The 67,359-nt window shown below is 37.7% G+C and overlaps 1 protein-coding gene across 1 annotated transcript; it reads left to right on the forward strand.

The window, feature by feature from the left end:
• The first annotated feature begins 6,137 nt into the window (after positions 1-6,137).
• Positions 6,138-57,070, forward strand: LOC108974255. Its single transcript, XM_018941974.1, has 26 exons — positions 6,138-7,068; positions 14,899-15,805; positions 21,178-21,377; positions 22,591-24,030; positions 24,180-24,392; positions 25,358-25,556; positions 25,630-26,327; positions 28,936-28,953; positions 32,341-32,494; positions 32,556-32,679; positions 32,751-32,982; positions 34,202-35,290; positions 35,351-35,559; positions 36,044-36,374; positions 36,437-36,575; positions 36,641-36,716; positions 36,801-36,919; positions 38,813-39,027; positions 41,069-41,311; positions 47,514-47,887; positions 48,441-49,340; positions 52,452-52,882; positions 53,217-54,457; positions 54,525-54,595; positions 54,670-54,773; positions 56,160-57,070. The coding sequence occupies exons 1-26, from the start codon at positions 6,138-6,140 to the stop codon at positions 56,431-56,433; spliced, it is 10,932 nt and encodes a 3,643-aa protein (XP_018797519.1). The 3' UTR covers positions 56,434-57,070.
• Positions 57,071-67,359: the final 10,289 nt, after the last annotated feature.

The raw sequence follows: 67,359 nt of genomic DNA on the forward strand, positions 1-67,359 counted from the left end.
AGTTACTTACTTCTAAATCTCTGGTTAGTTGAAATACCTAAAAGTTATGCTGATCAGGACAGTCTTATGTAAATATATTGAGGTTATGGTAAGTTGAATTATTTAACCCCCTTGAGGGGCGCCATAGATGAGATGAGATGAGTATTTTTTCGTCGTTCTGTTTTTAGCTTATTTGATGTTAATGGTTAAGCCAAACATTGAATGGTGGAGATATGTGTTAGGCACTTTTACAGGGTGATCCATTTCGAGGTCACTTTTTCAAAGAAAAAACAAAGAAACTTCAAATTTATTGGGGGAATGTTTATTAACATTTAAAAGAACATTCTTTGGTATTGTTTTTTTTTTAAGATGATCTGTTTCAAATGTTGGGCGCGGCTATGTCTCAGATGCTCCATGGACTGACGAGCGTGATGTTTTGTTCCAATGCCTGAATCAAAGCGGGATTGTTCGCATTACTTTAGACTTTACATATCCCTACGGGAAAAAATCTAACGGTGTGATATTACATGATCTTGGTTGATAATCGACCATCCCAAAATGTGAAATCGTCTGCTCACTAAAGTGTTCTCTCGCGGCGCGGTGAGGGCACAGTCCTGTTGAAATCAAATTTCGCCGAGATCACGAGCTTCAATATCAGACTTCAAATAGCCGGTTAGCGTAGCCAAACCAAAATTTTACTCGAAAATGTCGGATCTTCATGGAGCGGCTTCAGTGCTTGCTTAAGATCTCTATGCAAAATGTGCCAAGTCGTTCAGTCCAATATTAAAAAAGCTGTTGAAAAAAAAAATACGACTCTTAATGACAATGATCTTCTTAAAGTGATGTTAGTAGGGACTATAGGTTCTCTGTCAACTCTATTTCTTCGTAGACGATTGTGTCCAGACTTCTGTAGAGTTTTCTTGCAAATCTGACCGCTGTTGCTAGTAGCTGGCTTTTGGAGTACAGCTTCTCTGAAAATACTCTCAAAACTAGTTAGGAATTGTTTCATCTCATTTGCATCTACATTACGCATTTTAGAGGAATCGCTAAAACATTAAAGAGAATGAGTTTGCAAAGAAAAGACTCGGGTCACATAAGCTCTGAATTTAGTGCAGGTATGGATTTCCTCAGGACCAGTCCGCCATTTCCTGAGAACAACAAGTATCAGCACTTTTATGACCATCAAATACTCCGTGAAAAGGTTCGCCGTTTTCCCTAATCGCTGGTGAAACTAAGGAATATAATTAATAGGAAATATAGTTAATAATAAAAAGCTCCGATTGAGGCAAATTCTATAAAAACATATATACAATATTATAGTAAGACCTTCTTACTTTGACAATATCAAAGCTTGGAGGGTACTGCTGACCTAAAACTCCCTCTTTTCAACTAACACATAATCAGAGGGAACTTGAAATTTGTTAGATCCACAATTTTGAAAAATAAATTTACTCACAACACCATCAAAGGATCGTATACCAGTATTAACTTGTCTTTCTGTAGTGTTGTCAAGCTTTTCTCAAGCAAAAATATTATTCCAATCGTTTAAGAAATTCTAATCTAAAATTTTGGACTATTTCTTAACTTAAAGCCTTAATTTTTAATGCAAATCGTCTAAGCTGAAAGCGCCATAAATATAATAATAATATTTTGAGTTTTCAGAAAATTCGCACACCCATACAATTCCTCGCACCGTTGACAGACTTTAAGCTAAATAAATATCATATTCACATTTAAAATTATTCAGAGTTCCCATGAGATTATGCCCACATAATATACAAAAGCAGGCACATGCATAGTAATTCTTCCATAATAAAGTGTTGTTGACATACATCAAGCAGGCTGATATACAAGTCTGTATATTGTGTAGGAAGAATATTTACAAACTTCCCCGAAGCAACAGCAAACCTTTGGGGAAATGAAAACCATGAAAACGCATTTCTCACACACTTCGTCGGTCGGCATCGGTTAGCCACGTTTTAATATTTAGGTACTTTCGATGCTTGTGTATATTTTGCAGGCGTAAGCCATAAAATACACGCTGAGACATGTCATGTGGGTTGCACAGTGAGTGCAAAATGTGTGTGGGAAAGAATTGGATCGTCACTAAGGAGTTCGCAGTCGTGCCTGCTTAAGGGAAATTAACTTTTTCTTTAATACAAATTTAGCGGTATTGGATAGCACTATCACTGAGCAGGAACCTAAAATTTATTAATTGCTTGATCTCGCTTTAATTACTGGAACGTGAACAGCATGAAATTGGGAATGAGTGAGAAGCGTACTTTGTACTTTAGTTGTTTACTCTGGAACAGCCGTTACTTACGTGAGATCAAGCAAGCTTTTTAGCAGTCGCCAGAACCTGAGTCTCTGTCAGCAGTCTGATTAGAAGTTATCAGTGTGCTTTCAGATCTGGAATATAACAAACTGACCAGATGTTCACCATGCGAAAAATTTTTGAAAAGACCATTAAATAAAGGATCGGCATGCATCAGCCATTCCTGGATTTCAGAGCTGCTTTTGGCAACACAAAAAGGAGTAGTCTTTATGCCGCCATACCTGACTTTGGTATCCCGGCAAAACTAATACTTCAGTGTAAACTGACGTTGTGGGTCGCGAAAGGACCTCTCCAAGCCGTTCGATAGCAGCCGCGGCTTCAGACTTCGTCAATCTACTGTATACATTTTCTCTTCACTGTCAATAGCCATAACAACCATAAAAAAACCTTTCGACAAGAATTCGATTCTAGCGCCATCTGTGGGGATTTTAATATTCATATAAACTTTCCCAGGTGAAAGAAATAAAAAATATTAAAAATTTGTTTACTTGTGACTTCATAAAATTCCCAGTTATTTTCTTAAAAGTTTTTATAAAAATATTATTCTTATATAATCCAATTCATGCACATATCTGTGTGACACTGTAAATGTAAAAACTCGTTAGTGTAGAGTTCGTTTGTGTGCGTAATATAAAAGTATGTTTACATATTTGGCGGCGGCTTGATTAAAAATGTTGTTTACCGCCTCATCTACATGCGAGTGCACACACATACATATACATTTTCATGTACATTTTTGTTGTATGTGCATGCCTACTAATTAAATGGAATCCCGAGAGGTTCAACTTTTCAATTAGTGTTGATCATTTAATTGGTTTTTGTTTAGTTATTTTATTAAGAGCTTGACACACCTGAGTTTTTGTAGTAAAAAACATGGAGGAGCTTAATGACTCACCAACATTTTTATGCTGTCAGGTGCACATTCATACATGATTCACACATACTAGTACTATATAGTATATCCAAGTACATACTATTCTGTTAAAGCCAAGGTTTTCCGAGATATGTTACAGCTTTTTTCTTCTTCTTCTTATTTATTGGAKTAGACCCCACTCACACCCAATTTATCGTCTATTGGAGATTCCAAGTGCAGCCAGGTCCTCTTCCACATGGTCTTTAAAACGGTTAGGAGTTCTTCGTCATCCTGTAATTCCTTCGGTGAGTACTGCGTCGAATATTATCAAAGCCGGAGTTTTTTCATCCGTTTATTTTACATGACCTAGCCAACGTAGGCTGAACTATATTAATGTCGTCGCATATCTCGTAGAGCTTATCATTCCATCGACTGCGGTTTTCGTCATTGCCAATGCGCATGGGTTCTCTCGAAAACTCGTAAGGCCGACTCCATCAGATGTTGTCATCGTTCATGCCCTTACACCATATAGCAGGACGTGGTTGATGAGTGACTTGTACAGTTTGGTCTTTGTTCGTCGAGAAAAAACTAGAGTTCTTCAGCGTTGGATTTCCAGATTCACGTTGTTGTTGGTGTAAATCCTACTCCAAGTTAGACAAAGTTATCTACGACTTCGAAGTTATGACTGTCAAAAGTGACGTGGGAGCCAAGACGACAATGCGACGACTGTTTGTTTGATGGCAGGAGATATTTCGTGCACCACCCGTTCATTAGTAGACCAATTACTTTATCCAGTGTGGAGAAAGCAGAACTAACGAGGGCAATGATATCAATATCATCGGCATACACCAGCAACTGAACACTCTTATAGAAGATTATGTCTTCTGTATTTAGGTCTACAGTTCAAATTGTTTTCACCCGGAGTAGATTGAAGAAGTCACGCTTTAGAGATACTCTTTGTGTAAAACCTCGTTTGGTATTGAATGGCTCGGTGAGATCCTTCCCGATCCTGGCAGAGCTTTTGGTATTGCTCAATGGCAGTTTACATAGTCGTATTAGTTTTGCAGGGATACCAAATTCAGACATAGCGTCATTGAAGCAGCTCTTTTACGTGCTGTCACAAGCAGCTTAAAAATCGACAAGGAGGTGGTGTGTTTCGATCCTCTTTTCTCGAGTCTTTTCCAAAATTTGGCGCATGGTGAGTCAGTCGTTGATTTTCTAGCGCCACTGATAAAGTCCAATAAGTTTGTTGACGGTGTGTTTTAGTCTTTCACACAAGACGCTCCATAGAACTTTATACGCTTATATTGTAGGGTCTTGGGGTCGGGTGTGCTTCCGTCCGACCATATTCTACAAAATAGCTGACGACTAATTTTATTATTTGAATCGTGTCGTATTAGTTTTTTTTTTTTTTTTTTCTTTGTTGAATAGAATGCGTTCACAGATTTTCCAAAATCTGCAAATTCCCTTTTCTTTGGAAAACAAATCGAACAGTAAAACCAAAGAACTCTTGGAAGTGATATACATTTGGTTCAACGAGATCAACATAGTCGCACGACGAACGTTCCGATAAAGGATAGCAGGATAATATTTCGAAATGTCAGACTGCCAATCGGCTTATCAAAGGCAACAAAAATCTCTAAGAACCGCTTAAGTCATATGTTTCACGACATATTGGTCAGGGGACAGATGTTGTTGTGATGCTGTCAAAGCAGTGCACTTAACGGGGGAGCAAGATCCAAAGCAATCGAAGCTTTCCTCTATTGGGCGAAACAGAGTCAGCATTTTTTTAGATTTGCAATGTGTGATCTACATCGACTGCTTGTTGCGGGGCTACATAGTTATGGCTCTAAGTATTATGTGGAAGTATTTGGTCAATGCGATGCAAAATTAGAGAAGGAACAATATTTGCTGAAGAATGAACTGTATTTGCTCTTTCATCACGACAGTGCACCGATTCACCAACCGACCTTCTCTCATCATAAATATCAATCCTAAAATGGAAGGGCTCGAAAACAGCTGAGGAAATCATTTACACTTTCAGATGGGAAAAGATTCTGCAAATTAAACAATTCAGAATTGCCAACGATTGAAAAAAATATACATTAAAATTAAAAACTTTTGTACTTAATATATAAGACATCTTGAGAAAAATTTAGGAATAATTGTAGGATATGTTTTTTTTTTATTTGAACATTATAGAGCTGCCAGATCTAGAAATATTATATCTGTATCCATTGCTTTTCAAATCTACTAACTCAAGTCTATTGATTTACTCTTTTATCTATTTACAGCTATAACCGTTAACTACAAATAAACCGTTATTATCGAGCAAACACACTTCCAAACCAAAGCGTGCACTCGGCTGAAATGCCAACAGAAAGCGAGGCGTCCAAATGGATTCTCGTAACGGTGAGAACATTAACAAAAGAACTAGCAATCAGCAAAAACATCGAACGCGGTTAAAGTGGCTGATGCTAAGTAATTCATAAAAGAATTTCAAATTCATACGGCAAGCGTTAAGAGGACTCTTCGCCGAGTAGAAGGCAGGCAATGTAAACCGTTTAATAAAGTGGAAAATTTATGCAGTGAGCATAACGGCGGTAACTAGTGAAGCCGTTAATTGCAAGTAGCTAAGTATAAAACAATACAACCAAAAACAACAACAACAATACAGTAGCCAAAGAACATCTTCCGTTTGTAGCGAGGCAGAAGTGCAGCCAACGTCTATGGAAATCCCATTGCGAAGACTTAGACCACCAATCCAACAACGACAAAAACAACCACAACCATACCGACTGCTGCCAAGGCAGTTAAAATACACCAGCCAGCGACAGCAATACAAAAAACCACAACAACAACAAAAACTCCAATTAGAAGAACAACGACAGTCTCAGCCATAGCCACAGCCAGAAGCAGAACCACAGCAGCCACCGAGCGTGAACTCACGCTGTAGTTGTAGTAGTTATAATGACGAAATTAGTTATATGCCTTCTATTTTTCGGATTATTCGCCATCCAAACGGTCGGCCACATGAACAGTGACCCAGCGCCAGGTCGCTCGCCCGGACCACCTCGCGCCAAACGAAATCTCGCCGCCACAGCTGCGCTGCCACCCGTTGCGCACAACGCGAGCACGACAAATAATGCCACCACCATTGCAGTGACGGCATCCGCCCCCGCGTCCGCCACCCCTGGCGCAACGACGTCACAAACCGTTGGCCGCAATGATCCAAACAACCAGGCGGGCAACGGACATTACGGCGCGCACTCGGTCGACCGCAATTACGGCAATAATGGTAACAATAACAAAGATGGGAGCGCAGTTAAGCGCAGCAATAGCAATAACGGCAATACAAACAGCAGAACAAACAATAACAACAACGAACAACAATTAGCTTCTAGTAACACAGAGTTAACCAACACCGACGAGATTAACATCAATTTGAGCAAATTACCCTCGGGCAGCGATGGCACTGCGGCGGCATCGGCATCGGCGTCGGCAACGGTGTCCGATTCCGCTTTAGGCCGCACCGACGAGCACTACACATATGATAATTTGGTGCATATGGCGTCGGCGCGTGTGGCAAATAGCGGTGAGCTCTCGCGCGGTACTGCCACAGTTGCCGCGACCGCCGCTGAAGCGCTAATTGCGCAGCAGACAAAAGCGAACACCATCAGTAATTCTAGAAGCTGTCATGATGGCTTTAGCGACTTCCTCAATGATGTAGTGGACGTGGAGGAGGAGGAGCAGTCGGAGACGAATGGCGAGGATGTCTTCGATGAGCGCGCACGAGTCAATGGCGGCCACATGGGACATCATTTGTTTATCGACTTGCGGCTGGAACATCATGTCTTCGAAACGTCAGCGGTTGGCATCAATTGCGGTTTGATGTATCAAGGTAAGTGGCAGGAAATGGCTGAGTTAGAACGCTTTTTGATTGAAGTGCTTTATTTAATATTGATTAAGTTCATTAGTTTCACCGCAAAATACTATATTATTGAAGATTCAAAGAATATTTTCTCCGTCCTTAGTTCTTAGAATATAACTATATCTAGATGAAGCTGAAAGTATAATTATTTTGTTTCATTTTAATCTCCCGAGGCTTACAAAATATAATGAGTTGAAGTCAAATTTTTTCCGACTAAAACTCGAGCTTCGGTATTCACAGTCTGACCTCACACAGTTACTTTCAACTTTATGCCAATGAGTACTTAAATCAAAATTATAAACAAGCAGCAGCTTTCCAACATTTTCCTACAGAAATTTTCTACTTCTCACCCTTTTGCTGGTAAAATTCTTCTTTGAGCATGCATTTTATACACTGTTCAAAAGAATGTATCCATTTCAGATAATCTTAACCAGATACCGAAGCCTATTCAATTTGAACTATTTTCAACCAGATTGCTAATGTGAAATGGCAGACATATCTCTAAAATAATTTTAAAGTATATCATTCAGAGTTGAGAACTCCTAGCCGTATGAATATCAGTTACGTGAAACTGATTGTAATAGAATCGTTCATTCTCCTCCAACTACGTGAGTCCGTGTATCCCTATCCGAACTGTTTAGATGCCGGGTCGCAGTGAAATTGCTGGATACTACAAAATAGATGAGTGTACTAGAGAAAGCACCATTAGCCCCATTTAATCAGATTGACAACGAGTCAGTAGTCCGCAGTCCGCAGTTCTCTTGCGCTTTAGCGTTGGATCTATGGAACTCCCGCCGCTCAACAACCAAAAATTGTGCGACTGCAAGATCCTTCTGGTCCAAAGGGTAGTGCAAGAGGTTCTATAAACAATTTGCTTTTACTAAAGGTCATCTCGCAGCAATAATATGCATTTTGCAATAGGATTATATGGAGTGACTTTACATATCTTTTCGAACACAAATCGGCAAAGCTCCGAAAAAATTCCTTTTACCACTCGATTGAAGAGACAGTAGGAACATAATCAGAATACTAACAGGTCACTGACTGATGGCGACACACGAACGTAGAATGGGGCTGACAGATCGAGAAGGCTGCAGGAAATGTCTAAAGCAAGGTACCACGGAAACAATGGAATATCTCTTGTACACTTGTCATGTATTGGCAAGACTTTGCTGTAAGCATCTAAGGTCGATTAAAATTCACTTCAAGTACTGCATTCGCTTCTGAACTGCATCTGGTAATGCAAAAGACCAAAACTGTTCTATGCATGACCTACCAGATTAACCTAACCAAAACTACCAGTCTGAGGTTGAAATTTCTAGGTAGGCACACTTTCAACGAACCTGACGAAGTTGCTTGGATTACTATTAGTTACTTTAACAGATTCAGGTTCAAAGCACTGCGCTGATCTGCAAGGGGCTGGTGATTTAAATTTAGTAGTTGTGGCAATCACAAACGACTAACTAACCAAGCCTGGTAGTAAAAATCTCTCATGGTTTGTTGCAGATAACATTTCTGAAGTAATTGGAGGAATGCTGCCGAGTTAACAGTCCTTGGGCAGGTAAAAATCGGTAACTGTTACGGAGACCCGACTCTCAGGGGAACAATCTTTTTTCCAGCGATAACCTCCAATTCTTTATAACTATAGCCTTATTGTCTTTCTTTAAGCAAAAACGTCTTACTTATGATGTTGACTCCTCGTAACTCTGTCTTAGTTCTCACGGTATTTTTTTCTTCTTTATTGCCGGAGACATCACTTACGCGGTTAGAGCCGAGTTTACAACCAACCTGGAGTTTAGAAGTGAAGTCAGGTCTTTTTTGAAATGGTTTTCCAGCGGAGTGTAGGTTTTTCTGTTCCTCTGCTCTTGCCCCAAAGTGTATTGCGGCGATTACTCTCAGAGATGGAGTCTGTCTTTTAATTCACTGAACTATGTCATTGTTGTCATCGTCCCTGCCTCTGCACCATATAGCAGGACAGGCATGTCGAGTGACTTGTAGAGTGCCTACTCAGTCCGAAGTAGCGGCCTGTTGGCAAGAATTCTATAAGGGTCATATATTTCGGTATATTATTCCTATTTAGTATTATCATCCCTCCGCATTTGCCGTAACCTTGTTTATTCAAATCTCTTTCCACAACTAAAGCTGTAAAAATTATTGAATTCTTCGTATCTAACACAACACCTTCAAACACTAAACCAATCAACCGAGCAGAATAACGTGTAAGTGCACGTATTCTCTAGAAACCATATGCTATGAAAATCAGTTGTAATCTAAAAATGTAAACTGTGACCTGGTGGCAAGATTGCAAATACATTCAACAGCTCAATTTACCAAGTATAATCGAAGTCTGCACGTCGGTATTCTCTGGAAACGAATATGCTTGAGTAGCTGCTCATTAAAATTGTTCACATTCATATCAAGTGTGGAATTCGCTTGTGGCAAGCACTGATTTGTTCAACACAATCGCTCAAAGCAACTGTTGCGCGCTGCTCTAGGACGGGTTGACGGGGTTACGAGGTTTAATCGCTTTAACAAATGATGCAGTGCCATCAACAACAGTTATTCGCTTGTCGCTGCACATACAAACATATTTATGAGCTTCAGGGCTTGTCGCGTATACATGTATGGTTGTGTGTCCTTGCCACTTGTTGTTGTCAACACTGCAATCGATGTCGAAGTCAATGTGACATTTTCATTTTGAGCTACTTTTACAATCGCCCCCCAAGCGCTTTTGTGTGTTAGGGTGGTACAGAAATGTTCAATGTCTTGTTAAATTAGTATAAAATTTAGGAAAATTATAGTAAAAGTTTTAATCATAAAAAGGTAAAGACATATTTCGCGTCTCTTAACAATTCAATGTGTTTGACTCTCCCAATCCTCCCAATTCATCGCCACTTTGCTTGCATTGGAATTATCAAAGTGAAAACAATTAATACCGCAGTGTACGTATTGCCACAACCTAATGTTGCCACTGTAAGTGTCAATGTTTTTAGTCACATATCTCTGCAATGTACTTACTCATACTTTGGGCAAATGCAACAAGCAGTCACAACGACGAACGAACTTGAATGGGCATAGTAAATTGGGATTGGATATTTTCGAGTTGACAGCTAAGTTGGCAGCAGATCACTCAATTCCACAATGTAATTACAGAGTTATGCACTTATGGTAGATGTTTGTCAATTACAGGTGGATGCAAATTCTCAAAGCAACATAGCAGCGACAATGTTGCTGAGTACTCACATGCATATACTCAACATACATACATACATTGAAATATTAAAGAAAAAGTTCTTAACTTTGTATAATTGATGATAAAGTAAACGAATTGACTATTTTGAAGCAAAAATATTTTGAATAAGATATTTTTTAAACTGAAGTATTTTTTCAAGAAATCCACAAGTCTACATAATCCCAACCAATTGTGTCTCACTGTCTCAAAATATCTTATAAGAAATGGAAAAGTTAAGTGCGTGTCCAACATTATAGCAGTAGGTTAGCTTAGGTTAGGTTAATGTTGTTCAATAAGCTACGCATAGACCAATTTTACTCATTTGCTATACCTGATGAACTTCAGTTTCTAATTCCTAAGTTGTCCATTGAGTGCCAATATAACTTTTTTGTACTTCGGATCTATCGTTTTGCACATGACTTTTTCAGTTTTTCACCCAGGTAGCTTGTTCCATCGAGGTTTGATTTTCTTTACCATGCTTCTGTCCAGTTCGTCGTATAGACAGCGCATAGGTTTCCCAATGTTTTCGGGTGTTAACCATACACCATCCTTGGCAATCTCGTCCACTATTTTATTGCTCCTCGATACCTTTGTGGCCTAATACGCAGTAGAAGTGAAGTTTGTTGATTTTGGCAATAATTTCTACTGTCGCTTTGCTTCGCAAGACTCATCTGTCCGATATGTGATATGAGATTACTGTCTTGCTTGCTGCTTAGCTGTCTATGTAGATGTTTACTCTAGAGCGCCATTGACGGTTATGTTCTCACTGGCATCATTTTTAAAGAAATATGCACCGTTGATTCCACCCTCCCATAAACCACACCAAACCGTTATTTTCCCTGAATGACAGCTCTTGAATCTCTTCAGGTTGCTCTTCGTCCTAAATGCGGCAATTTTGCTTACTTACATGCCCATTGAGCCAAAAAAAAAAAAATAAAAATAAAAAAAAAAAAACAAACATTGGGCCTCATCGCTGAACAAAATTTTGTTGGAAGAGGCGGGTCTTCATGGAACTTATCAAGAGCCCTTAGATTGAAACCAAGACGCTTGGAAATGTTGAGTGGCTTCACTTCTTGTAAAAGCTGTATTTTGAGCACTTAATCTCGAAATGAAATGTGCTAGGTCGTTCCATACGCCCGAGTTGCTTCGGTCTTCGTCTATAATCTCAGCTATGGCTACTGTATTTTCACTGCGGATTGGATAATATATCTAAAAAAAAAAATTAAAATTTACTTTTTACACACTTTACCCAAGAACTCAAAAAAAAGTGCAGAACTAATATTTAGTTTAATTTAAATTCACATTGGTCACGTACGTCATTTCAATGCAAAACTTTTATTTGGCATTTATTTTTCTGCTGACCCAAGCGCCTTTTGAATAAAATTACTCACCATTTTTTAGTCCAAAAGAGTTATAGAGCTTTCATGCCAATGATTGTGCAGCCTGTTTGCCTTTGTCATTTGCAGATATTTCGTTAATAAACACAAACATTCATACATACATCCCAAATTTTTTTAGAGTTGTTGCGAAAAAGTGGGAGAAAAGTGAAAAAGGTGAAGATCTATAAATTCATCTGCCACCAGAATGCTGCATTGATATTAAACTTGGTTTGCCTTCAATATTGCTGTTGTTGTTGTTTGGATTTTACGTGCGCGGAATTTCAACACTTTGCTTACTCAAACGCGGAGTGGATAAAAGAGGATAATGTGCAGCTCAACAAATTGTAATTGGGTAATAAATATTTCAGTGTTTTCGTTGCGACCGGCAATTAGTTTTCCTTTTGTACATATGTATGTGTTGGGATTTGTGTTATGAGCAGGTTTTCATTTAATTTTGTTAGAAATTTTCGTTGAATTTGGATTATTTTTGAACGCTGAGAGAACTGAAATTGATAAATTTTGCTAAATTAAGTTTCTCTTCTTTAATTTATTATTATACTAAGGGATTGGCGGCTCAAAATTAAAATAATGGAAGTTAAGCTTGATACATTTTTTGTCAAACTCAAAAATATAATTATTTCCCATGATTTTGGTACTGGTAGAAAATAATATGGACGTTCTAATTGAGTGGCTGAAATTATTCAAAGTTAAAAAATAGAAGATTTTTGAGTGACCTCCAAGCCTTCATAAGGTTTGTTGGGATATCCTTAACTTTTTCTACTCTAGGTATATCTCTTTTAAAAGATTAAAAAGTTTTTCCATTTCAAATAAATATATTTGTAATAGTATAAGTATATTAATTTTCTTATTCTTCTTTACTAGCGTAGACACTAGTAACGCGGTTATGGCCGAGTTGAAAACAGCGCGCCAATCCTTTCTTCTTTTCGCAATGTGGCCCCAATTGGATATTCCAATCGATGCCAGGTCTTTTTCCACTTGGTCTGTCCAACGTAATAGACGTCTCCCCTTCTTCTGCTTCCCCCGACGGGCACTGCGCCGAATAGTGTTAGAGCTAGGGTGTTTTCCGGACGACGTGATCTATTCAACGTAGCCGCTGTCTTTTAATTCGTTAAAATATGGCAATGTCGTCATACACAGCTCATCGTCCCATCGAATGCGATTTCTTCCGAGGCTTTTGATTCATTTTCATTGTGGCATTTTTTATGTGGAGGGCCACAACTCCAGCGCACAACCCTAGATATACCATTTCATACCTAGGGCCTTCTCACTTTAGCTCGAATTCAAACGAATGTTCTTTAGCTACCCAGAGGATACCTATTCTAAGGTCGGAAGTCGTGAGCTGCGTGAGCCATATGTAAAAGATTCATGTTTATCTACTCCTAAGTGTATGACGATCAGAGAACTTTCCGCACTTGCATGAACATTTACACATGACTCTATCCTTCAATAATTTTCAGCAATATTTTGGGGTGGCAGATGATCAAATGAGTTCATGAAACCCAGATACGATATCTGCAACCCTCAACCTTAATAATATCACGAAGACCTATCTGCGTTGGTGTTCCAAATGTGAGTAACAGGTCCTAAGTGATGGCCAGTTATAAAGACGTTGAGTTTTCCTCCAATAAGCGACTATGCTTCTCGCAGCCTAGGAACAAAGAATTCCATCCCGGAGCATCTGAAAGTGAAACTTTGAAAATAAAACTATTTGTCCAGCTTCAAATGTTTCTAGGACTTTGAGGTTTTTGTCTCAGTTTTTGTACCGGCGGTGTAGCACACTTATAATGCTACTTACTTCGAAAGTTAAATGTCAGCTATCAACAAAAGCGCCCCAAACCCATCACAAATCTGTTTAGGTACTTTACTTCTGTTTCCGCTATTTCTCCTGGATGTCTAAAAGTATGAGATTCAAGTTGTCTTTACCATGATCTGGCAAAGGTGGGATATTCGACTAGGTAGATCTCAAGAATTTATCGCATCTTCCATCTTCCAAACAGGTAAAATATTCGATCTTATCGCATGAGTCCCGATCGCACAGTGTCCAGTCGGAACTCAAAAAGCATTGAAATGTGGACTTTTCTGATTGATCTCCTCAAAAAAATAAGTGTTTAATTATCCTCAAAAATGCTTGGGAATACTGAGAAACTAATTCGTTCTACTAAAGGATGATTCACTTCGAGGTTCCCTAATTTTCTAAAGAAAAAACAAAAAAACTTGAAATTTATTGGGTGAATGTTTATTATCATTCAAAAGAACATTTTTTTGGCATTTATTTTCTGAAGATTACCTCTTTCAAATGTTGGCAGCGGCTAGATCTCAGCTGGTCCATCTGTTGAGTTCAATTCTCGATGGCTAGTTCGAGCATTTCGACAGGTAACTGGTAAGTGACATGCATGATGTGCTCCAAGGTCTAAATGAAGGTCGCATTGTTCGCGTAGAGTTTAGACTTTACATATTCTAATAGGAAAAAGTATAACGGCGTGATGTCAGCCGATCTTGTTGCCCAATCGCCCGTTCCAAGACGGGAAATTATCTGCTCACCTTCAATAAATCTACTGATTGATGTGTGGAAAGTGGTGCCGTCTTGTTTAAACCAAATGTAGACGAGATCACGAGCTTCAATTTCAGTCATTAAATAAACAGCGACGTTCGAATCGGCATAATTCGAAAAAATATGGACCGATTATTCCATCGGTTACAAACCACACCAAATCAGTTTTTGTTTTTTTTTTTTGCTGGATGAAAAGGAAAACCAGGTCTGTCGTTATTTTCCTTTTCTTCTCTTCTTCCATTCCATTCTTTTCCTCTTACTCTTTCTACGTCCTGCCTCACTTTGTGTTTAATAGTATTTTGCTTAATTCATTCAGGTTAACGGCACCAGCAATGACGTCAACGGGGGCATAAATGTGAGAATGGATTCAAACTGATATTGTTCTGAATTACCCCAACCATTGATTTTTATATTCGCTCATTCGATTTAATACGGGCATCCACAACAAAAATGCCCGTGTATTTATATTTTCACATTCAAATTGAAATTTCTCCACGTATCTGCGCCGCTAATTTATAGTTTTATTGCATTTTTTCATTTAAGCCAATGTTGTAACTTAATTTCACTGGCAAATGGCAAATAAAAGTAAATATAATTTGTGCTTCTCATATTTCCAGTGCGTCTGCTGACATACGCCAAGCCATCAACGCCGAAGGCAGCCGGCCGTGCCACAAGAGCCGATGCCGCACAAACGCAGCCATTAGGCGGCTCCGCCTTTGTAGAAGCCATCACCGCGGAGAATACGAGTAGAAAAGCGAAAGTGAATAGCCAGGAAGACATGAGGGACCGCAGCAATATGGCTAATGCTGGCAATGACAACGACAGCGGCCCTGACGCTGGTGGCGGCAACGGCAACGAGCTGCATTACACGGGAGAATTTTTCGTGGAAACAGTTTCGACATTAAGCGGTCGCGAACGTGGCAGTTTTGTTGATCACCATTCAGCTGCGGCGAGCAACAAGTTGCCAATTTCATGGTTCAGTTCACTTCAGCGCAACGGAGCCAACCATAACGGCGATGATGCCGACGCTGGCGATGATGACAGTCGGGATTTCGAGGCGGAAAAAAATGATTTCGACTCGGCTACATCGGCGTCGGATGAGGAGAATTTCGCTTTCGGTCATAATTACGATGCCATTGGCAGTGGCCATGGCCATTTCCAGCAGCAACAGCAACAGCAACAACAACAGCAACAGATGTTCGCCACCAAGTGGTTGCAACAAAGTTGGGATAAGGCAACTAATCGACGGTCACATAATAACAGTACGCGGAACGCTAGAAAAATGTGTCCAGAAAATAAATGGCATGGTAGCGCGAAAAGTCAACAACAACAGCGTGGACAGCGTGACTCCAGTAGCACAGGTAGCAATGAGTATCAAGCACGTAACGTACCCGGTGCGGGGAGTGGGAGTGGTGCGAATGTGAGGGACGAGCACAACGCAAACGGAAACGAAGTTCATACCGAGTCTTTGGGTTTCTGGATGTTAAATGAGCTATGCGAACAGGATGATACCATCGAATTCAGGTGAGTCAACTAAAGTCCCTTTTGAATTGCAGATGAACAGCGATTAAGGTCTGCCGTTATGTGTATAACCCATATGTGTGTGTACAAGTACCTTGAGACCAGGATTATTTAAGCTTTCTGGAGAGAGTAAGAAAATACAATATTTTTAACTTTGTGGTCGAATTTTTTTAACTACCTTACGCCTTAAGTGTTTTTAAATGGAGTAAAGTTGTACTTAGTGCAGCGGGGAGTCAAAACTTAAATGTTAGAATTATGTGCATTAAACGGTGAAGTCTATAAGAAAGCTAAAGTCTTCTTCAGTTTTATTAAACTGCATAAAATTACTAATAATCGTCAATGTAACATATGAAGAATGCCTATTTCCTTAAAGTACTTAGGTCCAATATAATTTCATATTATCTATTAGTGGGGGTTACCCTTGTAGATGACATTGGGGGCAAAATAATGTTTTGAATTCGAATGCCATAAAGCTCAGTTCCCGTGAAACGTGCTGTCCCAAGGGAGCTGGATCAAAAGGATAGTGCGTTAGATGAGTTGCTTTCATAGCGTTTCCTTTTAACACAGGCCATAGATTAGGCATGTCGGAGTCAATTATAAATAAATAGGAATTTACTACCGTATCTAGAACGAAGTTACGCAAGGACCATAAATCTTAGTCTAACGATACCTTGAACACAAATATGGTAATTTTGTTTTTATACAGTGAAAAAGGTTTTAAAAAGGAGTAAAGAATATAAAAATGGCCTGTGGATGGTCTGGAGTACGGTTACGGTTAGAAATCCTTTGTTCGAACTTGTATATTAGCAAATAGTTTAGTAGCCAATACAAATGTGCATATACATTTCCACTCCCGTCAGTTCGGTGGGATGCTTGAAGAGTTGCGCTCCCAAGTGTTAAGTCTTGAACTCCCAAACTGGGGACAGACAGGAATGGAGTATTGAGTTGTTTCCACCTCATCTTCTTTCATAAAAAATACTATTGTACTTTTGTAGATGGCGTCTGGTAAAATTACCAACCATACATTACACATACTGATGAGCTTACAAATGTGATATTTTCTAGAGCCCTCCGCTCCATAAAGACTCCATAGAACATATTGGGCTTGACTATGGTGTAGTAGAGCCAAAGAACCATTTTCGGTGAGAGACTCCACTTTTTGCCAATGGCTCCTCCAGCAATCGAGGCCATTTTTGCTCTCTCTCTCTTCGATATTCGGCTTCCATGAAAGCTTCGTATTCATGATGAGCCCTAGATATTTCACTGTAACATGTTTACGAAATCTTAAACTCGACGCTATAATGTTGAATATAATATCTAGAGTACTCGTATTGACGATTCATTTTGCCGATTCACATATGTAGGTCAAAAAGTTTAAGACTTTTTTTAATTTATACTACAATATATTATAGAAAGTGAATATACGGACAAAGGCACCGCAAAAGCCAAAATTCTATTCTCACTCATACTACGAAGCAAGAGAGGAAAAAAAGTTCTATAAATTTAGGTACATAGCTCATATTAGTATAGTAGACACAGTAGGCCATCAATAAACACTCAATTTAGGAAAACAATATTTAGGAAGTTCCTTTTCGCATTCAAGATTACACAGACAGTTTTGACCGATGGGAGTTCTCACCAAAAAGAAGAACAAAATATATAAATACGAGCATATATTAACTGTATATATTGCCAGTGTGGGTGAGAGTAACTTTACGTCTTCTCCTCTTACTTGTTCTTCTCTAGAAAACGAATCATAATTATGCGTCTGCTTCGAATGTGACAAGGCCAGAAGAGCAACGCACAAACGAAAGAGCAGTAGTGTACGTATAGTATATTATATATACATTTAATGAGCAGATAATTGGCAGGTCATAATTGTGGTTTGCCTTGCGAGCGAAATGGCCAAAGTGGCGAAGTTAATTTAATTTACTTTGTAGAGGAAGCGGCACTGGGTCCATTTGATTAAATCATCATTTGTTAGTAAAACGCGTTTAATTACGAGAAGATCTGTTGCTGAAGTGCGTACATGAGCACTACTCAAAATAAACAGCATCATTAACTTTTATTTATACGCAATTAACCGATAAAGTGAATTTAGTACCAACATCTAAGTTCTGTAGTTTGTTGACACGGCTCTGTCAAGAGCATTGTCCTGATGGCTTTTGAGCCAACGCATGCGGTAGTAAAGCCAAATTTTAGGCGGAAGTACTGGTAGTGTGAATATACTGTAAGAGTATAGCATTGTGTTGAGGAAATCTTTGAAATTTAGGTTGGTAAGTCAAGCTGATGTCGACTGCTTACATAAATAAAACGATATTGACTAGCTACCGTTATCATTTTACCTGGAGCGTGCATAACTATATACAATTGAATAATGTACCATGGAAACTTGGATGTGGAAATAAAAGAGTAGCTTAGCCATAACCTTAACTTTGAAGGAATATTTACCAAAATTTAGTTTTTATGATATTTAAGCTGGAAATGTTATAGATGTCAAAGATACAACTATTAGCAAAAAAAGAAAGACGAAGACTCAATTCAGTATGCAAAGGTGCTTTATAATTGCGGCCTCTTTTTATGAATAACTCAAATTCCTTCTTGGCAGTCTGGCCGATCATAAGGAGTTCGAAGTGCACTAAACTAAGATAATCGAAGAAAAATGTCATCATAACCTTGAGTTTTGAACTGATTTGACGTTTTTTCGGCTTAGGATCACCCTTTGAACGATATTCGGCCGATTGATCGTCTGTTTTCGGGTCGTAAGCATAAATCCAAGACTCATCGCCTATAAGATTTCTGACTGTTAATCGTCGATTCTCAAGCACCAATTTGAATGATTTGTATCAATCAAAAACACTTGCTGGTGTCACATAATTGCCACCGAAGACCTTTTCCAACATTCTGAACCTTTCGGCACAAAATCTAATGGAATTTGTTTGTTGAATAATTTCACTCATCGTAAAAATGGCCGAATGTTATTTTGATATGACATTTGGCACAGATACTGCTGACGGTCAACCAACCAACATACGAAAAAAATATTTCGACGAATGGGTTTTCACGCAAAATTTATATTAAAAAGTCTATCTACTTTTTGCTCACAGTAGAAAGTTAGTTCATCTGCTGCCTCGTTAATATTTATATTTACGTGGCCAGGAGCTTAATACGGAAAGATTTTGAATAATTCATCCACTGAGCTTCCGAACATCAATCTAGATAGAATTTTACAATTTTTTCATTGTCTGGCTCTTACTTTCTCAATTCCTTTTAATGCCTAAAGGTTCCACTTGGAAAATACTGACAATTTTTGGTAGGTTGAGGTATTCAGAGAATACCCAAGGTACATTTCAAAACACATATGTGACCTGGTCTACGAAAAGGGAGCTAACGTGCGAAAACTAGTTTATGGCTTTTTGGATTCTATCACGTGAAAAAGCAGCTCATTTTCCATCTGAATCAACTAAGATTTTTTGACACCTAAGCCCCCTTTCCGTAAACCAGGTCATATTATGTCTAAATTAGGTGACATTTCCCTAATTTACATTACGTCTCAAAATGCAATTAATATCTGAAGTTTAGCTGCGATTTGAAATTAGTTTATCCAAAATCTATTTATGACCACATTGTTTTTGCATACAAGAGCATACATACATATATCAGAATTTTGATTGTTGAATATTTCGTAAGACATGATTTTTTTTAATGAGCCATGGCACTACGCGATTTCCTGGATTCCCTGGATTTTGGTATAGGAAAAGAAAAATACAATGGAAAGCTTTAAATTTTAACTGTGGAGTTTTCGATTGCTTCATGAGCAGCGTTAGTACAGTTTACTTTGATCGGCCTAGTGCTGCAATGTGCCCCCCATCTTAGTGATTTTAGTAAGAAATAAATGGCTTATGCCTCCATTAAGTCACCTTCTTGACTCCTTCTTTCTTTCATAGTTTAAGATTTTATTTTTGACTTCTGCATCCACTCATTAAAAACTCATCATGTATTATTGTTGTTGTTTATTAGCATCTATCTACAGACAGTAAAGTTGTAGAATATTGTTGAAGACTTCTTATAAATACGCTCACCAGATCGATATGTATTTCTGGAAAGGAAGTGTTCTCACAATAAATCCATTGATTGATGCGATGTATGGGAAGTGGCGCCATCTTGTTAAATCCAAATGGCACCGAGATCACCAGCTTCAACTTCAGGCATCAATGTTTCGGTTATCATGATGCAATAATAGTCGCCGTCGAGGGCTATGTTCTTACCGGCATCATTTTTGAAGAAATATGGTTCGATGAGTTCACCGGCGCACATACCATACCAAATCGTTATTTTTTCTGAATGAAATGGCAGCTCTGGAATCTCTTTAGGTTGCCCTTCGTTCCAAATGCGGCAATTTTGCTTGTTTACATACCCATTGAGTCAGAAATGGGCATTATCGCGCAACAAAATCTGGCTGGAAAACGTCGGATCTTCTTGGAGTTTTTCAACAGCCATTAGAGCGAAGCGTCATTGCTTGGGAAGATCGATCGGCTGTATTTTTTACACTTTCAATTTAAGATCTCGACGTAAAATGTGCCAAAACGTTCCATACGTTCTCCACGGTCTTCGTGTAAACTCTCAGCTATGGCTGCTATATTTTCCTCATTGCATGCTGGACGTGGTCTATTCGGTAGAATATTATGTAATAATAAATGCTGGGTCTCAGGATGGGTGATAGTGTTGCGAATAGCACGCTCAGTAGGCCGATAATGTTGACTATAAGATCATCTGTCAAGAAAAGACTATTGAAGAAAGTATCTCTCACCCGTTAGTTAGCCGAACCAAGACCGTCTTTGACAACTTATAGAGAAAATATTCTCCACATATTTGCTCTGCTTTAACGGTTACAATCATATGCATATCAAAAAACGGATACGATCTAAAGCCTTATCTGTACGATGCAATAGTGCCATTGTTTTTCGGCTCTTCTACTTCTCTATTAGTAAAAAAAAAACTCAATTATAAATTAATACGAATGGTAAAAATTTTCTTATAAATTATTCAAAAATAGTTCACAATTCCTGCAGCAAATTAAATAGAAGAAATTAATTATATTTCCACTAAAACTTACACTTTAATAGAATTCCCAGCAAAATACTGTCGACATTGCGTTACTCCAAAACCAAATTAAACTTGGCCACATTTCAACTTTTCGCCACCGTTGCGGTAATGCGTTGAATTTCAAAGAAAGCATATTTTATGGTTGAAACTTGGACTTGAGCGGCTGCAAACTGAAAAAGTTTCATTTCTATTTGTTTGCCTCAATTCTTTTTACTCTCTTCACTTTTCATTTCGCATTTGACTTTTCCTTTTTTTTTTTTTTTTTGCAGAGTGTTTTTTCGTGCGACTTTTGAGAGTGACAGTGCTGGGGACACAAGAAGTCGCAACAGCAACAACAACAGCAACACGAACAATGCCAATGGCAGTAGTTACAGCAATAACAACAACAACAACAATAATGGAAACAACATTAAAGTCGACGCACAACATGTGGTGTTCAAAAAAACTTTTAAATTTCAACTACGCAAAGGTGAGTGAGTACAACACGCAGCATTGCAAAAACAAAAGCAATAAATATAGCACGAAGGTGAAAGAAACAATTACAAGAAATTTTAACAACACTACAACGAAGCACAAGTGGAAAACTTAACAAATTGTTTTTAAGTCTTTTAATTGCTCGAAATTTTGGGTGCGTGAGAGTTTGTTCAGGGAGAGAATGTATGAGTGATTGCTTCGAGTTTTTGCATAAATTTCTCCAATGTAAACGGGGCCAGGGAAAATATGCACATTCGGCCTACATTTTTGCAGGCGAGGAACTTTTTCATGTGCAAAAAAGATGAAGTTTAGAGAATAGGGGGACGAAGCAATAGATGGCCAACAGCTCTCCGAACGATAGGATAGTCTTCGCCTTCTTCGGAGTAGGTTCGCCGCATAACGTTCACTGTTTCGATTGTTCTTTGGCCTCTGGTGACTGCACTGAATGTGTGATTCGTCGATGGTCTTGAAACTACGTGAAAAAAATCCATTTGATTGGCGATCTACCTATATGAGATCGTAAACTTTTGTCACGTTATCCAACGTTGTAACAATTTTTTTACCATCTCATCAAAAACCCGACGTACAGCCGCTTTGAAACTCGTTGAACGAATTTTTAGACCCTGGAAGAGTTTTAAAGCGTTCCAGAGTTTTATGTCTGAAATGGTTCGGTTCTTCGTTACGCTGATAGTCAATATGATCACCGAGGATGAAGGTGTAGATGGCCATCACCTTTCCGGGAGGATAGGCTTCGCCATCCTCGGAGTCGGAGTCGGTCGGTAACATCCACTGTTTTGACTGCTCTTTGGCCGCTGGTGTCTACTTGTGGTGGTTAATCTGGGCATGTGTTATGTCGACGGTCATGAAACTATGCAGAAAATCCATTATATTGGCGATTTACCAATACGAGATCGTAAACTTTTGTCAAGTCATCCGTCGTGGTAGCAGTTTTTAGGTCATCTCATCAAAAACCGAAAACTGCTTTGAAACTCGTTGAACCAATTTTTAATACCCTGGTAAGAATTTTAGAGCATTCCAGAGTTTTACATCTAGAATGGTTTGGTCGATAGTTAATACAATCACCGCGATCATCTTGCGAAGCGGTCGTCCTTTTTCAAAACACCAAACAACACTTTGACATTTAGACCCGCTTGTAGAAACACACATTACACTGTTTATATTTCTTAATTTTCTCATTCCACACACAGACTGCCAATTGCTGTTGCGTGAAGTTACGAGTGGGTACTTGGACTACACAGGACTTCCATTGTACAGCATCGATTGTACCGTACATTTCCCTCCGTATCGACTCTTTGAGACTGAACATAACCAGAACAACCCAACTGGGTCTGCGAATGCCGCAAATGGCGACATCCCACCGGCTGGTATACTCGTCGAACTCCAACGACTGAATGTGCCCTGCAACAGTGGCGGCTACATACGCTTCAACGAGCGGACGCGCTTGTGTGGCAAACTGGAGGAGCTCAACGCCGCCGATCGCAGCTATCACTTCGATGTGCGCAGCCACACCACAGTACACTTCCATAAAAGTCCAATGTTCAGCCTCAGCTACAAGCTCGTCGACTACTGTTATAATATAACGACAAGCAATCAAACGGCTGAGTATTACATACGACCGAGTATGCGTGATGCGTTCGAGTGTTACTTTCGTATACACCTGCCGTATGGCAATCGCATAAGTCTGACACTCGTAACAAACAACGATAGCGCGATACTGCAGCCGAATGACGGCATACAATTGAATGCTGCTGGAGAGCAGGACATGTTCAATATCTACACCACCGATGGTATACAAATCGACACACAGCGCATAAATTTGACGCTACTGAGTAGCGGTAGCGGCAGTAGTAAAAAAAGTGGCGCCGTAACGTCGACGGTGTTTAGACGCGCCGAACCCAAAGCGGCGGCGCGAACGCAAGCACAAGAGCAAAACACGTACACGCTACGTGCGTATAATGCAACACGTGAGCATGTCAACAAGCGTTCCACTAGTTCATTGGATGGCTTCCTCAGAATTATGGAGAGCAAGATCAAAGAGTTCAGCTTCGCTGCGAGCGGCAAGTCGCTGCAAGGAGCCAGTGAAATCTCTAACTGTGATGGCGTTATCGTTAAAATCTTCGAAAGCGATTCCGCACGTTGGTCTTATTGCATAAACGATACGAATCGTATGCAAGCCTTCCTTCTAACCTCAACTGGCAATACACTCAACATACATCTCTTCAAGGCGACGCGTTTGAACTACAACAACAATATGTTTATGTCTGACACGATGCCGGATATTGATCGAAATGCGCAAATTACCTCACTGCCCACAGTTTATCTGTCATATGCGGCACAACCCATTGCGGAGCTCGTCTCCAGCTGCGACTTCGGTTGGGTTGCCATTCAACAGTTTTGCATAAATGCCATTGAAGTGGCCATGTCGTGGCCAGATGCGGAGGAGCATTGCGTAAACTTGGGCGGTCACTTGGCTTCCATTCGCAACGAGCAACAACAACAAGTCATACATGAAATCCTTTTTCGTAGCCCCGGCTATGATGATCAGAATGCCTATTGGGTCGGCGGCTCGGATAGCAGCTATGAGGGTGACTTTCGCTGGAGCGACGGACTGCTGTTTCAGTATACAAGTGAGTAGAAAATGGACATATGAATAAAAGTTTTCAACCATTTTTAGTTAGTAGATAGTACTAACCCAGAATTATCCCCAAAAAGTTTAATTTCCTAATAATTGTATCCACGGTATATTAAATTTCTCTATCTTCCTCTTTTTGTACAGACTGGTTTCCAGGATGGACGGAACACAGTCATTACAATAAGCAGCCAAACGATGATGGTCTTAGCAGTCAAGATTGCATAGAGTTACGTCGCTTTTTTCGTACCCCACCTGGTATACAAGCTAATCGCAGTCCATTGACGAGCACTTTTATGTGGAATGATCGTGATTGCAGTGCAAAGAATTTTCTCATCTGTGAGCGGCCCATGAGTGATGGTAAGTTGTGCGAAGAATAATGGGAAAAAAGAAATAAACCAAAAAAATAGGCCTGGGGTTGACTGGCTTACGTACGAATTTTGTTGTTGTTGTTGTAATGAGTATATAAATTCAGTTAGGATGGTATGAATTATATGCAATAACTTTTCCTCGAACCACTGAAACCTGTTAACCCGCCAACAAAGGGGAATCCTATCGTCCGACAACTCTCCTATCTTCAGTAGTAATGACACTTGAGGCCTTACTACACCCGACCTTCACCCTGCTTGGAACAGAACCGCCTCTAGGAGCATCAAAAGGTCTTTATTCAACTACGCCGACCAGAATTCGGACGCAACTAACTTCAGACATGCACTGACCATCATTCACAGTCGAATTGCAGACAAAGAGCTGGATTTGCAGTGAGAATGTAGAAGGACCCTTGTGCAGCTTCGCTCTGGATACTCTAGCAGGCTAACTCCTATTTATCCAGAATCGACTTTGACGTAGCAAACATATGTCCAGCATGTGACGAGTCCCTGGATGATTCTAACTACCTCTTTTCTTGCCCTACTAACCCTGCATATCTGACACCTCCCTCCCTATGGTCCAGCCTCGTGGAAACAGCACGTTTCTTATGCCTATCGTAAAAAAAATAACTAGAAACTCACGTTCCGTCGCCAGTAACAAACAAAAGATGCGGTATTTTGTTTGTAGTCTAATATACAATGTGTTGAAACGATCCATTAGAGTTTTGGAGTTCCTCTGCTATTTCTCTGATGCCACCCGACGGCTTTCAAGTGATATTTTGATATAAACACATGCGTCTTCACGATCTTTATTGGATTCTTTGTGGTATCAAATATTTGCGTTCGTGATAATGTTGGAGAGTCTACAAGAACCCCTTTTTAACAACTCATAAAGAAAAATTTGTGCCTGCATCATCTTGGATTAAGCTTTTAATTTCTATTCTATATATACTTCAGATTCCTTGAGACGGAGCTGGATAAATGATTGCAATAAGACGGTCTCATTAACCAAGGAACATCCGCGCGCCTCAATTTGGAGTCCGTCGTTTCCGCGACAATATCCCGATAATGCGAATTGTTTTACAACAATAACAGCGCCAACGGGCTATCGTGTCGTCATCGAATTTGAAGAGCTGGTGATCGAAAATGAAGCGGGGTGAGTAAACTTTAAATAATCAAAAATAATCTGCTAATCTTCAAAAATGTCATTCTTTCTTCACTTCACGCAGTTGTACCTACGACTATTTGGAAATTACCGAACCGACGCACTACGATAATTTCAAAACTACAAAATCTTCCAAAAATAAAAACATGTTAAATATAAATAATAGTAGTAAAAGTAATATAAATATAAATAAAACATTTCGAAAGCGAAGTTCTTATGAGAAACCTAGCCTTAGTTCATCGTATACTATGCCTATGTCTACATCTACATCTACATATACATCTAGTAATTCTAATGCGAACGCTTATTCTAATACTTATACAAATTATGCTAGTACGAATGCTGTAAATAATATAAATACGAATGTAAATCTGAATGCGAATGCGAATTTCAACACAAACACCAACACCAACAACAACTACTTGTATTCGAATAGTTATAACAACTACAATCTCGCGCAAACGAATTATCAAAAACTGCTGCACATCTTCTCGAGTCTCTACCGACCGCACACGAATTACCTAATACAAACACCCGACTATCCACATGGCAATCCCAACTATCCAACGAATCATCACAATCGTTTGCGTTCGGATGCGAATGCGGAAACGAACGCTTTGCCGAAGCGCCTGTGCGGCGATTGGAGTTCCAAACTGAAGTTGCTGCGTCACGTCTCCACCGGCTCCTATTTGGGTTTGCATTTCGTCTCTGACTACTCACATCATTTTGGCGGCTTTAAGGCAAAGACTTATATGGAGAATAGTGAGTATTATTTTTGAGAAAATTACAACAACATCACAAACATATATTTGCTTACAAGAAACTCGAGAATATTCATAACGCGCCTCATGTCAACTAATTTCTATTCGTTTATACTTAGTCTTACATAATGAAAAGATTTTTTTTACTCTAAAGCATTCCATTCAATATACTCATCAGCAAGTTTTGGAGAAATCAGTTCAAAAATATCATACAATATTTCCATTTCTGTAAGATTTTATTTAGACGACGCAGCTAGGCTTTTAGGAGGCTCACCCGAGACAAAAATATCCTCCTTACTCTTTTATGTGTTCAAAAAATATAATACATATGTAGTTTACTACAACCACCTTTTAGACAACCACCTACTAGCATTGCTACCAAAGTTCTTATGTTATTTCAACGGTCGTTCTGATCTCCATTCCAATCAAACCACCTTTGTCTGTTTGTTGGATAAGTCAGGACTCGAGACTCAGCTTTATCTGTAACATGTTACTCGCTTAAATACAAGTATCTACAAGTACCCAGGGGCATATATATATCCTCCTTACCGAAGTCTAGTTGAAGGCTTCCAGTATTATCACTGTGTCGTAAAACCCATTGGCTTATCGTGTAATAATATGTAAATTCCACTAATAGACCAAAGCATACTTTCTTCTTCGATGAAACCCTAAGAGTCTTGCGCCGCTTGGCTATTTATGTATATTTCATATAGTTTCATATAGTATGCCTGCTTTGTGGGAGAACATCATTGATGTGATCTGGTAGTCGGAAGGCGATTCTGATATCCAATTTTGCTGAAAAAACAGTACCTTCTCTTTGATTATCAAGTTTAGATCGACCTTTGTCCTTCTCACCTCTATCCCACTCCACGGTAAAGACAATACAAGGAATTTTAATTCTAAAGGATTACGAAAATCTGTGTATTTGAGCAGAACTTTTAAAGTAACTTAGAATTACAAGACAGAATTGCAAGCATTCCCTCAGTTTAAGAGCCGATTTCGTTGCATGTTGCTTAAAGAACAAGTCTGTAATTATAAGATGTTATTTAATCGTATAATATCAATATAGCATTAGTCAAATGGTCACTTTAACTTCGTCAAGCTATCTGTTATGATCTCTCAATCATCTAAGCTGATAAAGCAGCGACCTTCTGACCAGCAGAAAGTCAAGGCCAGCTTTGCTGAAAAAAGTGATACAAAACTTGATCGGAAATATTTTTCAATCCCCCAGTTTGGTGAGATATCGCAAGGTACGCGCTCCCAAAATCTTGATCTTGATCTCTTGCGATCGATTTTGGGCCAAAAGGCTTTTGCGACAACGCATGTACCAATAATGACCCGACGCTAGCCAAGCTTCCGTGAAGCTTAGCTATCTGGTAGTAGAACACAAGGGGATATGGGAGCACCGACACACTCCCCTTCTACCGATGGTAGCCTGGCAACCATACCAGTCTTATCATAAAGACACTCAGACACTGCTATTGTTAGCGAGATAAGACACTCTTTGATCAACCCTGAACATGCTATTAATGAGTTCAAGACTAATATCGCCGCTCTGTTATCTGAGTGGACGGTCACTTCTCTAAAGGAGGCTGCACTATAAAGACTCCATGGAACATAATGGGCTTGACTATGGTGTCGTGGGGCCGGAAGACGATTTTCGATGAGAGACGCCGCCTGTTGCAAATGTCTCCCCTACAACAGTTAGTATAAAGCAATCAATGCCTTTTTAGCTCTCTCTTCGATATTCGGCTTCCTACCCAGGATGAGCTGTAGATTTCACGGTATCTGTCGGCTACACCGGGATCATGTATCTTCTAGTAAATAAAACCAGCTCGTTTTATTTGGATTTATGGTGAGATGACACCACCTTCCTTTGATAAAACAAAGAAAACATTATCATCACAATTTTTCACACAACACATTTCCCTGGAAAGTCTGCGATATTTTGTAACATGAACTAGAAATTCAGTTAAATTACAATAAAGAGCGCCAATTGGGCTTATAAAAATATATATTATACAAATTGTTTATTGCTTTCAACGGAGTTTCAAAAATTTATACTAAAATTTTAACTACCTAATATGTTTAAGTATAATAACACGTGTGTATGTTTGTCTCGATGAATGCTTTCAACTAAACTTTATGCAAATTAAATCTGTACATATATTATATATCTATTAACTACCAATATGTCTAACGGAATAAGTATAATTTTTGGTATATTAATCGTTTTTGTTCGTGTCTATATAAAATGTTTCGAAGATAAACATACGTTTCCAAATTGTTTGCTTCAAAGTTATATAAACAACATAATAACTATATCTGTATGTGTGTAACTATCTAGGACTCTCACTCATTTCACAAACATTTTGCCATTCATCTGAAACCTAAGGCACTTTCTACAACACGCTTTATTCTACAACCCTCCTATCACATGCCCTTTGTTTTTCAATTTCATGCATATCACTTTCTCCTTCATACTCACCCCTCCCTCTATCTCTCTTCCTAACACATTCACATATGTATTACTATTGTAAAATTACTTTTACTCTTACCTCGTATTGCAAACTATTTCTACGAAACTTAAAAATTGAACATACTACTAGGAAGTTATACGTTCCGTGGTAAGTCTCTTCAGTGCCACACGTAGACCAGTGTGCTTTTTTAACATAATACATAGTCTGTAGGAATCGTATAAGATAAAGTAATAAAATTGTAGTTAAAGAAAAATAAAAATTAAGATTTTGTGGAAATCAAGTGATAACTTCGGAGTGATTCTTTTACTAATATTGACGAAAAATATTCCTGCAGGGTATGTAGAAATGTCATCGAAGCTATGCAAGCACACAACGGCTGCAGCTATCTACTGAATGTTTTAATTTCTTTCGAATTTTCGTTTAGATTATATATAGTTTATAGTATTTAGTTTAGATCTTTGCATGAGTGTCTTTTTTATTTACAAAATAGTATACCGTCAACTAAAATGCAAAACAGCGTATCAGCAAAAAAAAAACAAAAAAAACGAAAATCGCTGTCAGATGTAATGACCAATATATAACCATTTTATAACCAAAACACAATTTTTATGATAACTAATATACAAATAAACCTTTTATAACCAAAACCCAAATTTTATTCCAATTTTCGCTGTTTCTATCACATAGTTTTTCCTTAGCCTTTAAACTTATAAAAGTTTTATTACGTTATTTTGCATTTTTGGTGATGATATGTGTATTCGTTAGAGATGTGAAGTATAAGATAAATAATTTTTGTCAAGGTATTAAATTATTTCTGTATTACAATAGTTTCGTTTACTTTTTTCAAATTTTTCAGTAGAATGATTTTATTCTATACATGAGTGTTGTTAAGAAACTCAAAAGGAATGTGCTATTATAATCCGTTTATATATTAGGTTGTCAAAAAAGTCTTGCGGTATTTTTGCGGTATTTTTATTGAATTTTCAATTGTTCATACAATTTTTTTTGATGACTCATGCCCAACTCTTGACCGATGCTACGGCTACTACTATGCCGGATGCCGGTCTCTTTCGGCCAATTCAGCGATTTTATCGCAATTTTCGACGACAGGTCTTCCGGAGCGTGGCGCATCTTCGACCACCTCTACACCAGAACAAAAACGTTGAAACCATCGTTGTGCGGTGGAAATGTAAACTGCATCGGGTCCATAAACTGCTCAAATTTTATTGGCGGCTTGAGATGCATTTTTGCCTTTATCGTAGTAGTGCTGTAAAATATGCCGTATTTTCTCTTTATTTTGCTCCACGTTTGCGACCCTATAACTCACGAACGCCTTAGAAAAAATGATAATCAATCAAACACGTGTTAACGCGTGAAATGAGCTTTCCAAAAAGGTATAGCCCCGATGCGACAAATAAAACTAGAACTACGCGCTCTCAGCGCCAACTAGCGAAAATACCGCAAGACTTTTTTGACAACTTAACTTAAGTATTATAAACTATTCCCAATGTATACAATTATCTATTTTGTTATATCTTATGTACTCGTATATGTATTTATTACTTCCAATCCTTTTTCAAAAATATATTTTTTCTAGCTTTTGAGATGTAATTTTTTTGTAGCTAAACTACTGAATGTAGTAAAAATTTGGGAATGCTTACAGAAATGTGATATTATATAATTTGTACTTTCTTACAGATTTTTATTCATATTAACTTTGTCTTTCGAGTTCTTTCTCCATGGGAATATATTCCAATCGTTGGGAGGCCATTCCTCATTCAATGACTTAAATCACTTGAGTGGTGATCGCTAGAAAATATGATATTAGATATAAGAGGACGGTCCGATAAGTCCGGTTTTTTTATTATGCGACAGTACTTTTTTTGGTGTTAGTATTTTTGACAGCTGTTACTCCATTTATACTCAGTTTCCGTAGAGTCTATTCGTCATGGCGCGCAATAAGTGGGGCCGTGCCTATCCATTTTTTCAGAGATTTTAAGGAAGGATCTTGGCTTGCGAGCTTACAAAATAAAATAAGTAGCCCCACGCGAAATAGCCACGAATCCCTTTTTTCACAAGAAAATTTTGTTTTGCGATAAAATTGTCGCATTTAGGGTGATCATTTTCAAATGTCACTGCTTGGTGTGCTCTATGAGCAGAAAGAATCATTGCTCGATATTTCTTCAAAAATGTAGCCGTCCATAATGATAAAGTCGAGGGAAGCTATAGAGCTATGATTCATGCCTGAATTAGAGTGTGTTGATGTAGACGACCTTTGATTCCATTATCACGTGTCGCGGACCGCTGGCATAGCGTTTCACACCCCTGGACTTTTGTTGTAGGGTGATGTAAAGTTACAGTCGCAGTAAATACGCAGTTAAACCAAAGACGATTTACGTTATTACTAACATAATTTAAAGCGAAATTCGAGCACTTTTGCCATGACATAGCGAATTATCTGATTTCCTCAACGAATGGAAGCGCTTTTCCGCAGACAACGAGGATTCACCTTTTAGGCCGAAAAACAGACGTCGCAATTTTCTGAGCGGAGTTGCCGAGTTAATTTCACAGCTTCGTCAGTTCTTTGATTACTGATTTGTGTCATCAGATCCACATTTTAGCGATTGTCACGAAGCGATGCCGAAGTTACGTTTAAACAGTGTCAAACTCTTAGTAGTAGTCTCATGGTTGCGCCTGTTGTCCGAATTTTTCTCATGTCTAATATGATTTGCAGCTTGTGACTCAAGCGGTCTTTTGAGCTTCCTGTATCAGCTCTCTCGCCCGTTTTTGTGCCTGCGATCAATTATAATATTTCTACTAGTTCGATACGGCTGAAAATATGACAGCAGTCATATATGTACATGAACATACCACACAATAGAAACTTCCTATATCAATGGTTGCATGATCGTGCGATAAGACTTAGTAAATACTTACCGGACCGCCCTCGTTTATTTAATTAACATTTTTTGTACTAGGCATATTAGATATTTATCTTCTAATATTGTTTTCTTAGTTTCTTAACCAACTTAAAATATTAAAGGGATATGTAACTTTTTATAAAACAAATTTCAGTACTGCATGTTGTACTTAACCATAGAAATATTTTTGAAATTTATATTTTTTGTATATAATCAAATAATATAATACAAAATGTCCGCTATATAGAGTTATCATTATATACAGCATACTATTTTTCTTTGTATGAAGACATTAATAGACACAACGACAAATACTCGTAGCACAGCAGTTCCCAACCAAGCACGCTTTAACCAATTTTTTTTTTTTGTATTGAAGCAAAAAATGTGTAGTGAAATATAAACTGAAATTAATAACAATAAATGTATGTATGTATGTTTGTAAGTAGTTTATTGCACGTTTTAGCCGCAGTTATAAGATTAGCGTGTACGTGCGTGTGTATGTGTCGCCTAACTTTTTCTGTATGCAGCATTTTGCAAATAGCAAAAGTTAACGCTTGCTGATTAAGGAAATTAACCGCGTTTTACTTTTGTGCTCTCTCAATTTGCATTCCAGCTGCCTCGGAGTGCGCCAACGAACGTTTGAAATACTACAATGGTTCCTGTTATCTCTTCATTTCCTATCCCGAAGTGGACTGGTGGACGGCGCAGCAAGTGTGTCGTGGCATGGGCGCACAACTGTCTTCGGTGTCGTCCTCGGATGAGCATAGGTGAGTACAAGGGAAAGTCATTACATAATGAAATTTCTAGAACGCATATAATTTTTTGCAGATTTATTACATCGAACATACGAAACCAAATAGACTATTCACCGCAGCTGATTTATTGGCTGGGTGCCGAACTGGAGAAGAGCGGTCAATTCGAGTGGACCGATGACACCAGAATGAGTTTTCAGGTAGAAAAGGCAGACCGACTAGCAGTAAATTATTTCAAACTGTTGGTGCTACTTTTTTTTTCTTTTTTTAGGGCTGGTTACCCGGTCAGGGGCAATTCGAAGAACTGCCTACAGACGCCATCTGTTTGGGTCTGCAATGGAAGATGTCGCCAACGCCAATGCTGCCATCGGGTCTTTATTGGCAATCACAAAAATGCAGTAAAGTCGGCGGTTATGTTTGTAAAAAGCCAAAAGATTCATTTGGCACATTTTCCGCCAACAATTTAACTATAACCGGTGCTGAAGGCAGACTTGTGTCACCAGGTGAGCAAGTTACATGTTTCTAGGTTAGATTTCATATTTCAAAATAGGCTCCTTCTACGTCGATGCATAGCTGCCAGCGCGATTTCCAAGCATTGACGACGTCACAGAAGGCATTCTCTGGAGTAGCCTTGAGAAGCAAGGTGCATGCTGCTTGGATCCGCGTGGATTGGCGTGGGCTACGCAGAAGTTTGGCTCTTTGTCTCGGGATCAAACTCGAAGATCTATGAATCGTCACCTGTAATTACGTTTTTCAAAAATTGGGGGTCACTTTCACACATGTTCAAATTTTTTTGGCACACTTCCACTCGCCGCAATTTTTGGTAGTCAGCGAGCACTTTTGGGACCATATTCGCGCACACCTTCCGCATGTTCACGGGTTTTGATAAAATTAACTTCTGAGCGATTAAACGAATACTTAGTCGACGGTCTGATTTCAAAACTTTGCGCCTACTAGTCACATTGTCGGTGTTTGCCGAAGACTCAGGTCTACCAGCACGGTCTTTATCACCGACCTCTTCCCGGCCCTCTAAAAAGCCTGGTGCCACCCAAACATACCACTTCTTGCTAAAGTAACATCTTCTATAGCTCGAGGATTTCGGTATTTTTGACTAAACAGCTCAACACTAAATTTATGCCAAACTATAACTTGTTCAGACCAACTTATTTTCACCGATTTCCAATATTTTCTTTAATACTCAAACTTTATTGGAACAGTTAACTCAAATATTCACTTCCAAGAAAATGTTTACAAAGCCTTATCCTTTTCTTAGGTATGGAGAGCTTGGTGCGTGGTCCTTCGATCCCTGCACCGATTCCGTCTGACGTTTCTGAGCTTGATCATACTATCCCTAGGCAGTAGCTCGTGAGTGGTCTGGCTGCCAAGGGTAACTTTCAACTTCTAAGTGAAGTTAATCTTTTTAGAAATACCGTCCGTTGGGATGAGAGCCAATGGTATAGTACCAATTAGCTCTTTCGTCCGCTAGGACGATATTACCTTCCCTCTGCCAAATCCTTCTGCTGTCATCTAGGAGAAAGATCTTAAGCTTATAAAAAATCGGATCTAAAGAAAATTACTATCTTAAACTCGCTTTAATTAATTTCCAAGCATAAGAGATCCTAGTTCTCAGCCTAAGGGGCTTATATAATTCTTATACAGTTTCTCATTAAAATTTTTCTCTTACTCATAACTTGTATATATTCTCTTCTCGCCAATGAAAAGCCTACCCCAGCACATATCCAACAAATCTGGATTATTGGGTGCACATCAAAACACCGGAACGCACCCGCATAATACTGCAGTTCCAGAAAATTGATCTCGAGCCACAGGATGAGTGTCTCTACGATTACGTTAGCATACAAGACTACGAATTAGTCTCGCACATAACATTGGAGCCCGGCAGTAATCCATTACCAATGGCCATGCTAACGTCGGAAGAAGAACTGACATCCACGGACAATGAAGTGAGCATAGGCGACTTCGACACAAAATATAGTCAAAGACCTAAACGTAGTATAAGAAGAAAAAAGCGTTGGAGCTACCAAACTACAACCAACACTGCCAGGAATGAATATACCAAACGAGCACATACGAAGAAATACGAGAGTAGCAAAAGAACGCACAATGGTAGTCCGCATTTTAGTAGTGAATTGCTGACGCGAGCAATACAAACTAGCAATAATTGGTTGAACACAGCGAGTGGCAGCGTAACAAAATATCAAAATCCCAAACATCGTCGACGAAAAGCGAAAATGGCTCGACGCAAACGTAACAGTATTTTAGAGGAGAGTGAACCATTAATGATACCACTACCTGTAGATAATGCACAATCATTCCTGCCATATGTACGCTGGTGCGGCACACACACCGCTAACATGTCGAAATTCGACTTTGTCTCCAGCTCCAATGAGGCCATGCTGAATTTCCATAGTGATTATTCGGGCAATGGCATCGGATTTGCGGCCACCTGGAAGGCAATCGATGTTTCGGGCTGTCCGCTGCAGACGCTCACCTCGCGCGAGGGCACTGTCTTCAGTCCCAATTATCCACATTTTTTACTCAACAACTTGAATTGTGCTTATGTGATACAAGCGCCGGCGGGCCGACGAGTCTGGCTAGAATTCAATGAGTTCGATTTGAAAGTAGATGCAATATTGGAGGTGGATATTGGCAGTGGCCTGTTACGGCCGTTTCATACCAGACAACTGCTGAGCGAGGGCATATTCGTGAGTGAACGCGAACAGTTGCGTATACAGTTTCGCACGGGGCAACATCCGCGCGGCAAAGGCTTCCAAGCTGTCTATCGCACAGGTGGGACAATGAGTTTTTGATAATTCAATTATTTCCTTACACTTTTTAATATAATTGCAGTGGCACCGCTGGAACGTCGTGAGCGCATCATCAGCTTGCAACTCAATTCAAGCGGTTATCTTTATCAACTTAACTATCCACATCCGATGCCGGAAAATGTGGACTTTACTCATCATTTGGTTGCACCTTTCGGTCAAAATATCATGTTGGAATTGCACGGCGTTGAGTTCAGCGATAATGGCGGTTGTCCAGATGGCAGTCTGCTGGAGGTAATACTCGTACTTTTAAATAATTGAAAAATTTTGAGGATCCACAACTACATGAGTTTTCGAGAACAAAATATGACACAATATGATACGGTTCCCTTGGGACTTGTGGGATAGGGATTTTCGGATATTGACAAGTTGACTCTTACGAGTACAATCTCTAAAAAAAAAAAGAAAACTACTCTCCACTACCTATCGTGGATAAAAAGCACTCTGCTGTTGTTGTTGTTGCGGCAGAATTCTGCCGAGTTGACAGTCCTTGTTCGAATAAAAATCGGGGTCCGTTCCGGTTACGTAGACCCGACTGCCGTGGGAACGGCTAAAAAGCTGTCTATGACCCTATGGTCCGGTTATTCCAAAATAGTTATTTCCCTGCACATCCCGTTAAAAAACATAGACTAGATCTTGGTTTTCACCAATTTCACATACCTGGTTTAAATATCTCATCCAACATTGTTATCATTCCTTCTCTTACTTTCCAATTTAGGTCTTTGACAACTACGCCGATAATAATGGCACAAACTGGCAGCTATGCAAATACCTACCACCTACAACGCTTCCACACACAGGTCCAGCGAAGCAACCAGCAGAGCGACCGAATATAGCCTACGATTATTTGCCACCACAGGATATATTTTACAGTCGCAGCCATTCGATGTTGCCACCAACTAAAACGAGCAGCAGACTACAGTTCAGGACTGTGGCAACTGCAGCGCCACCAGTGTACATAACCTCCTATCTAAATACGCTGCACATACGTCAACGCACAGGCCAACACTCCAATGCGCTGCTGAATGGCACCGTCAGCATACAGTGGGGTAAATTCGATATTGAAATAGATTTGAATCAATTTTAAATTTCAATTTCTATTTATTCGCAGATAATACGTACAAAATGAAATTGACTGCCGGTGAGAAAACCGTCGAGTCATGCCAACCGAATCCCTGTCAGTTCAATGGCAAATGTGTAAACAATAACGGTTCGAACTATTGTCAATGTCAGGGCCACTACACCGGCAGGTGCGTATTGAAAATTGATTTTATTGATTGCAGTTTTTAATAAAATAACAATGTAATTTTCACAGATTTTGCGGCTTAAATATTTGTGAGTTGGAGCCATGCGTCTTTGGCAAATGCGAACTGACTACTAATAGCTTTAAGGTGTGTCTGAAGGGTTGTTTTATGTCCATTCTGACAAAAAAGAAACATATTTGTACAACCCATCTGTTATTCTTATTTTTCCAGTGTCAATGCCAGCCGGGTTATATGGGCCACACATGCGAGCTAAAGCAAAGACCTTGTGCTGAGAATCCTTGTGAAGGTCGTGGCGCTTGCTTCGAACGAAATGGCGGCTACTTTTGTCGGTGCGTATAATCAAAATGAATTTAAAATTACTTGCCTGAGATTCATTCATTAAAACCATTAGTCAATATATTGTTTGAGAAAAAGTCTTAATGTTCAATACTAAAGCTACACTATTCAAGATTATGGGTTAGGTTAAATGGTTGATCTAGAGAGAAGGCACGTGGATTAGCATTACTTTATGAAGCCCTAGAAAAGAAAAAATCCTGTGTCGAATCGAATAATAAATTAGCAAAGCGCTTAGTAGCCAATACAAATTTGCACAGGCGTTCATTTTTCACTGCCGTCTTGACTACTAACAGACAGTCTAGAAGGAAGTGTTGGGTTGTTTTCACCTCATCTCCTTCCATACAGCTTCTGTCAAGATTACCAACCTTACAGCGTGGACACCAATAGGACAAATGATGACTTTTCTTGCAATCTCATCAACGATTTCCTGCGATTCTGCTGTGCCTGGCACTCATGCCAGTCTTCATTAAACCCCTCCATCAACCTTCTCCCCTAGCTTTAACCCATACACATATAATATAAAGAAGCTGCCTGCCCCTTTCATTCACTGGATCTTCAATGGAACAGAGAAGGAGCCGCCAGAGTTTGCTTTGGCGACTCCATGATCCAAGTGAATCGTTATGAAGTCAAAGTGTGTGAAGATTTCCACATTTTCAGACACGTGTTCTTTTAATAACCCAGATTCTTTGAGTCAGTAGCCATATGTGCAAGATGGCGTTAAGTGCTATGATTAGAGTGGACCTTAGTGCAACACACAAGCTAATGAGTGCCGCCCAAAATCCTTAGTAGAGGGGAGAGAACTGACTTGCCTTTACAATAAGTATGTTGCGCTCCTAATAAAAGGTAATTTTTCTGAACAACTTTTGTTTGATATTACAAGATTTTTGACACTCAAAATACGATTTTGGAACAGCAATCCAACAAATATCAAATAAATACAGTTTCCATACCATAATATAGAAAATGTCTGAAAGGTGATAAAAAAGAACGTAGATATTTTAATGATAATACCCAAAATGTATCGAAATCTGCGTTCCTAAAATTGTCTGGGAATAAATATATACATATGCCACTCATAAAAAAGGTATATCAAAATGTGTGAATGTCGGTAAAATTTTAAAATTATGTATAAAAATACTCTAATTAAAAAAACAAAAAATGGATTTCTAAAAACGTCCAACAAAAAATTAGGTTTTGGGAGTTTTGGAGTAGATTAATTGAAATGAACAGTAAACTGAATAATTGACTTTTCTCGGTTGCTCATTAAATTCTTAATTATCTTAAATAAAAGAGTATTTGAACAAAAGACAAGCTTTGTCAAATATTTTTTGCCACTAGTGGGGGAAAAGAAATGATAGTCAAGTCTTGTTCTGTGAGAATTATTTCATTCTGCGAGAACTATTTTAGCCTGACTTTATTTAGAGTTTTCACGTATCTATATACAATTTTAAGAACTATTTTAACATATGTGTACGTGTGCATGTTCATATGTATGTAGCACATTTTTTATGCTACATGGCATGGTGTTGTTTTCAAGTGCACATGCACATTTGTATTCAGTTGTCTAAATGCATATCTTAGGTCAATATGTTAGCTTAAGTAAATATGTTAATTGTTGAGTGCATATGTATTGCATATAAATGCATACGTGCCTCATATAAATGTATGTATCCTTATGCGTTCGTTTATGTATTTGCTTTGTACTGCCTCAGCATTGGTGAAGATAAGCCTGTTCAATATATTTCAACAGTACTATTGGCATATTTTCTTTTCATATATGAGGAAGATCTAAATAATAATATATATTTATTCATACATACGTATTTATATATATTTTATATACATATATAATCAGCTGATTCAATTATTTACTCATTGTTAAACAGCTGTCACGCCTGGTGGGAAGGCGCGCGTTGTGAGCGTCGTATGCTGCATATACCTTATAAACCGTTATCGGAACGCATGCTTCAAGAACCATTTTGGTTAGGATTGATAACAGTGTTTGTTGTATTGGCTGTCATCGGTTTGGTTTGGTGTGCCAAACGGCACTTTCCAGAGAAAATCGAAAAGCTACTCGCTGAAGAAGCGGATCGAAATCGACGTAAGTCTTACTTTATTACGTGTTGCGTATATCGTTTTAGGTTAGGAGCTAGTTTGGCATACATATATGTATGACTGTATTTATGTTTATCAATATTTGTATATATTAGTATATATATATATATATATATTATTATTATATGATTTATTACAAGCATAACTCATACATACTGTACGTATACGATCATAAGTATCTTATTTTGGCTATGTGTGTAAGTAGTGCTTGGAAAGCACACATTAGGAAGTCTCTCTAGAAAGCTGTTTAGAGTATTTCAAGACTTATTATAATTTATAGAGACAGTTGAGACTTAATGCTTATTAAGCAGTATTGCTTCAACTCAGTAAATAAGCGAATATACCTTTTATGTGTGTTTATATATCTATGTAAAGTAGATATTAGTAATTCTTACTATATTTTACGGGTATTCAAGTATGTAAGCAAAAGGTTGAAATTTACTAGTTAAATAGTTAATACACAGTTAATGTTCTCTCTTTGTGGTATATAATGTTGAGGTACGTATGTATATACTCTAAGTCTTGGGCAGGTCAAAAAATCTTAGTAATAATTTAGAGTATTTGGACGGTTTTCAAGCATAGATCGGCCGATGTTGCTGCAATTTCACGTTCGATATTCGTACGAGTTCCTCAATCGCCGCTGGTTTATTGACATAGACCATAGACTTGAAGGCTACGGAAATAGTTTAATAGTCCTAACATCAAATCACGAATATACGACGATTCTGGTGGTCAGGCGGCTGCAATTCTTACGTCAATTTGAATTTGTAAGGATGTAGACCAAAATCTTTTCGCAAAATTCGTCATAAGGAACGCTTCAGAACGACATGTGACAGACTGATTTCAGTCCTTCTCAATTTAGGAACATTCTGTATTCTGCCTGTGGCTTCAAATTTTTCCACTAGACGCTCAATTGTTGATCTGGCTGGAGAAATTGGAGATTTTTTTGAAATTTTTTTTACTATCCATTTTTTTGATGGTGTTTTTATTGATATCTTAAGAATGCAGAAAAAAAATTTCCAAAAAAATATTAAAAATTAAAATAATTATCCTGAATCCTGACTCTCCTGGTCTGAAAAAAAATCAAAAGAAGTGCTTAATCAGTAAGGATACTGTTATAGTCCCTATTTCAGGGAGTACGACAAATTTTTTTTTTTAAATGGCGACTGCCTGTAAATAAAAATCATTTTTTACGTTTTTTTTAAATTCCTGAATTTTTTTAAAATATTAAAAAAAAGAATTAAGTATTATATAAAGATAAAAGATAAAGGATTATATAAAGAGGTTCACACAAAATTTCAAGTAAGTCGGTTGTATAGAACTTGAGATAATGCCGGTACCGTGTGGAAAAGGTAGTTTCGAGAAAAACGCGTTAAAAAAGTGAGTCTACCTACCTACCGGGCTAGGTGCTGCGCCACTAAAGTAACTGTAGCTCTTAAAATAATTTTAGTTCTTAAAAATCCTTTGGAGGATATCTTCTTAAGGGTCTAAACTTTAAATATATGAAAAAAAATCGAATTTTTCAAAATTCTAGAGTAGAATACCCCCTTAAAAAGCTTAAACCACCTCACCTTTCCAACACTATGTGGTATGACACAACCTACTTGGTAGCACAAGAGATATACGACTGCAACGCCATCTATTGACCAAATACGAAAGGACTTTTTCGACTATCTAATATACTAAATCCCCACATTTGTAATAAGTTAGCTATAAAATATGTAACTATGAATACTATAAATAGCGTATTTTTATGCATATGTACCATATATGTTTGTCATTGTTTACTATGACTGCTAGCAAACGTCTAATTTTGTCCGAATACATATGATTTACTTTTTTGAGATACTCGTGTATGCGCTCATTTTGCAAATTTGTGCCAGAAACTTTTTTCCACCACTTACTTTCTCTCTTTCTTCTTCTCTTTTTCTCTCTGTTGTTTTTTTTTTTCTTCTTCTACTACTACTCGTTTGTTTGTTTGTATATTTTTATCGAAAATATTTTTTTCTTCTTCATCAAATATATAGCACCTGGTTCCATACATGGACATCATCATCACACATCATTACGCGAGCAATTGCAATTTACAACTGCCATACCACAGTCAACCGGCAATATAGCACCGGGCACACAGCGTTCCATATTCAACAGATTGGGTATCAGAAAACCGTCACTTTTGAGCCTCAGCAGCCCCAATCCAATACCCGGAGGGGGAGGGGCAGCAGCGCGTACATTTTCACTTGACGATCTATTACGACCGCCTCCCCGACGTAAGATAGGCTAAATTGAGTTTGATTTTCACGACATGAAAAAAATTAAAAACAAAAAAAAAATCAAAATAACAGCAACTATTAAAACAAATTTGCAAGCACAAACCAAAAACAAAAACCAAAAATTGTTGAACAAAAATTTTTATGAACCCTTCTTATACCAAAAACAAAATTATGTACTAAAAGCAAATTACTCCACCGCAACTCACTTCAAGCGTTGTATTTCTATCTACCTGTTTCTTTCTCTCTCTCTCTCTCTCGCTCTCTTACTCTCTCTATTTGTCTGTCACACTTTTCCCTAACATATGTATGTATAAGTTAACCTTTATATGCATATAAGTACTTGATTGGTTTATGATTCGCATTTTTATCCCAAAACTTTGTTTTTTTTTTTTTGTTTTTTTGCAAAATTTCCTCTTAACGAATATCTCGTTGTGTACACACAGTGCTGTATATCCCCCCCTCTCCTCAAACAAGCGTTACAGTTTTGTACTAGAAATTCTCCATAAATATCAATTGAATATTAAATTGTTGCACACATTATTTCTTTAAGTTACATCACCACCATTCATATACTCGTAAATATATAYACCTATGTACTCGTATGTATGTATGCTTAAATCACTTGAAACTTGCACCGCAAATCTAAAAAAATGCTGAATAAATTGAATAAAGTAATACTCCAACAATTGCGCACTAAATTTATACATTGAATATTGGATTTTGCTCAGCAATACGATTTTTGAAATTTCGTTTTATAACCTGTATAAGCAACCCTGAACCTGAAAGTAGAGATTTGCTTCAACTATCCTCTTAGCACCTAATCGTAAATATGTATAGTTCTACTAAGCCACCTATAATACTTACCCATGTAAATATATACATACAAATATTAATCCCAGAAATCAAGTAAATCTATATTAATACCTACATATATATGTATATATATATACGATATATATAATTTATATATAAAATCTAAAACCCTACAATTCTTTATAAAAGCTGTATAATACTTAGGTGCTTACACTAGGTAGTACGCTTCACATGAGCTTTTGCTTTTGACATACAGGGTCACTCGTAAGTACCACACCAAATTTATAGTAGCGTTTTATTATGATATAACCTATAATACTGATTGGTCGAGCTGTAGTTTAGAGGTTAGGCCACGAAAGTTTATTTGCTTTAAACCGAAAAAAAATTTAATGCATATATCTTCTTCCTTAGACTATTTTAGAACCGCTATGCTAATATACTATTGTGCTCAAAAAGTAAAATAAATTTGTTTATAAATTTATGATCCCTTTCGAGATTTCCTACTTTCTTAGAGAGAAACCACAGGAACTTTAAATTTAATGAGGAATGTTTATTATCAATCGAAAGCACATTCCTTTGTATTTATTTTTTGAAGAGTATCTCTTTCACATGTTAGCCGCGGCTACGTCGACTGGTAACTAGCGAATGACACTCGTGATGTTTTGCTCCATGATCTGAATCGAAGTGAGATTATCTGCATTGACTTTAGACTTAAATACCTTACAGGAAAATGTCTAACAGTGTTATATCACACGATCTTGGTGGCCATTCGACCTGCCCTAAATATACAGTTATCTGCTCACCGAAGTGTACTCTCAATAAATCCACTGATTGATGCGACATTGACATAGTTCATCGAATTAAAAGACAGCGGCTACGCTGGCTAGGTCATGTNAAAAGACAGCGGCTACGCTGGCTAGGTCATGTTGTCCGGATGGACGAAAACGCTCCAGCTCTGAAAGTATTCGACGCAGTACCCGCCGGGGGAAGCAAAGGAAGAGGAAGACCTCCACTCCGTTGGAAGGACCAAGTGGAGAAGGACCTGGCTTCACTTGGAATATCTAATTGGCGCCTCTTAGCGAAAAAAAGAAACGACTGGCGCGCTGTTGTTAACTCGGCTATAACCGCGTAAGCGGTGTCTACGCCAATCAAGAAGAAGAAGATGCGATGTGTAAGGAATGGCATCGTCTTGTTGAAAATAAATGCCGCTGAGATCACGAGTTCCAATTTCGAGCAACAAATTGTCGGTTATCATAGCGTGATAACGGTCACCATTGACGGTTACGTTCTCACCGGCATCACTTTTTCTGGATGAATTGGCAGCTCTTGAAGGCACCGTCGAATCGACTCTTCACGATCTTCGTGTACACTCTCAGTTGCGGCTGCTAAATTTTACTCACTGCGTACTGGACGTGGTCGAATATTATCCAATAATGAATGTTGGGTCTTGTTACGCTTAGTAAGCCGATTATGTTACAGAATGTAAATTTTTGCAATAAAGTTGAACGATTCATAAACGTGTTCAGACGTAAGTCATTCCATGATGGAATGCCAAGCAATAACATGACAACTTGACACAACTCACGTGTGATCTGTCAAAAAAGGGCTATTGAAAAAGTACCTCTACTTGGATCACTCCTTAAAATATAAGTTATTGATTCTTCCAAATCAATTTCATCCCCTATTTTCCAGTACTCGAAACAGTCGAGTATAGGAATCAACACATTCTTCTATTTGGCTTATATCTCCGAGCGGTTAAATATAGAAGAAGTCGCATGGATTCAAATTCAAGAGTATACATTGGTTGCAGAATGATATGAATTGAGTTGTTGGCAGACACGAAGAACAAATGAAAGTGCGACATTTCACATTAGCGTGTTGAAGGAACCGAAAGTTGTTCGGCCGTAATTCCGGCCGCTTCCGACGAATCGCTTAACGCAAACAACTCACAGCAACAATATTCTTTATTTACAGTTTGGCCCTGCGGGTACTGCGTCGAGGTCTCGTAGAGCTGGAGAATTTTTTCATCCATTCTGACGATATGCCTTAGCCAGCACAGGCGCTGCCACTTAATTCGCTGAAATATGTCAATGACGTCGTTATCTCGTACAGCTCATCGTTCAATCCACTGCGGCAACCACCGTTGCCAATGCGCGAATGACCATAATACCTTCCTCTCGAAAACTCGTAACGTCGAATCATCAAATGTTGTCATTGTCCATGCTCGTGCACCATATAGCAGGACGGAAATATGAGGAATTTGTAGAATTTGGTCTTTATACATAGAGAGAGGACTTTACTTCTCAATTGCCTATTCAGTCCGAAGTAGCACCTGTTGGCAAGAGTTATTCTGTGTTGGATTTCGAAGCTGACGTTTTTATTGGTGTAAATACTTGTTCCAAGTTAGACGAAATTATGTACGACTTCGACGTTATGACTGTCAACAGTATCATGGAAGCTATGTCGCCAGTGGGACGACTGTTTTTTTAAAAGACTTTGCCGTACTATTTTCTACCTTGCTTCACCTTTTCCACGATATTCGCTGGATTGGTCGACGATTTCAGAATCCTATACCTAAATCTACGTCTAGTCTCCAATAATCATGTATTTCAAGTAGTCCTGATAGGCCTACAACAAAGTTCACACACATCTAGCGATCTGCCTTCCTGATGCCCAGTGATTTTAAATTACAATTCCACCATACTTTTTGATCACAATAGTATTTGGTGATATATTCTGGCGGGTAGTGACAAGTGAAAATCAAGTTTTCTAGTCAATGAAACCCCTTTTTGACAAGCAGTCTGATTGTTCGGTTCTGTCTTATTAACTAACGTCAGGCATCAAATAAATTTTAATTTCTACTTCAACGCCTTGAATAAATAAAGGTAATACGTTTGGATTAATTTTTTGCAGAACTGTATCTCTGATCTGTTCTGTTCTGAATCTGATCTGTTCATACAGGTCTAATGGTACTAAGGAACAAGAGTTATTCGAAAACTATTTAATGTAGTCCTAACTGGATGCGGGTTCCTACATTTCAATAAAATTGTGCGTAAATAGTTGTAAATTGTAAGAAAAATTAAATAAGTAATAGATGTACAGGTATTTATTGAGGCTGCTTGTAACACCAGCTAAGGAGAATTGCTACAGGTACAGGCACAATGGATAGGCTTTCCACAGAGCAAGTATTTTGTTTTTGTTTTTGATGCAGACATTATACAAATAAGTTATATAGCTTTAGCTAGTTTTGTGTACTTAACAAATGCTTCATTCGGATGCTATAAAAGCTCTAAAAGCTAGTAAACCTTGATATGTAGGACGTATCATGATAAAGTTACTAATTTACCACAAATTCTATTCTAACAACATATGTATATAAACTCATAGTCTGTTCAAATAAAGCAAATATTAAACTGCAATAAATCTGAAATATAAAATTGTGATGCCCACTTGGTCAGGTGACTTACATGAAATTGACAAGACGACAAAACTACTCTTGATCTCGCCGAATTGCGGCTGCTGGAGGGCGTAAAATAAACAACTTTTCTATTATGTAGTCTTAAAATGTATTTTGTGAATGCTGTTTTAGTTCGGAAAATATAAATTTTTGGTTAATTTAATTTAAACATTTCCATGTAGTTAGCTGTTGAAGAGGTATGTCTTGTTGATTTCAATATTGTTGTTATACAATCATTTACCATATCATATATTTGCACACAGCTACATCATTACCATTTCTTTTTGCACCGAAAATTGTATACTTTTAATTGATATTCTGCTTGCCTTACTTTACACACTGCACCTAAGCACTTGTTTCTAGCAAAAAAGCAACATCTGTTACAGGTAACTCTGCTTTAAAGGAACGCAAATACTCAACATGTGTGAGCGTGATGAAAAAAACAACACCTTACCAAGTTTATGTATCGATTTTAGTTGTCGCATGAGACTTTATTTGGGCTAATATTACGTTCAATAAATTATTATTAATGGTCTGAGTTTTTAAAAGACTTATCTCTACTTAAAACCAGATAGAAGATATTACGTAAGAAAGATTCCCAAATAATATTTCCCAATTGGTACACTGACCAGCAGTCTGGTAGAAGAAGAGGTGCTTCTTGTTGATTGTCTCGCCTTGGCCAGATCAAGGTTTAAATAATTAGGAGCTCATAACTTCATATATTTGAGATATCACTGAGCTGGTGGGATCTTGGGGATCAGCAATCGAACCTATCCTTACCCAAATTTACTCTGACCAGAGCTAAGCCTATTGAAAGATACGTTTAACACATCCCCTTTAGCATACAGTATATTAAGATGAGCTTTGCAATACTACAGGGCTTGTCCGAAAAATAATAGTAATAGCCTTGAGAGCCGAGGTGCATGCTGCTTGGATCCTCTTCAATGCGCCTTTCCAGTTCACGGGGGCCATGTCTAAGCTGTAGCGCGGCTGCGGAAGCGTTTGGATGCCGGCCTTAGTTAGGGAGCTGTTCACAAGAAAGGTGGTATGAGCCGGTGCGTTGTCATGGTGCAACTTCCAGTCGGTTGCGATGTCTTGTTGGATGCGATTGACCCTACGTTTGAATCTCTTACGGACTTCCACGTAAAACTTGACGTTGACGGTTTGTTCAAGATAAACAAATTCATGGTGCACGATGCATTTGATTGTCAAAACTTTTCACTTTCACTTTGGAATTGCTCATTTTTCCGGTCTTAATCAGCGAACTATACCCGGCCTTCCAAAAAGGCCTCGTGCCACCGTAACTCACCACTTTTTGCTAAATCAACATCTGGGTAAGCCTGCTTGATTATATCAAACGTCTCTATCGCAGATCTACCGGCTTGCACTACTCACAGAACACGTCGCGCGAAAATGTTTGTTCTGACTCTCCAGGTGCTCGGAGACAATTTCCCTTGTTGGAAAGCTCTTTATCAGGTCCGTGTTAATTTATTTACATGCATTTCTTCGGACATCTATAGCTGCAACTACTTAGACTAATCAAACTATTTATGGTTTGACCTCAATTGGCCAAATCTTATCCTTGAGTTGAAAATATGAGCTTTAGATCAAATATTATCCACAGTCAGTACAGGCAGTCGATGCCTAACAATTTCCCATCATAACTTCTGCAGCTCATATTCTCCAAGCTTTAAAGCAGAGTCACCTGTAACATTTTCCAATTTCCCAGCATATAACACCACCACATTATGCTTTCACAACTGCTTCTTCTCCTTTTCACTCACTCACGTTTATGTAATTGAATGTGCTTTATTTACCTAGCATTTGTTTGTGTTTTCTCTGTGAGACATCTTTGTAGTTACAAACTGAAGCATGATCTTCGAAGAGCCGCTACTAATGTGTCTTTAAAATTTGTCACGCTATCAACAGGTTCGCCATCGCCACGAAAGAAGCGCAACAACTCAACGCCGGTGAAGAAAAATGCTGCCGAAAAGAAACAAATTTTACAACAACTCGTTTCGCCGGCAACGAATGTGGACAAGCCGAAAGTTAGTCTCGGCGAGCTCATCAATATGACGGAGAATCGTCTGCGCGCTTCGGCCAGCAATGTTGACTCCGAGAGCGATGTTAAAGAGACCACATTCTCCGAGAATTCTGGCTCACTGACATCGACCAATGTAGCAAATGTTGCACGCACAATCGCCGATCCGAAACTCGAGAAGAAAGTGACATTTGCGCGACTGCTAAATAAAGTGTCCGCCGAAATGAGCTCTGGTTCTGATATGGATATTGGACATATGACGGTGAGTATGGTGCTGGGTCGTTAAATAGTCACTTACGTTATTAGCTGCTAGAAATTGCTAGTCTAGACATTGTGAAAGTGTACTAAAGTGAGTTTTAAATTCTCAGGCAAAAAAATCAAAATATTTACATCCATATACTCAGGATCCGGAAGAGAGAGAGGCTTTTCTTTGAGCACTTCTAATGATATATAGTGCTTATACGCGCTGCACTCTTCATTCCACAAAGAAACAACTGCTATTTGTTAACACAGAACTGTACGAACTTATAATTTCAGTGCTTAGCATATTCGGACTAAAGCCCTACTTTAAGTTTTACTAGTCGAAAAAGTATGAAAATGTGAACGTTGTTGTTGTTGTCTGAAAGTTCTTAAGTCCATTGTCAAATTTTCACATATATTTAGAGTTTATGTTAAATCAAACTATGAAGAGGATGAGGACCGCACCAATCATATTATTTACTTTCATTTCCTGTCATATAACTTTGAACTCATACACTTACATTGTCTTTTCTCTCCTTTTCCCGGGCTACTCCCTCATTACTGCACAACCTTAGAACGCACGGAACTCGAGCGCTCTCAGCCTGCCAACTGATTTACAGTTTCGCGCCAGCTCAGTGCCTCCGTCACCGTGCACAAACGATATACGTTCACCGCACAGCACCTCATCGAATCAGGGTAGCGACTCACTGTCCAGTTCCGACTTAGCACTTACCGATTTCGGTTTGCGTTCGATGCACACCAGTGGCAGTGAGATTGGTGGCACAAATCACAATACCCATTTGCCGCTCGGTATTGCCGCGGGCTTGGGCGGACCAACACGTAGTCGTATCGGCACAATTGCACGCCCGAAAGTCTCCAGTGCCGACTCCATTTTAGCTATGTTCCGTAATCTTGCTTCCTCTTCATCAAATGCCAATGCCAATGCAATAACAACTGCCTCAAATACAACCACAAACACTGCTAACATAACGCATAGCGCATCTGTTTATGTATCACCATCAACAACCCCAACCGCTTCTAGTCCACAAGATGATGCACCCGGCGATGACGAATCATCCACCTCGTCTATGCATACGCCGGTTAGTTTTTCGAGTGGTCCACCCGATTCGCCCGTATTCTATCGTCAAACCACGATTGAGGTGCCCGTCCTCGATGTTCTTAATGCGCACAAATCTTCGTCGACACCATCGTCATCGAACTCGTCATCGTCTACGAACTTACTGCACCCACCGACCATACTGCTCGAAATACCAAGCAATGGTATTAATAATAAGTGCTTGTCGCCAATACGTGAGATGCCTACACCAATGCCCTCGCCCGCTCTAACGCCGATTATGCCACGGCCGCAACGTTCAAACAGCCCGATATTCCAGGAAGATCCACTGTCGATCTGTGATTACAGTGATGATGAACAGAAAAGCATACGCAGTGACTGCAGCGATGAACAAATGTCGGTGAGTAAAATTGTCAGCACTAATGTTAAGGTTAGGAGGACATACATCTCTTAACTAAATTGCCTATATTATCTTATTGAACAATTCTGAAGCTGAAAATCCATTAATCCATTCCGAAGTCGGAAATTAAAAAAACCTTAGTATGTAAGGAAATCCTACCAAAAATTATTAAAGAGCCGATTTTTCAAATCTTATCTGGGGAAATGTTTTCGTGGATCTGTAGTTATCAACTTTCTTTTTTCGATCCATCGTATTTACTATATTTTCCTATCCGTAATATTTTTAAGCTATAGAACTTAAAAACGTAGTATAAAACTAGAGAAAGATTTACACATGAGTAGATTTATCCGTTTTTATTAAATTGTTAAGTTTTTTCTTAGTCAACCGGTCTCGATATAATGAATTCAATAAACCGGTAGGTGCCGCTGTGATCAAAAAGTGTTTAAACTCGTGGGTTTGTAGTAATCTGTAATACTGACGAGCTACTAAGACAGATACTTAAGTGTTAATAACTGCAGTTTGGGAACGAGTAGGGGCTCCGTTGGCTTCTAATGGTTAACTGCTGGATTGACGGGTTGATCACCTACCAGGGGGTAGGTAATCCCAAAGTCATCTTAATCGGGAGGATTCCAGTTGCTGCTTGGAAGAGGAACTTCTTCATCGAATAATCCGCTTTTCTCAGTTCAAGCAAATCGCAGATCTCATACTCTTAGACAACCAGGTTAAATAACAGAAAAAAAATACCTTAAGCAGATTTGTGATGGGTTCAAGACGTTTTTCCAGTAACTGATATTCAACTAAAAGAGTTCTTCCTATAGTTTCATAAAGGTTGTACATAATAGTGTAAGTGTGGTACCCCGTCATGCTCAGGCATTAGCCATCTAACCTAACTTAACTTAGGTTTGACCTACTATTCCTCATTCTCACAAACTTTTTTTTGTTAATGTTATGTTACCTCGCAGTCGAGCTTTCATAGATCAATTCTCTTCGGTCTTCCTCCGTCGAGTCTGCTAGCAAGTAATGATTATTTTTCATCTAAGTGAATGAAACGTGAATGAACTGCCTTAATCGAAACATTTTTGCATTGTCATATAATTTCTACGCATGTATATTTCCTTAAATAAATATAACATATAATACATTTTGAGACTTATTTATCAGGTTAAACATTTTTTCTTAATAAACACAATCAACGCAGATTGACTCAGATGATGGTATAATTATACAATTCGGACGCAAAAACCATAGGTGGTTTAGCTGAGACACACTACAACCTCGTTTGCTATGTAAAGCTATTACTTTATTCTTGGACATGCTTTCATATTTCATATTTATGGCTAATGTATAGAAAATTCATTCTTATAAGGTTAAGGTTAATGCTAAATCTGTACATCTATATTAACTCTTAAAGAACTTGATAAACTTATTAAAGGTTTCAACAACGAAAGAAATTACTTTCTAGAATTATAATAGAAAAAAGAAAATTCTCGAATAGATAACTATGTAAATAGTATAGGTACTCCAAGAAACTGAACCTGTTAACGACATCCTTAACCACGGCGCTCAAGAGCACAGCGGATCAAATCAATGCTTTGATCAGCGCCTAAAAATTCCAGACATTTTTAGTACCAATTGGCAGTGTGAAATCGACACACTAATCACCATGATAGGGTTCGAGGTCCATCTAAGACCTCCGTACTATGACAACTTTTAACTGACAAAGTGTCAGTTCTTCCCGCTTTCGTATTTTAACCACAAACACCACGATGCTCCCCAAAGAGGCAGTCTGCATGAGCAGGTTGGAGCGAACTGCAAAGGCTACTGCTTACCTTGGTACCAGAATGAAGTCTCCGGTCAAACCTCGAAAACGAAACTAGTAATAGTTGAGTTTCCATACTACTCTGGACTGATGACCAGGGGTTAAACCTCATACGCTTATTACACACACACACCATTCATACGATAAGCTAACCCTATTACCCAGTTAAACGCCTTTGCCGTCTACACAATTGCCGCGCAAAGTACCCTAGCTCTTCCACATTCCGACTAATGGAAATCACGCCATTAACATCTAAACGTCCATCAGTCGAGCTGATTCTCATACCACCCAGATCCCTAATATCCGAGTATATCGTTTATTCTGCAATAACATGCACCCAATCCCATATACAATCCGCTCAGAGAGAGACATTCCGAAATCCTCTCTCACTTCCATTGCATCCCTTGGCAACTTGGATCACCGTGCCGTAGAACCTATCCCTAGCGACATTTTGTTCGCGCGCATATCTACACCCAGGAGACATGTGGATGTAGTAGAGTCGCTGGAGAAGAGGCACAGCGAGGTTTTTCACTGATTAATCGATGCTCAAGGGGAAGGTTGAAGGGGGAGTGTTCATTCGGGAGCTCACCATCAACTCTTTTTTTCAGACTGTCACACCCCAGTAAGGTCTTCCAAGCAGAAGTGACAGCCTTTTAAATAGTAGCCGATGTACTTATTGAATGAAAATTATCCGAAAAAGTTTTTCATTGTAATATGGTAAATATATAAACTCCCTTTATCTGAACCAAGGCTCCCAATTCATGAAATAAAACTTGAAGATTTTTTTATGGAGCTAAGCTAGTTTTCTTCGCTAAAAGACCTCGGCAAAGCATACTCAAATAGTGTCTGGAGAATATATTTGGGACTTTTGATTCAAATGATTCCAATTCTCCTTGTTTACATATATAGACCCGATAGCATTGTGATGAATCTACTCTTCGTAGGCGAATTCTTTAGGACATCTCCAGGCCTTGACTTTTGTAATAATATCAGGGGATTATTTTAAAACCCTAAAAATTTAGATAAAATTTAGAGCAACTTCCACGAAAATTAAAAGAGTAGACAGCTCTGGAAAACTCAGTACTCAATAAAAGTAGATTATACAAGTATATGTTTGTAAAACCACAAGATTTCATAATACAGTACTTTTCAACAATCAATTACATTGCTTTCTTTGTACCAAGCTGCTTCAAAACTACATATGTAAAACCATTCAAATTCAGATGTTACTTCTTCTCTAATGTTGCATTTTCCGTTCTGTTTTTTTCTAATAAAATTTGTCCAAGGAGAAGATTGTACTGGATCTGCATACGGGTAAAACGCATGTCATTATTGATAGTGATGTGGAGACGACACCCACTGACACCGCAACCACCTCCATGGCAGGTCAGAACCGTGGAGCGGATTTACTTAATAAACTACCGCTCTTGAGATTCTCACCACCCACGCCGACAGCAAGCGGTCTCCAGGCAACTAACACCGTTCCCAAAGCTGGTGTAGTGGCATTGAAGCCACCAGCGATTGTCATCGATGTGGAACCACCAACACCGGAGGAGAAAACACCACGACCACGTGATCTCATCATACCAACATTGACGGTGGAGCATCCGAGTCCAACGAGAAATCGTCATCCGATGATCATATTCCCGGGATCACCGCCACCGCAACGAGCCAGCATAGGTGAAACCAGTTTTATGTTTCCAAATAAGCAACAACAAAAAAGGTATATAAGTAGTGCACATCGCTTTTCGTTTCTTCATCTTTCGTTGTTCCTTACTGTATTCGAAATTCGATTAATCATTTACCTGTATTCACACTAATATTTATGTGCATTCGTATTCCTTAGCTTCATTTAGGCGAGCCATTCACAGCGTTTTAGTTCTTTACACACTTTTTCGAGCGCACATATTGAAATATACGTGTGTATTAGTGAATCCACCCACTAAATCACCTAGACGTTCATAGCTTATCTTTTCTAGCCTGGAAACTGAAAATAATTCCAAATCATATAAATAAGTTTAAATAGCTAATTTTTTTCTCCCGACTCTCTTCGACAGGCTCTTAAAACAATTTGAAAAACCGAACTCGCTAGAATTTCCCTTTGTGCCGCCAATGATTACCGTCACTTCCAATATGAGTGAACTGGAATCGGATGCCGAGCCAATGTCACCAGCCACAAAAACCGGCAATCCAGGTGGATTGATGCCACCAAACCCCGTTGGTATGTGCTACCTGAGTCCATTTACGATGTGTAGTCGTGCCGATCGCACCATCTCCGAAAGCAATCTCAGCTCTTCCGGCTATTCAAGCATGGCGAGCCCCGGTCCAAGTCGCTGCGGCTCTAGTAATCCATTGTGTCCTGGCGAAATGGATGAACCAGGTAGCGGACATTCCGGTGGTGGTCTTTCGCTGCATGTAAGCCTTTTGAATAGGCGAAAAAACTCCGCATTAGCGAGTTGTAAAGAGAACATAACAAATGGTAAAGGTGCAGGCGCTGAAAGTGGCGCGACAGGCAACCGTACCGATCATTTGCATAGACCACGTTCCGATTCTGAGACGTTCTCGGATGAAATCATATTGGAGTCGAATGACGAAGGTATTGGCACCGATCACGTCGACGAGAAAATGGATGATTGCCGCTTGAGCAGCAATCGCTTTAAAACTCTCGGTGCCTATATGGCCGAGCACGTGCTAATTGAGGTAGACGAACCACAACAAGCGACAAATACCAGCACCATCAGCAGCGCGAATGCCAGCAATCAAATGGCACAACTACAGCTGCCTTCTATTGTGATACAAATTGATGGTAACGAAAAGGGTCTATCACCGGTATCGTCACGTTCGGAAAGTCCGCTAAGTGAACGCGCCAGCATGGGACGCTTTTCGCCACATTTTTATGGGCGTAAAGATCAATTGCCCTTCACCGATTCAGATGGTCTCTATGACTTTCCGTCGTCGGACGGTAAAGGTGGCTCCTTCACACATCAGCGTCGTAGCAGCAGTAAAAAACGCGAACGCAAATCATCGAAATGCTCAGCCACTCAATCACCGACAAAGCAACAACTTGATATACCGAGCAAGGAGTCGTTGACTGCAACCACCACGCCGAGCAGTAGTACGCATACATGTAGTAAGCATTGTCTTTCGCATCATCATCCCTGTCCAGCTTCGGCAGTCACTACACGTAAGAGTCCAAAGAGACGACTCAATAGTAGACCACCAGTGGCGAGCAGCTCATCCTCATCGGAGAGTCTAGTTTCACCCAAAGAGTTGGCACTATCAAGACCTCTGCCGCGACGTAAGTTAAAACATACTTAAAACACATTTTCTATACCGATTCTAACTATATTTTTTGTGTCTTACAGGTCTCAATTCTCCGAATCGTGAGAAGCGTCCACGAAAACAGGAGAGCCTCAGCGAAGAAGAGGTGGCCGATGTAAGGGTTTTTAGAATAAATTTCAAAATTAATTTCTATGGTTTTTGAATATCTTTTATTCCATTTTTTTGAAGGCTTTATTGCGCCGTATATCACCCAGCATTGTAAAGGAAGATACCGAAACTGTTAAGCCGAAATGCAAAATAAATCGTTTGCGTGCGATCGGAAATCAAATAAGGTAAGGATTTTTAACCCAAGTAAAACCGAGTTGGTTTTATTTACTATAAGATATAAGATTCCGGAGGCACCGCTGATGGAAATGGGCGACATCCATCTGCAACAATCTATCTATCTATCTAAGTTCTATGGAGTCCTTATATAGTGGAGTGCTCTAGAAAGGACCACACCGGCGAGAGAGTTGTGAATGGTCAGAAGCCGTTGGAGGAGAAAGGCAGTGAGCTTCTTTACGGTTATGTCAAAGCTTGGTGGGAAGGTTGGTAGAGAAATTTACTTCAGCTTCAGATTTCTTGACTATTTCAGTGTCATTCAAGCTTAGGTTGCACCCATTAAGGTTGCAGTCCACACAGATACCAGCCTTAAGCTCATTAACAGTGCCTTCAGAGTTGGTCAAGGAGTACCTGACTTTGCTATCAATAGCATCGATTGAGCTGGCTAGGAAAGGCACCCAAGAACCGCTATCGGTAGAATGACGGCGGGTCGATGCTCTCGTATCCTTTTGTGTTCTATTACTAGATAGCTGGGCTTTGCGGAAACTTACACCATCGCTGCATGCGCCGTTGCAAAAGCCTTTTTGGCCCAATACCGACTAGAAGAGATCTATAGAAAGAACCTCGCCCTCAGCAAGGTTAGCCTCTCCTTAGTTGTGAGGCTTTTAAGAGGCCATCGCCTATTGCCGTCCATGCTGTAAAGTAGGTAAACTTACCAGAAGCCATTCGCAGAAACTGTATGGAAGAAAATGGGGGGAAAACAACTCAACACTTTTTTTTTTTAACTGTCTCATGTTTAGGAGGTTAAGACTTAAACACTTTGGTCGCACTCCTTCACACATCCCTCCGAACTGGATACAAAGCGTTTTGTTAATTTGTAAGTTCAAACACAGGAGTTCTTCTTTTCTATGGCACACAAAGGTCTATATATAGCAGTCTACGTGCGATCATCTAGATCAACCATCTAAGCTAACCTTAGGATTTTTATACAATTTATAAACAATGCTATTTAATGCAGTTCACCAGTTCGGAACTCAAAATACCTGGAGTCATTCCAGTAGTTAGTCTAGGGTTATGTTCTATTAGTTATGAGGATTTAAAATGGAAATAAATGGAGGTTTGCGCCACGACCTAAGGACTATTGTGCTCTCCGCTCTGTCTCACAAACTCACCTAGGACCAGCACTCTAATAAATTGTAGAATGTTGCTGTGTTATTGGGGCGATGTGCCTTAGAACAGAGTTACAAATAAAAAGTGTTAATTGATTATCGATATCATGGAATAACTTGCATGTAAAATTTATATTTCTATGTCACACTATACTCCTTTTACAAATTGTGCTGGAAAGAGCTCTCTAAATTCTTTCACTCAATTCTAATCCAATTCCTCTAATACAGATTTTTGCGTCGCTTGAAAAAGTCTATAAAAACACGTGAGCGTCTAGCTTCACCATCGGATAGTTGTCCCGAAGAGAATACCGACGATATGGACTCGCCGCAGGCCACATCGCCGCTGCTACAACCGGCATCGCCCAGCAAAACGCGCATAGCGTTGTGTCGACAAAAGCGCTTGCCTAGCGGTACTTATGGCATCACAGCGGCTGCACTCAACTCCAGCAACTGGAAAGGCATGGATCGCAGTCTCATCGGCGATGATCTAAACAGCGATTAGACCCAGGCCGCTGTAACGAAGGCGGGCACGAGTTGGTTGTGTTTGCCTCTAAGTGGCGAAGCGTAAGGCTGAAATTTACGAATATTACGTAATATTTAAATGTGTATACACAGTATTTACAACCAATATGCATTAATAGCGTCAAGTGTAGTCGTAAAGGTTGTAGCTTATAAAGAATTTAGTAATATGGAACATAATAATGCTATAAGTAAGTGTAGGTGTTTAAGTTAGTTAAATATGGAATTGATTTTTTGTGAATGGAAAGCAGTGTTAAGCATACACAGTTAGACATATATATAATATATATAGGATATCTACACATACATACATGTTTAAGTAGCAAATATGCATAAGTAACTGTGCCCAGTACTCAGACCCACACACACACATGCGCGAAACTGCAGCTGTGAGTTCGAATATGTGGAGTATATATATACTATACTCCCACTCAAATGCTGTGCAATGCGCCCTTACCGTTGATAGTCACGCCTAAATCCACTTGTATGTATGTACAGTTGTATCCAAAGCAATAGCATTGCAAAACATTCTAAATTCCACTTGCGCCACACAAAGTTCTTAAAAGCAAAAATTAAAGTGGTTCTTCTCGATATTGCATTGTATCGAGCACACGATGCATACATATGTACATTTAATATTTATATATATATATATATATATATAGTTAGTATATTCGAGTATAAGTATATAATATAGAATAATTACTTAACTTGAACATTAAATTAGATATAATAGGTGAAATGTGCTCAACAATTTGCGCTGTGTTAATTTTGTTTGATGATAAACTAACACAAAAACAACAGATAAGATAAAAAAAAAAACAACAAAACCGTTATGCCCTGTGTGAATATAGAAAAAATTAGTCGTATAAATGGATTCGTTACTTATTAAACAAACAGAGATGGGTGTTAAAAGACAAATTATTTGAACAGTTTATGCTATCTAGAAACTTTCCTGTCTCTTATACACATCTTTTTTAATTTCCAACATTTTTTCAATTCCTTTTACATTTTTAATATTAATACCATTTTTATTAATTTTTTATTTTTTTCTAATTTTTTATTAATTTTTTCCAACCAACGAATATGAAAGTCATCTCTTTATTTTAAATGCTTACACAACCAAGCACTGGAGGACACTAAAGGGTGATCCATTTCGAGATTCCCTACTTTTTTAAAGAAAAAATAGTAGGAAATGTTTATTATCAACCGATCTTCATTCATTTTTTGTCTCTATCAAATAAGACCGCATCTCAGACGCGTTGAGTCCAATTTTCGATGACTCGTTCGAGCATTTCGACTGATAAATGGCGAATGATACCTGCAATGTTTTGCTTCAAGTCCTGAATTAAAGTTGGATTGTTCGCATAGACTTTAGACTTTACATATCCCCACAGGAAAAGGTCTAACGGTCTGATATCACACACACAATTTCTGACCTTAGTAGTTATCATGGTGCGATGACAGTCCTCATCGGCGGTTACATTCTCAAAGGCGTCATTTTTAAAAAAATATCTACCAATTCTTCCACCGGTCCACAATCCATACTAAACCGTTGTTTTCCTGGATAAAATGACGGCTTTTAAATCTCTTCAGGCTACTCTTCGTCCCAAATGAGGCAAACATTGAATCTTCTTGGCACCATTCAAGAGTGCATAGAACGAAGCGATGTCGCTTGGTAAAGTCGAGCAGCTTCATTTCTTGCAAAAGCTGTATTTCGTATGCTTTCTGTTTAGGACTTAAAATGTCTCAAGTCGTTCGACAAGTCAGTTCGAGTTGCTGCGAATTGACTATTGAACAAAAATAATATGACAGCTTGACACGACTCACGTGTGATCTGTCAAAAAAATACTATTGAAAAGGAACCTCTACTTGCATCATGTATTTTAACCATCTACAATTCAAAAATACAATGCTTAAACTGCCATCTAAACAAAATTTCATATCGTGTTTATAATAAGCATCGGTTGTGATGGCCTTCGGTGCTTTCGAATTTTGAGTTCTTTTCATTTTCGGCTCATTTTTGGCAACATTCCGACAATGGTCGATAGTTTCGATGTCATATTCATAAACTCAAGTCTCGTCTCTAGTAATGATACGTTTGATGAATGTAGGGTCCCCAGCTACATATGTTGCCAGACATCTCTTTTACTACCTCTACACGATGTGGTTTTTGTCTTTCAGTTCTTTCAGTTCTTTTGATTGGAGTCTAGCATTGACACGCTTCGTACTCAAATTAATAACCAAAATATATCAAGTCACTTCATAAGAGATGTTGAGACCCATTTTTCATCCAACTGATGATTTATTCTCTTATTATTTTTCCCACAAAACTATACTTTAGCTAAAGTATACTTTAGTTATTGGCATCATAAAAATAATCATTAGCCGATTTCTGATTTCTATTTATATTTACTACTTGTACACAATTCGTAAAAACTACTCCAAAACCCAAAGCAATATAATAAATAAGCTTCATATGCAATATAAATGAATTAAATAATAAATATACTATATGCATAAATTAGGTATAATTATAATAAGGTCAGTTAGGTCGTATAATTTTTAGTGAATACTAAAAAAAATGTAAAAGTATAATTAAAAACTCTAAGGTAAACTAAGTAAACTTTGGGAGTAAACCAACAGATAAGTATTAGAAAAATTGCTTATGAAAAAATTGTAGTAGTCTTAAATGGGTTAGGCGTGTGTACATATGTAATTATAGTATACTATAGCCTAGCACAAAGTTGAAAACAGTTTGACATTCACCTAGTTACATAATATCAAATGTAGATATGGTAAATTACACGTTATTTGCATTGAAAAACTAGTGTAATGTAGGTTATAAAGCACTTTGCAATTATACAGGGTATATACACCCATATAAAATTATAAGGCCCATCGAAGAAAATGCAAAAAAAAATGCAATGGCAGCGCGAATGCTACTTAGTATATTGATTTTGTTGACTTTCAAGTTACAGAACTGAGTTTTGTTGTAGTAATATAGTGCAGACCTCAAAAATTAGCTCCTTGACGAAGCGGGTTTACTCTAAATAGAAGTGTAACTCGATGATTAATTTTGATAAAGCACTTGATACTTGCTCTCCAATAGTATATTTAACAAATTTTATGCCTGAAATATTGAGAAAATAATTTATTGATTTCTGTTAAAAAAATAATTTTTTTTTTAATATATGTATGTACATGTAGAGCCAAATGAAATAAAATTCAGATAAATGCAACAACAATTACATTGAATGAGTAATGAATAACTTCATTTGTTATCATTCACCACAACAAGTCGACTATGCGTATACGTAAAATTAAGGCAAGAAGAAAAATGAAATAGTCTGGTCGACTAGGCGTATACGTAATATTATGGCAAGATGTAAATTACATGAAATAGTCTGGACGTCTAGGCGTATACGTAACATTAAGGCAAGAAGAAAAATATATGAAATAGTGTGGTCGACTAGGTGTATACGTAACATAAAGACAAGATGAAAATTGGAAATAGTCTGTACGTCTAGGCGTATACGTAACGTTAAGGCAAAATTAAAATTATTGTATGAAAAAGTCTGGTCGACTAGGCGCATACGTAACATTAAGGCAAGCAGAAAATTATCTGAAATAGTACATATGAAGTTCATATTATGAACATATGGGCATATGTGTACCATACAAACATGTTATATAAGCAAAAGTTTCTTATTTCGCGCTGAGATTTTAAAGTTAAGCAAATTTTTGATGATGGCTTATTGTATTGAGACTGATTTTGTAATAAAAAAAAAATTTAAACATAAAAATAATACATAATTAAGCAAATGTACAATTGGATAACTGTAACGAAACAATTGCAATACAAATCTTAAAAATAATTAATGACTTAAATGTGAAATTATTGCAATATTATTTGTGGTTAACTAATTAAAAACTAAAAAAAAATTTGCGGTTAGTTGCAACAATTTATGAGATTTAAATTGAAATATTTAAATATAAATGTATATGTATAATTAAACACCGTTAAAATACTAACTTTATTTGTTGTTATTTGCACAGAAAAAATAATAATATTGCAATAAAAAGAAGCTGCAATTTCGGCTGGCAATCACATATTTAAAAACAAAATAAAATTGTTGTATATTTACAACAAATACTGCACACTACCAAATACTAGCTAGGCAATTAACTAATAAACATATACACTCACATATGTTCGCATAAACACACATACGCATATACAAATAAATACATACATATGTGTATATAAATTACTCATATACATATTCACATGTTCCAAAAAGCTATTTTTTAATAGAATTTGATTGAAGCTGATCTCTTTTCATTTTCGCCTAATTTTTTTAGTTACTAGAAGTTTACAAAATAGACAACATTATTGTTATTGCAATATAGCTAAGTTAAAAAAAAACTTACATACACACACAAATTGCATGAATAAAAGGTACTACATAAATGTGCGTGCTTAGAATAACTATGAGATAAAATTCTGTGATAAAAGTTTCAAAATACGATCCTTGCAGAAAATTAAACGGGTATTAAAAACAAAACAAAACCAACAACAACACTTTACACCACATAAAATATGCTTCTACATAAAACATACAAAATGAGAAAGTCTAATGGAATCCTATAGTGAATGTAACACAAATTACAAAAATAACAAAAAAGTCATATTGTTTGAAACAAAACTAAAATGTCGACGAAGTCTGATGTACAGACTACACATAGTTGCAAGAAATGGGACACAGCGAAAACAAATAAGAAAGTACTACAGATATAAAATATTGTCTTATATAAAATATATGTACATATGTATATCATAGTCGAGGTCGATTATGTTGCCTATTCTTTACAGAATGTTTATAAGATTGATACATAAGAACTTACCGACCATGCATTGTTGTTCCTGAAAAAATGTCGGTAAATTCCTCGACAGTCACTATTGATGTGCTTTGAATTTTCTTGATGAACCAGAATTCCACACCTATTGATGTGAATCATTGACAATAGATGTCCGAATTAACAGTTTGGCCGTAAGGAAGCAATTCAAAGTAGATGATTCCCTACCAATCTCAACGAACACATAGTAAAAGATTACTGACTTTCAATCCAGGGCTTGACGTTGTTCGTTTTCGCTTGACGCTGTCATAACTGGTCCATTCTTATTCATCAGAAACCATCCGTTTTAGAAATGGATCGATTTTGTTGTGATTCAGCTGCGATTTGCAGAGATTGTCCACCCGCTATAATTTCGTGTAATGCTTAACTCCTAGGGGCTCGAAACAGTGATTACATGCCGTACGGGTTCGACAATTTCCATCCGTTCCCACGACAGTGGGGTCAAAGTAAACGAATTAGAGCTGTATTCTAATCCGGCCAAAGATTGTCAACCCGGCACTATTCCTCGAAATTACTTTAGAAACGCAGCTACAACAACATTTTTGATCGATATTTTTGACTATGACTCTTTCAAAGCGTAGTGTATCTCTGACATCAAATCGCCGAAACGGGTACGACGAAACCAAAATGGCGCATGATTGATTAATACAGTATGATGGTCATAAAAACTATTCACATCTTTAATGATTTTCGGCTTCATTGTAGAAACATTATTCTAACAATTTTAACGATGAAAGATTGGAATAGTGTTTATGGTATATTTATATAATGTTCATCTTTGCTGTGAGCTCACAAATACTCAGTCAAGCATGTCGGAAGAGCATTTTTAGTACGAAATCTTAGCTTTTTAGTGCTATATAGCGTAAACTGGTAATATTTAAATATATATCACAAGATACAGATTACTAAGCCACTACTAAAATAATGGATTCGATATTAGGTATTCCAACTGCTTTTCTCGGCTAGATGTTGATCATCTTTCACCGTTTCGTGTTGTGCTGAACCCAGTTGTCGGATTTTAGTACTGCTATAACTGAAGATACATTTTTTTATTCGTCCATACAAATATCTCCAGAAGTTTTTGGACATATTTCATTTTGAATTTGCTATATTTCTACAACCAAAGCATCATAATATTTTTCTCTATGAAAACTTATGCTGTGTCCCATTACATTTGCGAGTGAATGTAAATCGGAAGACAGAGATCACTACATACTACTTCATACTACTGATACTTACCTGCAAACATACATAGGAACATAAGAATGTTTGAAATAAGTTCACTGTAGTTACGAAAGTGGTATCTTAAATAGCAAAACCAACTAAACTAAACTAAAACGTACTCAATAAGACAAATGATATATTTACACACATATAATATATATGGTATATAGCTAAAAAAGAGTAAACGTTACACTTAATAAGACGAATGAAAGCGAAACTAAAGTGAAAAATATAGAGCAATATTTATTTTCAAAACAAAAAACCAAAAAGAAGTGAGAATACTCACGACAACCGTTCGTGTCTAACTGTTAATTCGAAAATATTATATATGGTATATGTATATTTGGGGTAGAGGACCTAACAAGAACAAATCGCACATCCCATAAAACCCCAAAACATACGCCACTCACCTACCATAAGAGTCTAGTCGTAACTTCAGAGCGTAAAAGAGAGAGCAGAAATATTGCAATAGTCTTTAAGCGACGAACGAATTGTATTAAAGTCTCATTTTACTGTTAGGCATTACACAATTACACACATACATGCATACTTACATATATTTTGTGTTATATATGTACAAACAGAATGTTGGCTAAAGAAAATGCAATAAAAGTTAGTAAAACAATAACAAAAACTTAGATAATTAATTACGCAGTTATTGCAATTCAAATTTAACTTAAGCTAAAAGTGAACAAATAGTTATATAAATATATGTATATAAATACATGCAAATATGTATTAGAAAAATTAAAAAAAAAAATAAGAGATGTGTATAAGAGACAGGTGTGCACTCAAGCACTTCTTTGTATCCTTTTTGTGCATAAGCATATATGTACATATACATACATATAAATATATGTATATAAATACATGCAAATATGTATTAGAAAAATTAAAAAAAAAAATAAGATAATATAAATAAATATATTTAAGCATATTTTTTCTAATGCACCTTCAACTCTCACGACCCCACACTCACACCCACACCGAATAGTTCACTTGTCTATTGCAAAGCCACAAATATGTAGTATTGTAAAAATAAAAATAAAAAATTCTTTAAAAAGAAACTATCGCATGAAAGAATAAAAGTCACGTGATCCACGAATCCAGAGAATTGTCCGAAAAATAAATGCAATTGTAGGAATACTCGTATGAATAAACCAAGTTACGTTGAAAATAATAAATGAAGTTGATAATGACTGCTTTGCTGTTGATATAATGAAATTATAGGATTTGGGTAAGTATCGGGTTTAAGGTTTAGGTTGCCAGCGCGTACATAGAAATATAAGCAATTAGAGAACAACCAGAAAATGGCTCAAAGCCAGGATATATGGATTAAGCCACTTTTTGATACCCTGTGCTAAAGTGAACCAATTGGATTTCAGCGAGAACGTTCTCCATCAACCTTACAAATGGTAGTCTAAAGAGGCGAGATACGGTGGGTGGGGCAAAAATAGTTTACAAATAGTTTTTAAGTTTTTTCATGTACGATTAGTTAGTTAGTTCCATATACGATTTTTTGCATTTAGGGTTGTGTTCTACACCATCAAAATCGTTTCCAAACCATTATACAACGTCTCTTGGCTTCAATGCATATGACGCCTAATTCTATTGCTTTTGAAATGGCTTCTTCAGTGCCTCCCAAAGATTCTGCGCCCACTTGCTATATTTGACAATAATTCTCTTCATGTTATACTTCCAGTTCCTCATCTTCAAAATTTTTACTTTTAAATCGCGCAAAGCACTTTCTGAAAAAACAATCTGCAATTTTTTTTCATTCAGTGAATAATTCGAAAAATGTTAAAAAATTAAACCTAAGCATTACTCAATAACTAAGAAATATGTTATAAATATAATGTAAATAAGAAAGTTTGAGAAACATTTCGACTAAAGCATCGTCTACCGAACATACATATGTATATATGTATATATAGGTATATAAGCTCCAAGCTTGAGAAATGTACATATCAGCGAAATTTTAACCCAAAGTCTTAACTTTATTACGAGCCCCACCTCTGAAATAATGCTATGACCAAGTTAATGACGACCTTGGTCTGCTCAAAACAAAATTGTTGTCTTCTTCTTTTTGGTAGAATTTTTGCCATTTTGCTTTTACGTCGAATTATGATTACCGTAAGTTTTAAGCTTCCTTCTATATTTTAAATATGAGCTTTCGAAAAAGAAAAACATGTTTATGAAGGGTTTTTATAAAAAAAAAAAACTATGGCATTTCTTATGTGTCCAAATGAAATGACGTCCGGAATTGAGACAAGCTATGCATATTGTTGCTAAGCCGAAAAACTAGAGGAGCAGTTCACTGGAGAACCCATTCCTACGATACTTGGGTCTATGTAACCGCAACTGACCCGTATTTTTATCCGGCCAAGGACTGTCAACTCGACAGAACTCTGCCGCTACAACAACAACACAATCAGTATATTCCTCGACCTAATTATAGAGGTTAGGTTATAGTAAATATCAGACCGCTAAAAGTATGTTTTCTTCGAAGAAAGGATGGAATGGTCTAAAAGAACAAAAGATTCGATCAAAAACAATTATCACATGTTTTCAGTTGGTTAACAATGTAAAGTTTGATATGAGAGCTAAAACCCAATATCCGATTGAATTACGGGGCAACACTTAAATAACATTTGGTGAATATTTCTGAGCGAATTTTCGGAAAGTCAGCCATCGGCAACTGGTTTCCGGAGATACCGCCCAAAAACGTCTCCTCGCGGTGGTCAGCATAACTGACGAAAAATTCATCTACAATCAAAAACCCATCATCGGTTAGTAGTTGAGTATTGGTCGTGATTATTCGAAGAATTTTGGAAAAAAAATATAATTTCTCACAAAGTTCTAAACAAAACGGTACGATTTTAGGTCTAAGTTTTATAATAAACTACCTTAAAAATATCAGTTACACCCGAAAAGCAAATTGTTCGATCAATCACTGATCATATCTAAATATATCATATTTAGAAGAACTGTGAAAAATTGCAATAAGATAGCTTCGATAGTGTCTGCGGAATTGTGACCACCGACTTTGAAAACGATGTTTCGAGAAAAATATTTACAATCAAATATTGAAATGGCCGAACGGTTTAGTCTGACGGGACGCACTCACAAAGATTCTAGCTCTTCCACTTTTAAGCTTTGAAGGCTTAGAATAATTTTAGACATATCATGGCAAAGAATCCACGGAATTTTCTAAGTTAGCCAGGTTTTACAGATAATCTATAGCCTTCATGTTTTAGAGTGGACAGCCTAATATAAAAGCTATTATAAAAGACAGATCATTTCTCACAACAGTCTGTTCTACATAAATTTTGAACGTATAGTATACCAACAACACACGAGAAAAAATTAAAAGCAACAACAGAATTTGCACTTAACCGAAGAGCAACAAAAACAAAATTAATTTGTTAAACATTCAATAAACTTCAATTTTATTCCACAAACAAGTTTCATAAAAATTGATACAATTTCCTAATTCTTCTCTCCACTTGCTTCACACTAAATTATTATTTTTGTACAACATAAAGTATGTAATTGTATTATTTTTGATTCATAGTAGCATAAGGGATATGGATATTAAAATATTTTACATTAAAAATTTTAATTTAATGCCAAATTTTGGAGTAACAAAATTCACCACCCTGATTGTTTTTGTTTTAATTCGTATAAATATTAAAAACCCAGTTGTCTTAAAACATTTTATATTTTTTCTTTTTTTTTTGTTGTAATTACAATAAACAAAATTTATTAACAAATGAAAATCTGTTAACTAATAAATTTATGCTTTTAATACATAAATTTAATTTTAAATCAAAAACAAATCATAAAATGAAAAACATTAATAATCTTGAAAAATACTAATAGCAAGTTCTACTAAAATATTTTTTATTTTATTTATTTTTTGTGTATTTTTAATTACAAATAATTAAATTTATGAATAAAAGAAAATCTGTTAACTAATTAGTTTATTTTTTTAATCCATGAAATTATTTTTTAAGCTCAAAATAAATAATTTTTATTCAATTATAGTATATAATATTAATTTAAAAATTATTTATTTTATTTTAAGTATTTGAATAAAAATTTAATTTAAATAAAAATAGTAAATTAAACTTTAGTAAAAATGAAATCTAATTGAAAAAAAGTTTGTTTAAAAGATTAAGTTTTTATTTAAAAATTTAATTAAGTAAGCTTAAGCAAGACTTCTGAAATATCCTTTGAAGTTATAATGAATTTATCCACACCTTAGGCACTTCGTGTTAACCAAAGCTGTTTGAAACACAAAATACTATTATTCCCCCGAATTTTAAGTTCCAAACAAATTTTTTAAACCGAAAACACGAATGTCAAAGCAATTCGTTTAGATTTAGATATAATAACCATGTTATAAACAAAACTTAAATTTTGTGTCAATATGGGTGTATGATAACGAATATAACGGGTAGTCGAAAAAGTCGTTTCGTATTCTGTCAATAGATGTCGTTGTATGTCGCATGTCTCCAGTGCTACCAATTACATTATGACACAATGAATATAGTGTTGGAAAGGTGCGAATTTAAGCAGCAATTAAATTCGGGGAAGTTGGTATCAGTTCGTATAGAACAACAATGCTACGCTCGCTTCCGTTCTGGAAATTTCAATTTGCACTGATGGAATAATGTTTCTAGCGACAAAATGGCAAAAAGTGCTTCTTTTATGAGTATAAATATAAAAAGAGATAAGTTGAAGTTTGATTAGAAATACGAAA

Source organism: Bactrocera latifrons, unplaced genomic scaffold (genome assembly GCF_001853355.1).
Source record: "Bactrocera latifrons isolate USDA-ARS-PBARC rearing strain unplaced genomic scaffold, ASM185335v1 scaffold_54, whole genome shotgun sequence".
NCBI classification, from domain to species: Eukaryota; Metazoa; Arthropoda; class Insecta; order Diptera; family Tephritidae; genus Bactrocera; species Bactrocera latifrons.

Bases quoted from the DNA above. Each gene is read 5' to 3' on its own strand.
- LOC108974255 (XM_018941974.1), top strand. From the start codon at position 6,138: ATGACGAAATTAGTTATATGCCTTCTATTTTTCGGATTATTCGCCATC. The intron at 32,495-32,555 runs GTGAGTACAAGG...AATTTTTTGCAG, and splicing joins TCGTCCTCGGATGAGCATAG to ATTTATTACATCGAACATAC. The intron at 32,680-32,750 runs GTAGAAAAGGCA...TTCTTTTTTTAG, and splicing joins ACACCAGAATGAGTTTTCAG to GGCTGGTTACCCGGTCAGGG.